The 72,089-nt window shown below is 36.2% G+C and overlaps 3 protein-coding genes across 4 annotated transcripts; 2 read left to right on the top strand and 1 right to left on the bottom strand.

The window, feature by feature from the left end:
- Positions 1-39,401: 39,401 nt before the first annotated feature.
- On the top strand, positions 39,402-43,073 carry LOC122025375 (NAP1-related protein 2-like). Of its 2 annotated transcripts, none has more exons than XM_042584180.1 (10): positions 39,402-39,685; positions 40,472-40,594; positions 40,678-40,728; positions 40,933-41,004; positions 41,120-41,233; positions 41,321-41,382; positions 41,931-41,991; positions 42,169-42,212; positions 42,453-42,497; positions 42,625-43,073. In XM_042584180.1, exons 1-10 carry the CDS (start codon positions 39,542-39,544, stop codon positions 42,731-42,733), a joined length of 825 nt encoding a protein of 274 aa, XP_042440114.1. In that variant the 5' UTR covers positions 39,402-39,541; the 3' UTR covers positions 42,734-43,073. The 2 variants fall into 2 exon arrangements, with proteins under 2 accessions (XP_042440114.1, XP_042440115.1); XM_042584181.1 differs by having other exon boundaries at positions 39,403-39,685; positions 42,169-42,225.
- A 262-nt stretch (positions 43,074-43,335) lies between these two features.
- On the top strand, positions 43,336-58,504 carry LOC122024354 (HVA22-like protein a). Its single transcript, XM_042582966.1, has 6 exons — positions 43,336-43,606; positions 44,390-44,416; positions 44,498-44,620; positions 55,806-56,049; positions 57,781-58,163; positions 58,260-58,504. Exons 1-5 carry the CDS (start codon positions 43,551-43,553, stop codon positions 58,141-58,143), a joined length of 813 nt encoding a protein of 270 aa, XP_042438900.1. The 5' UTR covers positions 43,336-43,550; the 3' UTR covers positions 58,144-58,163; positions 58,260-58,504.
- A 1,739-nt stretch (positions 58,505-60,243) lies between these two features.
- LOC122023682 (F-box/kelch-repeat protein SKIP11-like) lies at positions 60,244-62,610 on the bottom strand. The gene is made up of 2 exons (XM_042581940.1): positions 62,473-62,610; positions 60,244-62,306 (listed from the first exon to the last, which is right to left on the bottom strand). The coding sequence occupies exon 2, from the start codon at positions 61,823-61,825 to the stop codon at positions 60,536-60,538; it is 1,290 nt and encodes a 429-aa protein (XP_042437874.1). The 5' UTR covers positions 61,826-62,306; positions 62,473-62,610; the 3' UTR covers positions 60,244-60,535.
- Positions 62,611-72,089: the final 9,479 nt, after the last annotated feature.

Raw genomic sequence — 72,089 nt, 5'->3', positions numbered from 1 at the left:
TCCACTCAATTGTTCTTGGGAAAGTGTTTCGTTCATAACTTAGTGAATCTCGGTTTGTTACCATTTCTCTGAGATTCATGAGTCTGGTGGTCAGCTCCTTTAATTTGGTGTGTAGTTGAGCGACCGATTCTCCTTCTTTCAGTCGAAGGTTCATCAGTTGATTCTAGAGCAGATCTTGTTTCGCGAGTTTTGCTTCGGAAGTCCCTTCGTGCAGCTCCAGGAATTTCTCCCAGAGTTCTTTTGCTGACTCGTAGGCACTGATTCAGTTGACTTCCAACGATGGTAGCACACTTAGGAGGTGGCACACTTAGGAGGTGGAACTCTGCTTATCCGTTTGCAACGAAGTTAGTTTGTTCTTTCTTGGTCCATAGATATTCTGCTTTTTCTTCTTCTTGTTAATCTTTAGGAGCTACAAAATCATATTTTGATTATTAATAAAATTTCAAAATCGGTAATAAAAAATACATCCATGTGCTTTTTCTATAATGCAAACTCCCCCTCGAACTTAGGCGGGTAGATATTTGGTCCGACCACTGTCTTGTTGATTCAGTCAGCAGTTAATACTTCTGAGACGGTTGGACTCTGATACCAATTGTTGGTTCCCTGTAGGCTGACTACAGGAGGGGTGAATAGCCTTGCAAACTAAGTTAGAGATTTCTCTTGTTTTTCGAATTTAGCATGGACACTAATATTAGGCAATTAACATTAAAGAAATGAACAACATAAAATAAAAGAGGCAGAGATTTTTACTTGATTATAACCTATATGGTTATTAATCCAAGACAAAGAAAGTACTATAAAAACTCTTTCGTTGCAGGTGGAGAAGCCTCTTACACTCTTTGAAAAACTTAGATATTAGCTAGAAAATGAATACAAAAGTTATTGTTCTATTCCTAGCACAGAGAACTTTTTATAGCCTCCTAGAATAAAGTAGTCGTTGGTTTTCGACGCTCGGAGGTGCCTCCAAGGAGGTCTAAGTCTCCTCTAAGAGGATATAATTTATCCTCTAGCGATAAGACTTTATCCTCTCTCAATGGCTAGTGGAGGCATCTCCAACCAATTTGAGGGCGCCTTCCATCTCCGTGAGGGTGCCTTCCACCGGTCAGCTTGGACAGTTAACCTTCAAGAAAGGTTAACTCTTCCTCGTTCTTCGTGAGGGTGATGCTCTGATTTTTCGGAGTTGATCTCACCCGAACCCAAATTCGACCTTCTCCTCGAGCAGGCTTCCTCCCCGGCTTCTCGTCTCTCGGATACGCCGCGCGTGTCCTTCTCGTCTATCGGTATACTCTTCCGTAACTTTTCATCCCTTGAATGCACCGAGCCCGTTGACTCGCTTCCCGTACCGTCCTTCTCATCTATTGCGTCTTCCTCTCAACTTCATGCGTTCCTAAATTTCTGTACATTTAGATACAAGAATTAAATTATAACAGGAATTAATTTGACTTGATTGATCACTTCAAAATTAATTTGGAGTTCTTCCAGGATCTTGAGTTGTTAAGTAGATACCAAACTGTCATGCCTATGTAATAGCATGCCTGACTTGGACTAGGTACTGGTGGAGGATTTTGTTCTCATTGTGAGCGCAAAAAAGGTCAGTTTTCAATAAACGTCACTTTCCAATGGCAAATATTTGCTCGTCTACGCAGGCCACACTGAATCCGACATCAAAAAAGTTTCTAAGATGTTGAGAAGAGCAGCATGTAAAAATTTGACAGACATGGCTTGAAATATGTGAATAATTCTGCTTTGAATGGAGAAGAGAGGGAAAGTTAGCGCATGATTGATACTTTTCATAGCTAATTTCTTTTCTTTTTTAGAAATGACAAAATTCTTCATATAATTATTAAAGGACATGTAGATTAAATGGTTATTGAACTGTTGAATTTGGATGTCTTGTTGAAGTAATTATTATGGTAATTGGATAGATGTAATGGTGTTTTGGTTGGATAAAAACAATTTTTTTAAAAAATAAATTTCTTCATAAATTTAACATCAATCTTATTTATTTAGATAGTATAGTTGAATCTATAGATGCATTTTTTTTAATTCAATTCCATTATTAATTAACTAACTTTTAAAAAAACTTTTTTTTTCTCCCATTGGCAATATATTTGTAAATAACATTACAAATTTATACGTTTTTTTTAAAAAATCTTATTTTAAAAATTAACAATCAATTTTAAAAATTAAAATTATGTGATCCTATCCGAGCGCTGAGTCGATGGACGCTGGGGACGTGACACTCTCCGCTGTCTTCGACTTGTGGTGTGGATCTCCGGCGGACCTGCAAAGAAGCCGAGCCGGGAGGGGTTTCTCGGCGACGACCCTCCGACGCTCAAGTCAGGCAGCGGAGAAGAAGAACAAGGCAACGTTATTGTGGCTACAGTGATGAGAATTTGCATACCTCCGTCGAAGTCTGGGGTCCTTATATAGGACTCCGGGGAGGCGGGGGCACGCTTCTCGATGCGTGCACGCTTCCCCAAACATACCTCAGTAGGTCATGTCAGAAAAGCATGCCTGACGTCATTTTACAATCGTCCGAGCATATCCCGGATGTGATGGTGGAAACTTCCACCGTACGATATTCTGTCCACTCCAGCCGCCGATCGTGCTGTTTGTCGGCGACAGGTGTCTCGAGGATGATGTTACCAGTTGTCCCCTTTGTCCCTTTACGTCACTTGTCTGTTCCCGGGCCGAGCGGACAAGCCGCTCGGCGCTCATGGTCTCCAGGAATGCTCCGGTACCTGGCGGGGAAGCCCTGCCCTGTGCTCGGATGAGATTGCGCCTTATTGTCCTGTGGCTCGGCCGAGCGGCATGTCCGCTCGGCCCAGAGATTCTTTTACCTTGAGCATCGGAAACCCGACCCTTGGTCGGGCTGTCTTTCGTCCGGTCCGGGAGACTCTTGGCCAGATGTCCGGTCGGCCAGATGTCCGGTCGGCCAGATGCTCGGTCGGCCCACTGCTCCGCTGGGCACGACCTCTGGCCGTTCGGCACGACCTTGGGATTGACCCTCTTGACCATTGACCTCTATGTGTCGTTGACCTCCCGCCAACGAATGATCCGTCGTCCTTACCACCGGATCATTATGAATTGTATATATTTAGATTCAAAATTAATTTAAAATAAACATTATCAAAATTAATTATTTAAATTTTACTTCATGTATCACTAGGGATAATATTTGTTTTTTCTTTTAGTTCTTGTTTGTCACATCATTTGTATCTCTAGTCTATTTTGAGTAAATTATCCTAAACTCCCTTCGTGTAAACTTGACTGTGTACTCAGTCCTTACGTTATAAAACATTTAGAGTGTGTTTGGTTGAGAGTTATCTTTGATAATCTTGGTTATCCATCTAAGATTATCAACAAAAACCCTGTTTAATTTAGGTAATCGATAATTCCCGAGTAATGTTCCTTGCCCGACATGTCAGCAAAAAGGGCATGCAACCCAGAATCGGAAAACCTCGAAAATTGAGGTTTTTCTTGATTTCGAGGTTAATAGTATTTTTTTTACCCAAAATACCCTCGAATAAGAGAAAAATGTGATAAAAAGAAAAATATAAAAAAATAAAAAACTTTAAAAAAATAAAAAATGTAAAAAAATATTAATTTTTTTTTAAAAAATAAAAATAGAAAAAACATAAAATTTTTAAAAATAATTAATAATGGAAAAAAATAAAAAAAAACATTAAAAAATAGAAAAAACGAAAAAAGTAATAAAAAAATGTAAAAAATATATAAAAAAAGGAAATAATATAAAAAAATAATAAAAAAATAAAACAACGTACACACATTTAAAAATTTTAAAAATAAAAAAACAAAAAAAATGAAAAGAAAAAAATAAAAAATAACATAAAAATAAAGAAAAACATAAAAAGGAAAAAAATAGAAAAAACGTAGAGTTTAAAATAATAATAATAATAATAATAATAATAATAATAATAATAATATATGGTTGGTTTTGTAATTAAGGGTAATATAGTAAAATAATAAACTAGGTTATTCATTAAAACCTTCAAACAAACATGTGTTTGTTGTATTACCTAGGTTGAACCAAACAACATTTGGTTATGTTTTATTCCTCATAACTTTAGTTATGTGATTACTTGATAATCATATAACTAAGGTTATACATGATAACTTGAACCCTAAACCCTAAACCCTAAACCCTAAACCCTAAACCCTAAACCCTAAACCCTAAATCCTAAACCCTAAACCCTAAACCCTAAACCCTAAACCCTAAACCCTAAACCCTAAATCCTAAACCCTAAACCCTAAACCCTAAACCCTAAACCCTAAACCCTACACCATTGCCCCAGGGACTCAATCCTTAGTTGGTCTCTCTTTTCAATCCTAACTCATTCGATCATTCATCTTATTTGATAAGTTTGATCTATTGTCCATTCATTGGTTCGTGAAGCACACATAAGTCGCATTTATTGGTTGAATCCCAACTGCGGTGCACTGTAAATATTTTCATCCGGTGGATGACAACTTTAAAAAATTGATCGCTTGGATGGGTCTCCGCGAGCACTTCCAAATTTATCCTGATAGTTCGTGAAAATTTTTCATGGGGTTAAACCGATCACTTCTAGGATTAATCGGTTCAACAAACTAGATATCTTGATTATAAAAAACCGATTATGTAGGGAGAATGCTACTTTGGTAGGACAATAAGAAATTACAATGGAAATCATCAAGCAATATTGAGGGTGGGTGGAATCACATTTTTTTTTTCTTTGAGAATCTTTTCCTCTCCGTTGGTTTGACAATGCTTTGGAGCAAATTGTCATGGGCCAAATCCGGAGCACATTGTTGTGGGCCAAATCTTTGTCTAAAATTGTAGGTTATTGTGAACAACAGTTGGAACATTTTACCACTTATTGATAGAACTAAGGCCCAGGGTTTTCACTCTTCTGTTTACCTTTTTTTTTGGCATTACAGTTTCCTTAATCATGTTTCAATCAGCCAAGAGGAAGTTGATAAATTTTGCTTTCATGTGAATGAGAATAGTCAAAACCAATTGTGAAATTAGGAAGTGTGAGATGAGCTATGATCTTTGAGAGGAAGTAGCTTGTGGAGAACTTCAAGAAATAACTATTGATCTTCTTTTTTTAATCTAAATTATCTCAAGCATTTCCTTCCATGATGCTAAGAAAAAAAAATAGCAACTTTGAAGAAAGAACTTAGTCTTACCTTACCTTGTACTGTAATTTGCTGATCCAACTAAAGTCCGGATGGCCCAGATATGGGTTTGGTTGAGACATAGTGGAATACTAATTCCAAGAGATTTAGGTACTTGAATTGGTTGGAAATTTGCTGCTTCAAGTGGAAGCTTCTATTTTACTCATACTGTGCAGGATCAACTCCTGTCATCTTGGTTCAGTTTGTATTTATATCATTTTTATCAAGTGGATTGCATTCATCCATTGTATGTTGCCATTACTTATTTCTCATAAAATATCTAAAGAGTGGTGTTGAAATTACTTATTGCATTACTGGTGGATGTTGTATCTCTTTAAATTATTTCTAAGCATTATAAAAAATGTTTTAAGTAAAACGTTATGAATATGTCTTGTCAAATCTTATAAGCATGTAGTGGTTAGTTTCGCATGCACTATAGACCTGCATTGTGTATGAAATGCAAATCACGAGGATGCGAGGTGAAGATTGGCATGCTTGTTGGTCTGCACGTTGTGCACGTGATAGATATTGATACCGTTTGAAATTTGAGGAGATGATGAGACGGACTATGCGATTTCGATGTTCACTATGAAAAGACTTTGAGAAATTGAAGTCACCGTTGAATCAGGGAAAAGTTCCCCCACTCAGGTCCTCAACACTCAAGTAAGAAAAGTGATGAAGAAAATAACTGAGAGCTAGAATGGTAGAAATGAACAAAAACTTATTCGTGTGCTTGTGAGCGTGAGTATATTTAACCGACGGAAATGATCTCTTTTATAATATCTTTTATAATCTCCGTAATAATGAGACGTCAAAAAATATCGGGTGTCATAATATGTCGAGTAATAAAGCTTGTATAGTAACGCTCCCTTAGGCAGCAGAAGGTTTTATTGCTGGTATATGTTATAATAGAAGAATATTTTTAGGTGAGTAACTGTTATTCTCTGACAGATTGTTGTGATTATCTGACAATGTTATCTCTTGGAGACCTGATCGATTTTTATGGTCGATCGAGTTTATGTTGGGAGTCCTACCCATCAGTGATGAGGAACTGAACTCTAGAGATTCAACTAGCTCTGGGGCTGATCGGATTTATGCTGGGGTCATGCCTATAAGTGATTGAACTCTAGACGCCCAACCGACTCTGGGGCCAGTTGGGTTTATGCTGGAAGTCATATCCATGAGTAAGGAGCTGAACTCTGAGGTCCGACCGGCTCTGTAGCCGATCGAGTTGATGTCAGGGGTCATGCCATGAGTGAGGAGCTGAACTCTAGAGGTCCGATCGGTCTGGGGCCGGTCGGGTTGATCTTGGGAGTCAACAAACTTCTCACAGTGAGATGCCTTCTTTGTTGCTTTCAGTCTTTAAAGTGACTTGCAAACTCAAGTTATGAAATCTGGTAGGTTTATGGTGATGCTGCTGCATGGCACGTAATTGAATAAGGTACTTAAAAGCTTGTCATTGAAACCATATTCGATGATCAAGAACCAGACACTAGACAGGTACACCATTTGAGTCTTCAAGTTTTCCAGCTTTCTTGGTTGTTGATATCACTCTATGGTGGAACTGGAAGTTAGACTTTCCACTTTGTGATGATAATTTCTGGAGATCATTACTCTTTAAGACCTGTATCGTGTGGATAAGAGAACCACACCATTAATTAGTTGTTCTGAAACATGTTGCTGAGAATTCTTACTGATACAGCGTATTAGGACTGATCCACTTGGATAAGGTGGCAATCAAAGTCAAGGATAGGAGCAGTCAAATTCCAAATGGTGTGGCAAGGGAATAGAGGAAGGAAGCTGAACGCCCTAAATATTGCTCGGAACGGTCTTTAATCGATCGGTCTAGAGAACGTTCAAATACATAGCCATTGCAAAAAGTTTAGTTCCGAGTGGATCACAGGTTCGATCGGGCAAATGGCCACTTGGGTGTTCACCGGGCCCGGGTCACCAAAGGTTCCATGCCTCGAAACCGCTTAGATGGTTAGTTCAACTTATTACAAAATCGTTAGTTGTCGATCGGAGATTCCAAGTACTGCTCGGTCACATGTCAGAATCTCACTCTGCAGATCTCTGATATTAAGCCGAGCGGCTCAGAGGCCGCTCAGGTACACAACAATTCAGTCCACCACCAACAACAAGGTAACAAACTGCACAATTTGATAGCAGATAGAACTACATTATTCCCGAGCAGACCTTAGAGCCAATCAGGAGTCCAGAGCATCGATATAGGGTTTCTACTAGCAAATCGAACCACTGGATCATAATCTATCAAGTAAATTTACATTATTAACTTGATTGGGCCCTAGGTCCATCGGTCAGCAAGTGCATAACTCATTTTACAGGATCAAGGTTCACCATATTAGACCAACCTGTCCATACCCGGCTGGACTTATTCAGCGTAGAGCTAGCATAGCCTATCTTACTAGCTCGACCGGTGTAAGGATCGGTTGGACCGTTCGAAGGCAACCTTGTTAGAGAATCATAATTGTTCGTTAAAGCGACAGTTATTTGTCAGAAAATATTCTGCTAGCATAATAGGTATCAGTCATAGAACCTTCCTATACTAGAATGAGTCTCTACGGTATATTTTGACACCTGATATTCTCCGACATTCCCTGACACCTCACTGCAGTGAGGACTGTGGGGATGTTATAAAAGGGGGGGGTCCTCTCTATCGGCAAGGTACTCATACACATCTGCTCAAACCCATGCTTGATTCCTAGTACTAGCTACTATTCATCTTTTCCACTAGTTGCCTGAATTGAATGTCGGAGTGCCTGAGTCGGGGACCCTTTTCCTAGCTTGGTCGCTGACACTTTCCTCTTAGTCTCCCTTGTACTGTGCAGGTCAACATCGCAGTGGAGTTTTCTTCTTCAGAGTCATCCAGAGGTCAACCTAGAAACTGTGTCGCCTGCCTCATCATCTTCTCCACTCCTAAATAGGAACACTTAGGGTGTGTTTGGTCCAAGTTATCATGTATAACTTTGATTATGTGATTACCTAGTAATCACATAACCAAGGTTATGGGCAATAAAACATAATCAAATGTTGTTTGGTTTAATTTAGATAATGCAACAAAAACTTGTTTGTTTGAAGGTTTTAATGAATAACCTAGTTTAATCTTTTACTATAATATCCTTAGTTACAAAACCAACTATACATAATAATAATAATAATAATAATAATAATAATAATAATAATAATAATATTATTATTATTATTTGAAGTCTACATTTATTTTTTATTTTTTCTTTTTCACATTTTTCTTTATTTTTATATATTATTTATTTATTTATTTTGTTTGTTTTTGATGTTTTTTATTTTTTTAGTTTTTTAATTTTGTAATTTTTAATTTTTTAAAATTTTTAATTTTAATTTTTTTATTTTTAAAATTTTTTTAATCTTTGATTTTTTTATTTTTTATTTTTATTTTTTACGTTTTTTTGTTTTTTTAAATTTTTTTAATGTTTTTTTATATTTTTTTTATGTTTTTAACGTTTTTTTATTATTTTTATATTTTTAAAAGTTTTTTCTATTTTTTTTATTTTTTTCTCATTTTTTATGTTTTTTTTATTTTTTAATGTTTTTTTATTTTTTAAAAAAATTTTACAATTTTTTATTTAAAAAAAAAAAAATTATGTTTTTTTTTTATTTTATTTTTTATTTTTTTCTTTACGTTTTTCTTTTTGTCACATTTTTTTTTATCCGAGGGTATTTTGAGTTAAAAAAAATTCGTTAACCCCAGAATCAAGAAAAACCTCAGTTTTCCGAAGTTTTCCGATTCCTGGTTGCATGCCCCTTTTGCTGACGTTTCGGGCATAGAACATTACTCGGGAATCATCGATTACCTAAATCAAACAGAATTTTTGTTGATAAACTTGGATGGATAACCAAGGTTATCAAGAATTAGGGTGCGTTTGGTTTATACGTTTTTCATTTTCATTTTTTGAAAAATATGCCTTTCTGAAAAATAATGTTTGGTTTATATTTTCCATGTCTATTTTCTAAAAAATTAGATAGCATTTTCTAGAAAAATAGAGAATGTCTAAAAGTCGTTTTCTATTTTTAAAAAATACACATTTTCCGAGAAATAAAAATAGAAAATACGCAAATCAAACGCACCCTTATATTCCAAAGCATGTGGCAACTTACTCTTCAAGTCATAGGCTAGTCAAGGATATTGATTATGTGACAATTCTTCTGTTTGGTTAACGTCTCCGCTATGCACTTTCCACTGTGTACCTGTATTTACCTCCCTCCATATCCATGGGACCGACTCTAGGGGGGCCGCTGATGTGGCGGTTCCACATTTTTTTCTGTTTGGTTTTGGAATGTTTAAATGATAAAACCCAACTTAAATTTAATGAAGCTTTGTCATATGGATGATTTTACTTCTCTACCTCATGAGTCAATTTAACTATGAATGGAAGATAGAAACTCAACGATCAGTTGGTTTTACATTAATCACACTTAAATAAAGTATACATATATTTCCATGATTCAAATCTCATTCTGAATCCCGTAAACTCTAATTTATACTAGCAAACAATGGTCAGTTCATCTTTAACTATAGGAATGTAAGTTTATTTGAATTTTGTGAAATGATAGGTTCATGTTTTTTTTTTACTCTTATCAAATTGCCCACAGAAAGTAGTCTAGGCTCCAATTTCAGGGGGAAAAAATCTTAAAATAACTGATCCCTTACTTGCGACGAATTTTAGAACGACTTTTTTTTTTAATTCCTTGTAAAAACAATTTGCTATGAATTCTGTAATGAAATTTTTTTTATTGCAAATATGTTGTCCCAAAATTTTACAACGAAAAAATTAGATATTCATCGTAAAACTTGCAACAAATAATATTTTGTCACAAAATTCAATACAAAATTAGTGACTAATTTTGCAACAAAAATGAATCTTGTGGCAATTTTGCGACCAATAAAATTTCGTGGCAAATTTTGGGATGAGACTTTTTCATTGTAAATTTTGGCAAAAAAAAATTCGTGGCAAATTTTGTCACGAAAAATAATTCGTTACAAATCTGCGACAAAATTTATTTTCATCTCAAATTTACCACAGCTGTAAATGAACCAAACGTTCATAAACAAACTTGGTGTTCAGTTTGGTAAGAGATTGTTTATGTTTGTTCAATATACACAAGATCAATTAAATAAATAATCTTGAACAACCCGTTAAATTAAACAAACAAGCTTGAACACATATGTGTTCAACTCGTTAATATTGATGAACAACATTCGTGAATAATATCGCGGGCTAGCATTGCCCCACCTCCTCATGCTGCTTCACGACTGACTCTGCCTTTGCCGCCACATATCGCGGGACAGCACTGCCCCGCGTCGCTCTCCCCCATTCCAACATGCTCTCTCTCTCTCTCTCTCACATGCCGACAGTCCATACACCTTCTCCCTCCTCGCACCCACAGGTGGCAGACAACGCCTCCAACGGCCGACGCCTCTCGCAGCCGGTCGACACTGCCTTCTTTCAGCAGACCGCCTTCAGCGGCCGACACCGCTCGCAGCCGGTCGATGCTCGCAGCCGGTTGGAACGTCTTCAGCTATCCTCTAGATCATCATCGTTACCGTATGCCCCTTAGATCCAGCCGACTATACATGGCCGATGATGATCCAACATTCACTCCTTTTGTATAGTCTATCTCCGACCTTTGAGCCACTATTCTATTCCGACCATCGAGCCGTTGTTGTATTCCGGCCTTCGAGCTGTTGTTGTATTCCCGCCTATAGGCCGTTGTCATATTCTGGCGATCCAAACCGCATCCAGCTCTGTGCCGACAGATCCCTGTTGCATCCGGCTCCATGTCGTCAAGTCCGGCTCTGTGCCATCAGATCCAGCTCCTCCGGCTCACATTCATCTACTGTTCCGGATCACGGCGACTCGATCAACGTCGCGGCCAACTCACCAATTCATCCGAGGACGCCCCCTGGGCTAGGGTATCCCACTGTACTCAGTCTTTTTTCATTTCATTATTCTACCATTAGTCCGTTCCTTATATATCCGTGGGATCTGCCTCGAGCATCATGGTACCAGGGACCGGAGAATCTCAGGCCCTGCCTGCAGGTAGCATTGATTAGAGATCTTCTTACGACTGGGTCAACATAGAACACAGCTCATCACATTCCCTCTCTAAGTCATGGCAACTTGGTCTGTGTTCCAGCCACGTCATTTCGATAGTTCCGTTTTCTCAGATTCCCAATAGGATCAACATTCTTGAACAATATATTCACGAATTATGTTCATTAATAAAACTATTATCAATATGCTAAATAAATAATAAAATAAAATAAAAAATAAAAAATTTAAATTATTAAGCTCAATAACCAATCAAACAAGTAAAAATTTCAAACAATCAAACAACCTTAAATTGAGATTTTGATAACATCTAAAGGAATCAAACTTGAACCAAACTTGAATTGAGAGCTCGATAACATCAAAGCAAACAAAGCTCAAGCCAAGCTTCAAACAAACTCAAGCTCATAAAAAATAAGCCAAGCCAAGATTGAACAATCATTTCAGAGACTTAGTTTATTTTAAGTTCAACTCGACTTGACTCGGTTATCCTATCAAATAAGCTTGAACACCTTAAAACTCAACTTGGCTCAGCTTATTTACAGCCCTACACAAAATCATATTTCAAAAGTAATTTCGTCGAAAATTTGCCACAAAATCATATTCCAAAAGTTGTGATGAACTTATTTTTGTTGTAAAATGTATAGCAAACTTATGTTTTTTGGGGCAAATATACGTTTCATTAGTATATTTAAGCCGTTGGTGTGAATGTTTCTCATTTCTCTCTTGTAGTCTTGTGTGTTATTGCATTTGAATTCCTCAAGTATTCCTGTTTGAATTTTGCAACAATAATAATTTGAGCCACGGATTTTAAGATGAATTTTTTTTTACTAATTTTGCGATAATAATTTATTTTGTTATTAATTTTATGATGAACATTTATTTTATTACTAATTTCATTATTTATAAGCAACTATTTCTTTTTTGTCACTAATTATGTTATAGATCTATGATAAATTTTTTTCATCATTAAAATTTATCGCTAAATCTACGTTGTTTTGTAGTGTTAATATGCAGATGGATATTTCAAGATCTCAACTAAACAACTCCTCTTTTAGTATATAATTTTCATACTTGCTAACATTTATTCAGTTGTATCGCTTAGCGAGCAACATGACATTTGATTCTGGTTAGTATTTCGAAATCTCAACTAATATTTCTAAACTACTCTTTTCAATTTACTTTTGAATTCCCAGTCTGTTCTTATATATCTGCCTTTTCAAATTCTTTAGGCGGAAAAAGTAAAAGAAGGCACCAGAGCTTTAGAGACTTCTAACAAACAAATTGTGAAGACTGGTGAGCTAGGCATTGTTATCTCTTGTTTATAGATGTTTTCTGAACTTCCATCTCTTTGCCTTTTGTCCTCATCATCATTATGATACAAGTTTTGCACTCTGAGCAATCTCTAGTTTGGAAAGACATTATGCACAGACGTGGCAGCTGCCCCTTAAATATTTGATATACAAATACTATAATATTTTTATATTTTAAAATTACTTTTTATCGATAATCTTTATCAATTATTTTTTATTATGTGCATATGTAATATCTAACTCTTTGATATGTGAAGCACAATTGCAAAGGTTAGTCTCTCTCTATATACTTTTTCACCAATATAGTGTTTGTCTTAAAAATTCTTGCGCTTCAAATCTTCGCTTAAATTGTTTGATCTCGGCTTCGCAAACTGCAGATTTCATTATATTATGTTCCAATCACATGCCATTTTTTTCCCATTTACTTTGTGTCCTTTAGAAAACAAATAGCTCAGATATGATTGCAAATATAAGCGTACAGTTTAAGAACATGTCTATGAAAGGTTCCACGACATTAAAAAAAAAAGTTTTTCTGATGCAATTTATGATTATGAAGAATTTTTGAAAAAAATGCATTGCAAAAAAAATTTGCGACGAAATCTCTGGTGAAAAAAATTTCATCGTAGAAAAGTCGTCCCCAAATTCTGCGATGAAAATACACAATTCGTCGTAATTTTTGCTACGAATGTTATTTTCTAACAAAATTAGTAGGAAAATTGCAAAAAAAAAAATTATCGTAAAATTTAGAAATGCAGATATGCGAAGAAATTTTTTCCAACCGCAGATTTTCGAATGAATTTTCTAATTCGTTGTAGATTTCTACGATAAATTTCCAACTTCGTTGCAAATTTTGCGACAAACAACAAAATTCGTCGCAAAAAATCAATGACGAATTCTTAAATTCGTCACAGATTCTGTGACAAATATTAAAATTCATCGTAAAAAATTTACGACGAATTCTTAAATTTGTTGTAGATATTTTGAAATTGATTTTTCAAAGAATTTTTCAAATAATTTTGAAATTAGTTTTTTAAAGAATTTTACAAATAATTTTGAAATTGATAATTGATTTTTCATAGGATTTTCTAAATAATTTTGAAATTAATTTTACAAATAATTTTGAAATTGACAATTGATTTTTCATAGGATTTTCTAAATAATTTTGAAATTGATTTTTCAAATATTTTTAAAGAATTTTCAAATAATTTTTTAAAGAATTTTTCAAATGATTTTTTTTAAAAAATCAAATAATTTTTAAAGATTTATTTTTTAAATAATTTTTAAAGAATTTAAAAGATCCGTCTTAAATTAAATTTAAGATGACTTAATCAAATTAATTATTTTAGACTAAGTTCAACCTAGATCCATCTCACCCGATTCTAGGTTATCAATCAGGTAATCTTAAATAGTTTTGTGAGATGATTATCTTTAAATTTTGATTATTTCTAAGATTTAATTTAAATTTAGTTAAACTTAGGATTTTCAATTAGTCAATTAAACATACATTTCAAGACTTGGTTCCCAGATTGTGGCGAGACACTAGGTCTTCTTGGATATGAGATCATCCACCACTTCCTAGACAGAGCCGTTCAACGAAATTATGTATTTAATTTACTTTTTGAAACCCTTAGGTTTAACTGGGCAAGTGCAAATTACGCCTAGGTCCTTACACTATCCTGATTTAAACATGCATATTAAAAAGTAGAAAGTTCAAGCATCAAACATTTCATTTTATGATAAAAATAGTCTTTTTATTGACTCCCCTAGATCATAGCCTCGATATATTCTATTAAGGTAATGGATTTGATCCTTGGGGACTCAATATATTCCAAGTCCAACTTGATTAACCAAGTTTGACTTGGGGACCCATGCTTGGACTATGGTTCTATTGTTTCTATTAACTAGGGATACATACCTAATCCCTCTCATGTGATTGGTCACTCGTCCGTGCAGTGTACACCAGATCTGTCTTACGAGGAAGTGTCAAAGTAAATTCATGATCGTTAGGTCCGGAAGTTGAGGAATAAGGAGATTATAATGGTAAAGGTTTTATGGGGAAATCAGTTGATGGAGGAAGCTACGTGGGAATCTGAATTGGATATGCGCAACTGCTACCCCGAATTATTCGGTAATTCAAATTTCGAGAATGAATTTTTTTTTTAGAGGGAGAGAATTATAAGGCCTCACGAGCGTAACTAAGGGATTTATTGGTGAAATTTCCTAAGGACACGAAGCTAACTAAGTGGTTAAATTTATATAATTTCTATGAAATTGAAGAAAAATTTTTACCTGAATTTTAAAATAAATCTGGTATAACACAACAGGATAGAAGTAAGGAATTTAATGGAGACATGAGGGAGATACTATAGTTAAGCTAGGTGGGGATTAATTTAATTAGTTTAAGTTGAAGCAATTGGGGGATTAATTTTAAGTAGCTTATGTTGATGCAAATAAACCCAAGTATAAATACCTAGTTACTGTGCCGATTCTTTCCTCTCAACCTCACTCGCTGCTATCCGAAGAAAAATCGCCGCCTCTGTTCTTGTCATCTTCGTTGGCGTGACGGAGCGACAAACCCTTGTGCCCAAGCTTCGGTGCGGTGCAACCCATTTCCAGTAGAGGCATCGGAGAAGGAAGGCAAGTACTTTCCGATTATGTGAGGGAGACATTACGCAGGATGGGACGGAGGGTTTGCGAACGATGTAATCGACACTACAAAAAAAACCAATGTTTTAGGACTGGTCTTCTAAGAGCGTTTGATTAACCACTCTAAATATGTGTAGCAACAAGAGTGGTTAAATGAAACCGCTTGTAAAAGGTAAGAGTAATAGGAGCGGTTGGAAAACCGATCCAGTTGATTAATTGCAACATCGGTTATTTAAAATCATTTTGAACGTCATGAAATTTAAGAGCGGTTTTATAAACCAATTTAATTTTTTATTTGTCAGCGGTTTATTAGACTTTTTAAAGTGGTCAACAAAACCATTTCTACAAAGTCACATATATTTTTTTAACCTAGGGTCTTTTGCCTATTATTAATATTTAAATTTCCTCAATTTTTAACCCTACTCCCCACATACACACAACAAATCGTGAATCATTCTCCTTACTCCTTAAAAATCCAGCATTCCAATCGAGATACTTAGGAAAAATAACAATCCAATTTCTGTGCCATTGTTGGCTTCTCTGTCACCGGAAATTAATACGCATGGAATCCATCTTCTAATTTTATTAAAAAATTATTTTATAGATAACAATACAAACGGTCGAATTTCGAATGATTCGGTGAAGTCCAAAATTAAATTACATTAATATCCTTTTTTATTTTCATACCTAAAATAATTTTAAAGCTTATTAATAATTTTATCTTCTTATCTTTATCAAAATTTTTATAAAATAAATACAGCAACATGTGTATTTCATTAATCAAAATGTGAGATGCTTTACATACTTTAATTAATGAAATAAATAAAATAAACAATCGATGCATATAATTGAAACATACTAAAAAGGGAACAAATTAAATTTTTGATATATTACTGAAATAAATTTAAAACTACAATTTACAATTCCATTAATTAAATTGTATACCGAACAAAAACTAATTTAAATTTTAATGTGAGCCAGGTTGGTTATTCTCTCTCTCTTTTTATGAAACAGGTTGGCTATTCTCTGGCAAGAGGGCAAATTTGTGTGTGACTGTAGCCTTTATGCGGGCAACACGATTCGAAAGAGAGCAGAGCAAGCGACAGTGTCGACCGGCAATTACTCATCGTAAGCCTTTCTCCTCTATTTCTCCTCTTTGTTCTTTTTCTTCCACTGAATTAGGCCGGCTTGCGCCGAGATCGCAAATTAATCCCTAATTGATAGTTTTCCATTTTATCAATTCTCAATTTCAATTATAAACTAACCATCAAAACCATTTGCAGGAAAATGATCCGTATATATTTTAAAAATCATAAAATAAAAGTGTTAACTAAACAATTCATTTCAAGCATTTTTATCTAAATACTCATTATAATAACTCATTATCAATCTTATCATTGTCTATATTTTAAAATATAATCAAATTTTATTTATATAAATGGATGCAATGTAAATGAATTATTTTAAGAAAGAATAAAATTCCTATACTTGCGCAATTTTAATATGGTTCACCAAGATTCTAACCATAAAATTTTACCAAAATAGAAACTAAAATACCATGTTTATTGGCTATGAAAGGGCTCCCCTTTTTTTAGCGCTCACATTATTTTGCTATTTTTTTCCGTGATTCCCGCTTTTAATTTCTAGAACCCTAAACTTACCTATCTAATGTATTGCTATATATTGCTTCATCTACTCATCTCCTTTTACCGATACTTCTCAGGAGAACATTACAACTAATTTTGATTCTTGGAGGTAATTTTTTGCTTGAAGTATATATATATATATATATATATATATTTGAATCTAGTTTCTAGAATTTTGGGCGACTGTCCCAGACTATATTATCATTTTAGGCGTGATTAATTTTTATTTTCGTGGTTTAAAGATGTTGATATCTCGTTATGTTTTTTACTATCTTTTGTTAGCTTTTATTTATTGTCGTCATTTTACAGATAAAGTTGTTTGATCTTAATTTTCTGGCTTTTTTTTGAAATTGTCAAAATTTTAAGATATAAAATCTAGATAAGAGTTTGAATTTGCAACATAAATATGAGTATGTAATCATCTTTTGAAAAATGTTACACACTTGTTGTCTATTTCTTGTAGGAATTGCTTCACTTTGGAAATAGTGAACAAAAGAATTCAAAAGTTGCTTCAAAATACCATAGGACGATCTAGAAGAGAAGAATCAAATAATAGAGGATTAAATGGTGAAAATGAACCACAAGATGTACCACTGTCACACTCTCCATCGGAAACACAAAATGTTGAATTGGACTTACAACACAATGTTGAGCATAATGAGGGAGGTTAGAATTTTTTTAGGGATATGAATAGCTAATTGAATTTACAATGAAGTAACATTATGTTTTTTAATGAATTAATATTATGTTTTAAATACTTTTTTAGGTTCATCTCAAAGGAGCCAAAATACATGGGGTAGGATAGTGATGAGGGATGTTCATTCATTAGGTCCCAATGACTTACTAGTTGTAAGATTTAATGAAAGAGGTCAACCTTATGGAGAAATGCAACCCACGCTTTCAAATTGTGGGAACGATTGCTCGAAATGGAAACTTGTTACCCCTTAGTTTTCTAGATTGGAGGAAAATATCTAAAAATCGTTTGGATCTTGCGTGGGGATCTATAACTGTAAGTTGAGAATCTTTTAGTTCCAAATTTCAATTAGAAATTAATATAATTTGTTTAATATTCCTAGGAGCATTTTTGTATCCCTACTTGCCACAAAAACATTGTGATGCAAATGATGGGAGTTGCATGGAGGCGACGGAGGGCTGAAGTCAAGGCAACGTCTTATGACCCAAATATTCCTTTAGATGAGCTCTTGCAAATTCGTCCTGTCCCTCATAAGCTGACACTCGAGGTTTGGAAAACTTTATGTGACTATTGGAATAAAAATGAGGTAGTAATAATAAATTTATTATTTTGTACATATAGATGGGTGTATATGATGCATTTTTGTTAACCTATTGCAGAGAATGTCAAAAATTAATAGAGAAAATGCTCATAAAAATGAAAAATTCATGCACAAGGACGCATAAGTATTCCAACATTGGAAGATAAATTTGTAAGCATTATATATAATGATTGTTTTTATAAGTTCTATATGATTTTTAATTCACAAATTCTATATTTTTAGGGCCGGGATTTAAAGTATTGATTAAAGTGAATAGAATATAGTTGGTGTTAGTTAAGTTTGATGGTGCAATTTGTTGGTTAGTTTCAGGAAAATGGTGCAAAACTTACTCGTATTGAAATATTAGAATTAAGTTGTCATAGTAAAAAGAAAGGAAGGCCTCCTATTGCTGATGAAGCTATACAACATGAGGTAAGAATTCTGTTTCAATTTTTTAAAATGACTTGTCAATATTTTTGTAATGTTATTCACAATTTTTGTGTCAGGCTTTATTGAATGAGGTTGTGAAACACCATCTCCAAGATATGCCGGAGGGAACAGATCCAAGACAAGTGCATGAGCAAGCATTTCAGTAATGAGCACATTTAATTTTTGCTAAAGTTATAACTTTTATGATACTAATTATTTTTTATGCAGTGAGGTGTTCAGGCCTGGGCATTCTGGGCAAGTTCGATGTTTAGGAGCTGGTGCACTGCCTAGCCAAGTTTTTCCTGGCCAATATAAGCGTAGCCATTGCCAAGGATATGACACTGCTTCGGATGCCACAGAAAAGTTCAAGGAAATGAAAGAAAAGAATAAAAGAAATGGAAGCTAGGGAGGCAGAGCGAGAAGCACGACTACTAGTAGAAATGGAAGCGCGTGAAGCATAAAGAAAAACCGAAATGGAGCAATCGATGAGGCGGATGCAGGAACAACAATTCCAAAATTTTATCCGTATTATGCAAAGTATGATGGTTGGAACTGCTGGGGGATCTCAAGGGCTCGAAACGTTACCGGGACAGGTATTTGCATGTTTGATGTTAACAAATGAGTTATTAAAAATTATTTGTATAAATGCATGATGTAAAACCCGCTTTCTTTTGTAGATGGCAAGTATGATGGCAGAAATCATGCAACAATATATGAGTATTCCATCAAACGCTCAAGAAAATATCCGTAGACCTCCTCCATAAGAGAAATCGAATGGTAACAGCTAGAATTTGAGAAAAAGATATTTTGATTTATATTAGGGTGGGAAATAAATAATATGTTTTTAGATGAATAATATGCTATTTTGATTGACAACGATTGTTCGTAAGGATCATGTACTGATTTTTTATGATGGAATGCCATTGTTTTTTTTTCATATATTTATTATGTTGAGTTATGGAATGATTTATAAAGAAACATAAATGGTTTTTTTTAAAAAATAAAAAATAAAAAATCTGCCATCTACAAAAGACCATTCCAAAAAATTTTAAAAATTGATGTTAAACCATTCCAAAATTACAAAAAACCGCTTCGAAATATGACTTTCAAGAACAGTTACGAAATCGCTCCACGTGAACACATATAGAAGCAGTGAATAGAAGCACTCTTGCAACCCACATTTAGGAGCGGTTATTATGTGCTCCTGATATGTGCAAACAAAAGCGGTTTCATAAACCGCTCCTAGTTTTCACCTTCAATAGCGGTTTAAAAACCATGGCAATATCCATGTTTCACAATCGGTTGGGCAACCGATTCAACATCCTCACTTGCAAAATCGGTTAACAACCGTACAATTGAGGATATATTAGAGTGATTTTTAACCGGTGGAAAAACTAACATTTTAGAGCGGTTAGGACAACATTTACCACCGCTTTTATCTTCCGCTCTAACTAGGCCTAGCAACGGTGGCAACAAGTGCGCTTGCCAAACCGTTGCAATATTTATAGCAGCGGTGGAAAACCGCTCCTACAAGTCAAATAAAGCAGTCCTATAGCTTCTTTTTTTTCTAGTGCGAGAAGACGAGATGGACATGTGCTACTGCCCAGAAGTCCCAGGGGTGTTGTGTAGGTTCTGTTTTGTATGAGACTGTTATTGGAGTAAAAGGTCTTGTGTGTGTTTTACCTGTTCCAACAGTGACTGTTCAATTGCGACATTACCGTTTCGTTGGGTGTGTTGATTTGATGTGGTATATTTGCTTCCATGGTTCTTATATATCGGTTGTTGTTTTCTCTTTTTTTTTAAAAAAAAAATTACTTGGGTCTAAGGATGTTTCAATATTCCTCATAAGAAAAATGAAGAAAACATTAGACAAGAAATTGCAATAGAGAATATAGCCTTCAGATTGCATCAGGTGGTATGCTTAATGTTATACAAAAGATAGATGGTAGTTCAATTAGGTCACACAATGGAATCTAGACTCTCCTTGTATGGTTGAAACTGCAAAACAAATACAAACACTTTTTGGCAAGCTCCAAAGTTCATATGAAACTACATTCATCAGTAGCTAACTTAATGTCATGTGTTCGGAGACCATTCAGAAACAAGGGAAAAAAAGGAAAACACAAGTGCAACTCACCTGAAATGCTATTTCATCAAGATTATAAGTTCCTTCCATATGATCTTCCAAGATATTTACCATGAGACTTGTGTGTGATTAACAGTTACTTCTTGCTTTTCCTCGATCACAAGTTCTACCGCCATGTTCACAGTTCTAGCTCAAAGGTTCCCCTTTGCTCTGAAGGAACATTAGCTTAAATAGTTTTAAAATTACTAAATCGTGTAGGATAACTTCACCCCTAATCAATCAACCAATGTTAAAAATTAATCGAATCAATTTCTGTTTGAAAACCAGTTGACTAATTCTTTTTACCAATCGAATCAATTTCTCTATGTAAGAAAGTTTCTAAAATTTTGAACAAATCAATATAATAAAATTAGTTGACTGATTTATTTTTATATTAACAGTGTATAAAGTCGATTGTGGATAAAATCGGTTGATAAAACAAATGATTTTGGATTGATATGAAACTAATTTCTATGTGTTCAACTAGCTCTCCTGATTATAGTCATGCTCTCAAATATTAATTTGACCCAATATATTAAAAGCAATAATTTTTTGAACACGAATGTGTTCAAAATATTTAATTCGTATTCAAAAAATCATCGCTCTGAATATATTGAGTTAAATTGAAGTTTGATGACATATATATAATTAGGAGAACTATATGAACAATCTGAGGATGTTTAGTCCATCAGTAGATTTTGTCCAAAACCAGCTGATGGACCAAACGACCTCGGATTAACATAGAATTAGCTTGTATATATTCATCTAATTCTCCTGATTATATCCCTCAAATGTTAATTTGACAAATATATTGAGAACAGTGATTTTTTAAATATGAATATATTTGAATTCAAACATATTCATATTTAAAAATTCAATGCTCGCAATATATTGAGTCAAATTGATATTTGAGGGCATGGATATAATCAGAAGAACTAGATGAACATATACAAGCTAGTTTCATGTCAATCCGAGAATATTTGGTCTATTAACCAGTTTTGCCCAAAATAGTTTGATGAACTAAACATCCTCGGATTGACATGAAGTTAGTTCCTATATGTTTATCTAGTTTTCCTAATTTATATTTATACCCTCAGATATCAATTTGACTCAATATATTAAGAGCATTGATTTTATAAACACAAATTTTAACATGAATATAATCACTGCTCTCGATATATTGAGTTAAATTAACATTTTAGTGCATGTATATAATCAAGAGAACTAGTTGAACACATAGAAGTTAATTTTATGTCAATCCAAAGTCGTTTGGTCCATCAATCGATTTTGTCCAAAATCGACTGATGAACCAAATGATCTCCGATTGATATGAAACTAGCTCATATATGATCGTTTACTTCTACTAATTATATCCATGCCCCTCAAACACTAATTTGACCTGATATACTGATAGCAGTTATTTTTTATACATGAATATATTTAAAAACTTTAATTTATATTAAAAAATCATTGCTCTTAATATATTGAGTCAAATTGACGTTTGAGAGCAAGAATATAATAAGGAGAAGTATACGAACACATAAAAACTAGTTTCACATTAATCCGAGGTTATTTGGTCCATCAACCAATTTTGGGCAAACTCAGCTGATAGACCAAATATCTTTGAATATGAAACTAGTTTCTATGTGTTCGTCTTGTTCTCCAAATTACATTCATGCTTTCAAATATCAATTTGACCAAATATATCGAGAGCAGTGATTTTTTGAACATGAATTAGATTTTTCAAACACATTTATATTCAAAAAATCACAGCTCTCAATATATTAAATCAAATTGATGTTTGAGGGTATGAATATAATCAGGAAAATTAGACGGACATATATGAGATAGTTTCACATCAATCTAAGGTTGTTGTGTCCATCAATTGATTTTGGGCAAAATCGACTGATGAACCAAGCATCCTCTGATTGATATGAAAGTAATTCTTATATGTTCGTCTAGTTCTTCTAATTATATTCTTACTCTCAAACATCAATTTAACCTAATATATTGAGAGTATCGATTTTTTAACACAAATTAAATTTTTTGAATATATTCTTATTTAAAAAAATCATTGCTCTTAATATATTGAGTTAAATTAATGTTTGAGGGCATGAATATAATTAGGAGAACTAGAACGCATAAAACTAGTTTCATATCCAGGGGCGGAACCAGAAAAAAATTAATGTTTCCCCGTGCAGGCTTCTTATGGATTTGTTACCTTTTATCGTTTTTCAATCCTTCCTGGATCTTCTCGAGATCTGCTAGAGCTGTTAAGTTTTCTTATAGATAAAGGCATGGTTGTCGAAGGGGCGAAGGGAGAGATTTTTGTTTTTTTGTTTTTCTGTTGAGTGGGAGATTAGTCATTTTTGGTTGGGGATGGTGGGCTGCTAGAAGAGTAGATCCAAACTTTTGTTTGGCAGGGACGAAGTAGTGACTGTTTTTTTTTTTTTTGGATTATTATCCTGTGTGGTTGACAAAAGATCATTTATTGTTATTTTGTGATTACGGAATGATGGGAGAAGAGAAAGGCAAGATTTTTCATAGAATGAGGGCATGGGGGGTGTGAGTAAGAACATAATTTTATGGTCATGGTGGTAACTGGTAAGAAAGACCTACTTTTATGGGGCTTGGCTTCCCACTGTCGCATCATTTAAAAGTTTATCTGTAACCATCAACTTGCCAACCCAGCATTCACCCTGATTTACCTTCCTCCTACAATACCATGGGGCAGGCGTAGGGAGCCGCTGGGCGGCGGAACCCGCCTTTTGCAGCATTTAAAAGTTTATCTGCTATCATTTGATTTTCTATGTTTTTTCATGCTATTCCTGCACTGCATATGCTTGTGTCACAACTAACTTCGATGAAATTATTAAAATTAATGGATACAAAATTCCTAAAAGTTAGTGATTGTTATTGATAAAGAACAATGCTAGAGGAGAAAAGGAATTTCCAGTCATATGTGATTGTTATGATTCTTTAATGCTGAAATGGACACTAGAAGTTAGCAGAAAGTATAAAATAAAATATTAATATTTGAGAGTAATTGGGCCTTTCTCCAATAGATGATTAAAAGGAAAAAAAAAGCATACTGTGATGATATAGACATGCTGAAAGGTGATGAGTAAATTATATACTTAGAATAGTTAAATCTATTAGAGTGGTGAGTAGAAACTATAAGGGATTAGAGTGAGATCAAGAAAAATAATAGTGTTGATGGGTGACTCATATTTAGATGAAGGTCAATACGAGAGATACCATGTAAGATTTTTTATAATAAAATTTTGTTACAATTTTTCATAACAAAATTCTGTTGTGATTTTTCATAACAGAATTCTGTTATGATTTTATCGGATCTGTGGTTTATGCACTATTTATAGGGATCATTATAATATATTGTACAATTATGAGAATCATTGAATGTGATTCTCTCGAGTAAAAAGAATTCTAATAAAGCTTTAGTCGTTTTTTGGAGTAGGCACGTCGTTAAACTATGATAATTCTTCTTCTTCCTCTTCTCCTTCGCCTTCCTCGTGTTTGCTTCTTTTCTTGAGCGTCTTTGTCTCATTGTTCCGTGTGATCTTTTTCTCTCTTCCTTTTCTTCCGCATTAGAGGTTGAGAAGTGTTGCCTCCATCTCTTTGCGCAACAATTGATATCAGAGCTGCAGGTTTCGATGGATTTCTTCAACATGTCAGTGACGACTTCAGAGAAGTTTGATATGGTGAAGTTTGACGAAATTGAGAACTTCGGATTATGGCAAAGAAGAGTAAAGAACTTGTTGGTGCAATAAGGGAGTAAAGTATTTGATTATTATATATAATCTTAATTAATATATGTCAATCAAACAAATGAATGTAAAAAGTTTCATTATGACTAGCCTGACTTTAGCTATTTAACATTATCCTGAAGAAAATGAGTTGTTAGAGTGAATTCTTAAATTAATGCTCATGTGACAATTATTAGATGGAATCTATAATTTTAACAATAATTGTACTAAAGTTTCTAACCTTTGAATTTTATACCTATGCATAAACTACAATCAGATTTATTTATTTTTTATTTGACTTAATTACAAATAAATCATGATAGATAAAAAATAAGTCATGACTTATTTTATACCTAGTTCAAGTCATGGCTCCAAAGCTAGAGCCATATCAACAGCATTTCCTCTTCCTCTTTGTTGTTCTTCATCTTTATTTTCGACTGCCTGATCTTAATAACTTTAACATATTCTCTTTTTAGGAACGAATTCTCAAAAATGAACTAAAAAAAAAGTTTGATAATAGTTTTATTGTTTTAAAGAAAGTAGAAATATACACTGTTGCTCTTTTCCTTTTAGACTATGACGACCACCACACCATGCAACTAAATTCTATTCCCTCCCTCAAATTCATACAAAAGTTCATCCAAATATTCATTAACTGAAAATGAATAAGAAAAGGGAGAAAATAAAAGGCAGAAACAAGCAGTGCTTTGGCACAAGAAAACATGAAACTGTTCTTCAAATTCTGCATGGAATGCAGTGCAGCCCTTCAAGCGCAAGATTCATGCAGATTGTTCCTCAGGGAGACAGAAAACAAAAGCTCCATTTTCTTACGAGTTGAGTCATGCCAGAACCTTCTGAAACAGTCTCCTCAGGTTCCTCAACCATGATTGGACTGAAACAATCAGGGTACATAAATTCACTGAGAGAGCTCAAGCTTCCAACATTTGCAAGCAATGGCAGCTTGCAGCCTCAGGCTCCTTCTTGTCTCAATATGCATTGCTTTGCTGCTAGCAGGCAAGACAAGTGTTGGCTGTGTTGCTGCCAAGAAGCCTTCGATCCCTCGCAATCATGACCAAGTTGTGGGAGGTAAACAAGACGTGAAGTCCATGTCGTTTGCCAGGGAGCAAATGAGCAAAAGGAGGTTTCAGCGAGGGCCCAATCCGATTCACAACAAGGGAGATGAGGCCGTACTGTTTACTTATAATGAGCAAATGATCTTTTCATGACTTTAATTTGTACTATGTTTACGTATTCTCATTAAGCTTTGCCAATGATTCTATTGAGAACGTTGAAAGGTGAGTCACTGGTGAACTATCTTCGATGTTGATTGAATCACTAGACTTTAGGAAAAAACCAAGTGGAGGAAGCCAAAGGTGAAGAAGATCTTTGATCAGCAACGAGTAAGTCACTCCGACGTTCAAATTATTATAATCTTGATGAAAATAGCTAGTACTCTCTCCTCATTAATTGGATGTCATATTGGAGTAAAGAAAATGTCTCATTGTAGTATCTCTGTTATATGACATCGCTCATACTTCGTATTTTATATAATCATACCATTTCACGTACTCTAACAATCCATGCATGATAGCGTTTATAATGTTAGCTCACTAGATAAGGATCCATTTGGCTTAACGACCTGGCCCATTAAGCAAACGCTAGAGTCGGATGATTAATCTAAAGGAATGTGTGTGTGTTAATATATTTTAATCTCAAAAACGTTTTCTCTCCAAATAATACAAATGATGACCCTTTAAAGGGGAGACTTAGAATAACCATAAGTCAAAATACATTAAATACAGTTTATAGAATAACCATAAGTCAAAATGATGACCCTTGTAATTTTTTCTGGGTCAAAGTTAACCAAGTTGACTAAACTTGAGTTAGCTTAAACTTGAGTCTTGATTTTTGACAATATATGAAGATTGCTAGTGCAATTATCCATATGGGAGATTGGCGGTCAAATATTGACTAGAGGAGTCAAATAGGTCAAGGTTGACCGGATACTTAACTGGGAAGTCTTAACATGAGGTTAGGTAAGGGCAAGACCAATGGGAAGGTTGACATATGAAGAAAATCTAAGTGAGGCAATGTTGACCGGACATTTTGTATGAAAAAGTCCTAGTGGTCCTGGTAAGTGAAGACAGACAGAAAAAATCCTAGTGAGTGAAGTTAGGCAGTAAAAAAATCCCTGATGAGTGAAGCTTGTTGGAATTTAAGGGATGTCCTAAGGCAATCGCCTTACGATTTTTTCTATTTATTTAATAAGTATCGATTCACTATTTGAGTGCATATTATATGTTTAATTGTCTTAAACTTATTTACTGAATGTCCGTAATATAATTCACAGTATGAGAGAATTTGTGATTGGAATTTGTGATTGGATCACAACTAATGATTATCTCTACATGTGCAATTATGAATAAATTAAAATTTTCCTAGTCGTTGAATTGATACATTCGGGCATCATCAATTCTGTAAGACTATCATGGGTTATATTCCTTGGTTCGGCCAAGTAGTTCTCACTGGCTGGAGACATTGGGATGTCGAGAGTTAAACATGGATGCTGGTTATGGTAACTAGTTAAATTGGAGTGACTCGCTGTAAGATTTCATATAGTTTTCTACATATATATAGATATGTCTGTGAAGTTCTTACTGCAGCACGAGTGCAAGTTTCCTTCGACTTAAGATATACAACTCATCTTGGTCATGGAGATTTATACTTTGACATCTTAAGCAAGCATCTCATTGAAGTGTGGATCTGGGATGATTGGGTATAAGTTGAAGTGCCCGAAGGTATTTGGATAGCCCATAGAGTATTCACCGCTCCTTGCGAGAAGATGTATACCCTATGACCACTCATTAGAATTATTACTCAAAGTCTTTGGCCAAAGTATCACATATTAAGAGTGTGAGACTCTTGTACACATGTACGAGTAATTTGAATCTGTATAATGGGGAAGTATTACTTGGGCTAAGTGTGACGTAGTCAGCCTAGTGGGGACAAGACATATAGACCATGTCTTGAACCAAGTGGGTATAAGACGAGTGAAAAGAACGAGACACGACTCACTGTAACTGCTGAAGGGTTTAGAATTAATTCTAAGACCAACTATGATTTTCGGCTAATTGAGGATCATAATGTACTACTAGATGTTACTCATGATTATTCTATAAGTAAGCAGTTAATTATAGACGACCAAGATAAACCAGGAACCTATTAGGTCACACACACTAACGAGTCTCTAAAAGACGTAAAACAAGTTAAAAAAAAAAATAGGATTCTTAGATCATGAGATAAATATTTGATTGGACCATATATAAGATAAATATGAAAATATTTATCGCAATGGAAGTGTGGATGAGCCACATATCTTATAGAAGAGTTGAACCATATTTAGTTTAATCATGAATTAGTCATGAACCAACTTGATTTAGTTGTGAACCAAACCAAGAAGTTAATAAGCTAATTTTTGGTTAAGGGATAATGGGTTGGATTTAGGCTTTCTAATCCAACTCATTAATGAGGGCTATATATTAATATGGTTGAGAGAAAATTATACACATGAGATCATTTATTGGCTTATAAGATTTTTGAAAAATCTTAACCCAATTTCTCTTCTCCTCCCTCTCCCCTCTCTCTTTGTCGCCACTAACAAGGGGAAGGCTTTCCCCTTGTTGTCATGATCACCGCAAGAAAGAAATCTCTTCCTCTTCTCTTGATCCCTCTTCTTCGCTCGTGGCTAGTAACTTTCGAAAGAAAGACTTGTACTTAAGGAATTGTCTTGAGGAGTTTGGCATGGATACGAATAGAGGCGAGGTTCGACACGTTGCTACGGTTGATGCCCTTCTCGTTATAGGTCATCCATAAGATACACCTAGTGTAAATTTACTTTTCGTAAAAATTTAATTATGCGATCATGTTTGACATGTTGTATCCTTGTATGTGTGTGGTGCGTGTGACGTAATAATTTATGAATTATTATTTTTTTATTTTCTACTGTGTATATTTACGAAACGTGTTTTAGCACACACCGCATCAGACATATCTCAATAGTGGTATCAGAACCTGATCGTGCTTCGACATGGTCATAAAATTATTTTACGGTTCATAATTTATGTTGTAATTAATTTTAGATTTTTTTTGAAATTATTAAGATTTTTCTATTTTTGAAAAGTTTCCTAAATTATTAAAAAAAATCTATTTTTGGAAAGTTTCTGATATAATTTCGAAAAATTAAGTTTATAAATATTCTGTTAATTTAGAAATTAGCATTTCTGGATTTTTTTTAATTTTAAGAAATATTTTTTTTTAAATTTCCTAATTTGTTAGGTAATACCAAATATGAAAAGATTCTATTTTTTAAAAAAAAAATACATATATGAGATATTTTAAATTAAATTATAGAATTAATCTTTTCTTGAATTTTTAGATTTATTAAAATATTTTATTTTTAGAAAGTTTCCTAAATTGTAAGGAAATACCAAATTTGGAAGGATTTAAAAAATTATAAAAAATATATAGATTTGAGATATTCTAAATTAAATTATAGAGTTAATATTTTCTCGAATATTTCTTAAAATATTATATTTTTGGAAAGTAGTTTGAGGAAATATCAAATTTGGAAAGATTTGAAAAATCATAAAAAATATAATTTGAATTATTCTGTAATAAATTAAGAAATATTAATTATTTATTTCTTAAATGATTATAAAATTAATTTGGAGATTTGTTTCCAAAATAATTAAAGATTCTTGATTGATAGATAAATTCTAGATGAGATATGTTAATTAAATTTGAAAATTAATTTTCTAATTTAATTAGATAAATCTTAATTTATTAAAATTAGATTTATAACATATTTTTGTTTCTAAAATATAATTATAATATATGTAAATTTATGCCATGAACATACCATATTGTATGTCATGTATTCATTAATTATGACATAATTAGATTTTGTCATACGTGTGATGTGATTAGATTTTACCATATGTATGATGTGTTATGTTATGCCATGCGTGTGATGTGTTATGTCATCATTTATGTCATGCATGTGACATGTCATATCATCAATTATGTCATGCATGTAATGTCATGGAGATAGAATTTTGCATGATGTAAATGAGTCCTAAATCCCTTACTCAATATTAAAACCTACACCTTCCGTTAATTTGGTAAAAACTAGTGTTTAAGTTGTTGGTCAAAGTTAAGCTCAACTTGAAATTAAACATGTTCAAACCATAGAGATGCAATCTCATGATTAACGGGTTGGTTTCAAACTTGAAACGTTGATTTGTTGTGCTAAAGTCATGATCAATGTGGATAGAGGTGAAGTTGGATGATGTGCATTTAATATTTACTTATTAATGTGTTAACAATCCGATGTTTATACGAAGATTAATTAGTTGCTATTATAATGTGATAGTTGCATATAAGTGATATGCAATCGGTAAATATGTTATCTACTGTTATAGTTAAGAATGACTTGTTAGCCAAAGTCAAGATTATTCTTATCTATGGTGGATATCAACTCGGAGAAAACCTACCATGTCCCGAATTCAAAATAAGGGTATTTGAATTTGATAAATAAGCGGACTTTTATATAAATTATTTACATAAATAAACTCATGTCTCTTATACATTCTCATTTTTGTATTTATAGGTTAATTATTTAATTATGACTTCTGTTAATCTGTGTTTGATTTTGAACTCGGACAAATTGACTGGGCCGAACTTCTTGGACTGGTTTTGAAATTTGAGAATTGTTCTCGAAGTTGAGAAGCTAGCTTATATTCTTGATCAGCCTCTTCCCATCAGTCTTGATATCGATGCAACTGTGGACCAATGGTTGGCCCTCAGAAATATAAGGATGATTCTGTACTTGCAAGTTACATCATTCTAGTCGCTATGACTCCTGAATTACAGAAACAACATGAGCATTTGGATGCTTATGACATTGTCTATCATCTTCGTAAGCTATTTGATGAGCAAGTTAGATCCGAAAAGGTTCGAGGTCTCCAAGCTTCTCTTTTGCTCAAAGATGCAGGAGGGCTCGTCTGCAGTATAATACATATTAAAGATGAACGACTACATAGAGCGTTTAACATCACTCGATTTTACAATGGATTATGAGTTAAGTATTGACTTAATTATACATAGTTTATCGAAAAGTTATTCACAATTTGTGATGAACTATTGAATGAACAATTTTGAATCGACCATCCCCGAGATGATAAATATGCTCAAGACTGTGGAGCCTTCTGTTAAGGGTGAATAGAAAACTGTGATATTAGTATACTCTTCTAAGAAAGATTTTAAGAGAAAGCCAAAACATCAGGCTAAAGGGAAGAGCAAAAAAGGCCAAGACAGTAGAATCGGCACAAAAGGACTTATGTCATCATTGTGGCAAGATGAGACACTGGCGAAGAAACTGTAAGATCTATCTTGAGTCCATGAAGAAAAATAAGACATCTGATACCCCATTCTCTTCAGGTATTTTCGTTATTAATTGTCATGTTATTTCCTTAGACACTTGGATATTGGATACTGGGTGTAGCTCACATATATGTAATAATATACAGGGGCTAAGGAATAACAGAAGACTCATCAAATAAGAAACAAGTCTACGAATTGAAAATGAAATAAATATTGTTACAGTCATCATCGGAATATGCTGGTTAAAGTTTCCTAGTAGATTTGCCATCAATAGTTAAAGAAGACACATGGTAAATTCCCGGTGTGATTCAGACATCACTTTGTGTTTAATGTCATCATGCACATTTAATGTGGATTACGTGCGATCTACTTCAATTTTCTAATCGGATATGCTTTGGTGGTTCTTTTTCGAGGCCACATCTATTAATGCGATGTGATTGATCAAAGAGACTTGAGGTGTGAGTGAGATCGTAATGGTTACTCGGATGACGTTGATCTACGTGCTTGATCCGACAATTGAGGATTGATCCCACCTTTTTTATTCCTAAATATGGCGGTCACGACGAAGCGAGCAAAGATATATTAGGTCAAAAAAGAACGTCGCTGATATCACTTTCATTTGCTTCTTTCTCTACTGCTTTTGATCTCTTCGTCTTCGAGCTCTCCACGTCCAGCACCACCGTAAGTCCCCGTAACCCCCTTTAAGTTCACCTTCATCATTTCTTTTGGTCAACTTATTGGCCTTCTAGCCTTAGGATCGAATAGGCAAGTGTTTGATGTGTTGCTGCCAAGAAGCCTTCAATCCCCCGCCATCAGGACCATGTGACCGAAGTTCAATTGGATGTAACATCGATTCGTTTGCTAGGGAGTAAATGAGGAAGAGGAGGTTCCGACGATGACTCAAAAAATGGGGGTCTAAGCCAAGTTTGTCAATTTTTTATTATGTTGATCTTTGAAAGGTTTTGCTTTGAGTTACTTCGAAATCTTTTTTTCTTCTTGGATTTTTTTCAAACAATAGAATCATGTTCCAATTTAGATCAAGGAACTTTTTAATAAGCAATGACTTTATACACTGTTTACGGATTCTTATCAAGTTTGACCAACTTACCTCATTTTCGAGTTTTATTGGCTACTTCAACTTACTTTGACTGTTTGACTTGCTTACTCAAATTGATTACCCACCTAACTTGCTTAACTCTTTAATTGTCCAACTTATACTCGACTCACTACACCAGTACTTGTTGCTTGGAACACCAAATTAATCGATCAAAATGTCAAGTTAAACCGATCTATTAGACCACTTGGATGATTTGTGCTAAACCATTTGTGCTGCTGGCTCCTTGCATGCCCAATTTGTCTGGACCACGTGGATGGTTTGCATTAGGTCGTCATTGACCGTCTCAACTAAATTAACTAAATTGCTCGATCCAAATAATTGATTGGACCATCCATCATGACTAGCCCATCTAGCCCACTTCAGTCACACACAAATCCACTTCGACTATGAATAAACTTGTCTAGGTGGTTGAACCAATCAGGTCATTCCATCAACTTAACTTGATTGAATCTATCAATTGAAATATAAAATAGAAAGTATTTTCAAAACTTATTATATATAATTAATGTAAAAGTAATAAGGGTCCACGTGGTGGGTCCTTAACTGGGTCAATATAGACTCCTCAACTATCAAGCTGACTCAATCAGTTGAGTCATTGAGCTCCTCGAAGAGTCTTTCCCACAAAAACTGACTCCCCACTTTTCCCAAAGAAAGTCGACTCTCCACTCTTCCTCACAAAGGTCGACACCCCACTCTTCCCAAACAAGGTTGACTCCCCAATCTTCCTAATGAAGGTCAACTCCCCATTCTTCCGGACAAAGACCGAATCGGCTCAACCCCGTTGAACCAACACTCTTGCTAATCGACTCATCTCCAATGAACCGACCCTCTTGCTCAATAATCTTAGATCTACCGATCTAATCACCTCGTGTAGTCATCTCAGATCCATCAACCTGACCACCTGAATCGATTGGTAGTTGAAACCAATCGATTAAGAATGTTGATTTTGATTTAAGTAGTCTTATTTTAGTCCATTAAATTATGTTTAGTCAAGTTAACCATCCCAAATCTTCAGAAATACTTGTATAAGTATATTAGGGTAATTTTCTTGATGAAAATAAGAACGGAATGATTAAAAAAAACTAACTTAGAGTTTAGAAGGAGATTTGATTTTAATATTAAATTTTTAACCTATAAACTTAAAATTTTAGGGTTTGCACGTTTTTCATTTTTATTTTTTGAAAAATGTGTGTTTCTAAAAAATGATGTTTGGTTTGCATTTTCCTTATTTGTTTTCTAAAAAAAATAGATAGCATTTTTTGAAAAAATAAAGAATAATGAAAAGTCATTTTCTATTTTTTAGAAAACATGCGTTTTTTCATAAAATGAAAATGAAACATGCGTAAACCAAACGCACCCTTAGATTTCCTAAATGTTTAGGAACTCCAAGTCATTGTTAGTGTAATGATAGAAGTTTAGCACATGTTTTGAGGGGGAGTTCTTCCTTAAAGACATGATTTACATTTCTTGTTAGATAATGAAACAATGCAAAGTTAGGAGCCTTTATTGTTATGAATGCTCGAAGATGAATATTGGAAACAATGGAAGATTGAAAATTTTCATTGTGATAGATAAGGTGCTCACGGGTGAGAATGGGATACAATGAAAAGTATGATATTTTCATTAAGTTTCTTTAACAAAATTAACTTTTATGGGAAAGTTTTTTTGATGTGTCAAAGGAGGAGTAAATGTGGGGTTTAAGTTGGAAACTCACATTCATGCTTTGAGTATGGGATGAAATTAGAATTCGACTAATATGGGTTAGTCTAACTTAAACATATTGACAAACATAAAAGGGGGAGATTATTAGGAGATTGTTGGTGCAATCATCCCCGGGTCAAGGTTGACCGCTTGACTAAGCTCGAGTGGATTCGAGCTTGAGTTTCGATATTTGAACAACATGTGACAGATTTTAAATAGGTAAAGGTTGACTGGATACTTGACTGGAAAAGTTCTAATCAGAGGTTAAGTAAAGGTAAAGGTCCTGATTGAAGGTTAGGCGAGGGAAGTCCTAACTTGAGAGTTAGGCAAAACAAAAGTCCAAGTGGGTCAAGGAGAACCGCACATTGTCAATGTGAAGTCCTAACTCGAGGGTTAGGCAAAGAAAAGTCAAAGTGGGTCAAGAAGGACCGCATGTTGGCAAGGTAAAGTCTTAACTACTATCATTCAAAGGAAAATTTAAGTGGGTCGGGGAGGATCATATATTGGCAAAGGAAAGTCCTAGCTGCGGTTATACAAATGAAAATCCAAGTGAGTCAGAGAGGACCATACATTAGCAAAGAAAAGTTCTAACTGCAGTTATGCAAAGAAAAGTCCAAGTGTATCAGGAGGACCGCACGTAGGTAAAGAAAAGTCCTAAATGCAGTCAAATAAAGAAAAATTCAGGTGAGTCAAGGAGGACTAGACTTGGCAAAAGAAAAGTCTCAATAGGTCTCGGTTGACGGGAGGTTGGGCAAGATAACTCTAGACTCGGGTTAAGTGCGTTAGGATTGGGAAATCGATTGAGTCAAAGTTCAATCGACCAGAGAGCTTAGTTTGTGAACAAGGAGGGCTCGGATCGATTAGTCGATCAATCAAAGCCAACCCAATCGTTCAGGTGATTGATTGGGAGAAGAAGTTCACGCTGGATCAATTGTGTGATCAATTAAGCCTTGCGCCAATCGACCAGGTGATCGATTGGGTGTGCTTCTTCTTGATAAACGTTATCTTCCTGATCGATCAGCCGATCGATCAAGAGGAGTTTTCGTGAAGCACAGTAGCTTCTTTTGTGAGAGCGTAATCGATCAAGTGATCAATTAAGGAGACACGTAATTGATTAGGTGATCGATTGGGAGAAAGGAAAAAGAGTCGTTGTGAAATTTGGATGGCTGTGATCACTCGAATATGACGTGATAATCGATTGAGGGTAAGACCAATCGATTGTGAACCCTAAATCGCTAGGTATAAAGACGTTTGACAAGATTCAAACGCAACATTGCTTCTTCGATTCTTCTCCGCTTATCATCATTGGTTCTTAAAGGTTTTTTGAGCAAAGTGTTGCTGCATTTTCAAGCACCAAGAGATGATCCACACTAGTAAGAGATCAAAAGCAAAGTTATTTATTGTTGTATCTATTTACTTGTTCTTGTTGTATTTCTTGTTGTATCTCGTATTTGCTTGTACGAGACTTTTTCGTCTCATAGAAGGAGGTTTTCATAGTGCACTGTAAGTGAGAAGAGTTGACTCTTGAATTAGTCATCCCAAGGAGATGAATACCAAGTAAAATGAAGGTATTATCATTGCTTCGAATCTCACACTGCAACAAACGGAGCTAATCATCCCCCTCCTCTAGCTCGCCGAAGTGTTCTAACATAGATTATGAAATTTCACGACGAATTCTTTTTCGTCGCAAATTTGCAACGAACATACATTATTTCGTCGCAAAATTTGGCAATCATTTTTTTTGCGACAATAATTTTTTCATCACAAATATCGTTACAAATTAATTTTGCGATCATTTTTTTAATAAAATTATCTTAAAATGATCATTTTTATAGTGCGACATGATGTGACCTTACATGATCTTCTATAATACAGAACATGGATGACATGACCCTCTTATACAACGACATGACATTTATTTTTACTAAGATATGACATCCAACAATGATAAGAGAAGTGCTATTTCTTCTTCAGTAGTGTTATAAAATGAGTCCACTTATATGGGCAAAGGTACATACATATATACATACATCCACATTCCTAGCATATTTTCTTTTCTGTTCTTATTCTCCATCTCTCTTGTTAAAGATTCCACTTGAGGGTCGGAGTAGAAAGGTTGGGACATCCCAACCTCCATTCTAATACTCTCTTTCTCTCTTTCCACCTTTGCTAGCTTTTTAGATGATAACTCACTAATTCACCAGTACTCATTCGAGGATAAAAAAATAATAACAAAAATACTTTTAATGCCACTGGACAAATCTTAGTAGCAAAATAATTCAATATTCTTAATCAGATAACTTTCATTTCAATAATTGATTGCAAGTTATGATCACCAAAAGATTACATGCTATCCGTTGTTGTTAGGCCAGTGCCTTCACGGGACGCAAAAAGTAGTGTCATAAACTAAAGAAAATAAAGGAAAATTATATCTTTACCACTAATAAAGCTAGCTGGTATAATTCAATGGTGATAATACCCTAGCACGGACTAGTTTCAACTAGCTTGTCATGCCCATGCGACATCCTCCCAAATAATTTACTGCTAAGTGTTCAAAGATCTTTGGCCCATAGGTCAACCTCTCAAGTTAGGTCCGTGTGTCAACATCTTCTCCTCCTGAAGGTGAAGTTGCAACATCAATGAAACTTATCGATCTCTTCTTAGATCACCCTAAGCTTTATGAACTCTCTGTTACCCTAGAAGGGTCTCTCATTATACTTTTTGTTATAAATTTCAGTTTTTTATCGAATAGTTTTCAAAATTATCAAATTAAATAGGATAATTTAAAAAATATAAAATTCTATATCCAACTTCCATTTGATTCTTAATCAGTCAATTGATAAAAAGATCAGTTAAATCGATTTCTTTTACAAAATAAGTTAGACTGTGTTTTTTACCAATCAAATCAATTTCTTTCTGTGCCGAAATTTCATAATTTTTAGAGAATGAGTCGACCAATAATAAAAATTAGTCAATTGATTTATTTTTATATCAAATCGATTTTAAATTAGTCAATTGATTTATTTTTATATCAAATCGATTTTGTACAAAAACTGGTGGATGAAAAAATTCATTGTTTAAAAAATCATTTCTTTTAACATATTGAGTTAAATTAAAGTTTGAAGATATAAAATAAAGAGAAGTAGACAAACACATAAGAGATAATTTCATGTTAATTCAAGGTTGTTTGATGCATCAGCCAATTTTGGCAAAATCGACTGATGGAAACCGACTGATGGATCAAACGACCTTGGATTGGTATCAAATAAATTTCTATGTATTCGTTTACTTATACTTATTATATACACATATTCTGTCAATTTGATTCAGTATATTAAAAGTAGTGATTTTTTTAATATGAATTAAAATTTTTGAAATATTTGTGTTAAAAAAATCATTACTTTTTATATATTTGGTTAAATTGATGTTTAAGAACATGAATATAATCAGGAGAACTAGTTCAACATATAAGAACTAGTTTCATGTCAATCCGAGATCATTTGATCTATCAGTTGATTTTGTCCAAAATCGACTAATTGACCAGGTAAAATCCGCTGATGGACCAAAAGACCTTTTATTGACATGAAACTAGCTCTCATGTGTTCGATTAGTTTTGTTGATTATATCTATGTTATAAAAAATTAATTTGACTTAATATATTAAGAGCAATAATTTTTTTTAACATGAATTCACATGAATCAAATGACCTCTGATTTACTTGAAACTAATTTCTATATGTTGGTCTACTTCTCCTTATTATATCCATGTCCTCAAATGTCAATTTGTCTTAATATATTAAGAGTGTTGATTTTACAAATTAAATTTTTTAAACACATTTGTGTTCAAAAAAATTATTATTCTTATCAAATTGATGTTTGAAAATACGGATATAATCAGAAAAATTAACTGAACACATAAAAATTAGTTTTATGTCAATTCAAGGTTGTTTGATCCATTAACCATTTTTACCCAAAATCATTTTTTATACCATAGCGTTGTTCAAATAAAAGCAAGTCAGTCGACTGATTTACTCAGAATTTTAAAAAGCAACTGAACTAATTTTTTTTCTCAGTCGATTAATTAGGGGTAAAATGGGGAGTGAATATTTAATTTGGTAATTTTAAATTGTTCCAGGTAGTTTGATAATTTTATAAATTTAGTTGATAAAAAACTATTTATAATTATTTATTTGATTTTTTTAGAAAAGGAATTCAACCTATTTAATTGGACGAGGTATCATATATCTGTCGTAATTAATAGGTCTCGTAACATAGTGATCTTAGGCACGTGCATTTGCTTGCCTTATCTTATTCCGAGGGCCTAGAGGTGTAAATGAACCAAGCTGCTCGTGAGTTATTCAAAGCTCGATTCGATGAAAGCTTGTTTAATGAGGTTCGTTAAGATAAATAAACCAAGCTCAAGCTTTAAAATACTCGGCTCGTTAGCTCGTGAACATGTTCGTTAGTAAGCTCATGAATCAACTTTTAAATTAAAAAATAATAGTTTTATTTTTGAATTTATAGATTTTATACTATATTTATGAAAAATATAGACAAATATATTAAATTTATTTATTAAAATAAAATTATAAATTTTAATAAGAATATTATAATTTTCTTTAAATATATAATTTAGTTTTTAATGAATATTTAAATTTATAATTTATATTTATTAAGCTCGTTTAAGCTAGATAAAAGCTCGAATAAACTCATGAGTCATTAATATATTCGTTAAATAAAACTCGAGCTTGGTTCGATTATAAACGAGTCAAACTCAAACATTTAAGATTTCAACTCGGCTTGAGTACCCTACGAGGGCCCCTTCCTTGAGTATCTTTGACTGCTGGGTTCTTTGCGACATGTCCATAATTACGACGTCCATTAGAAATCATGATTTCAAATTGGACGACTGAAGAAGCTTGACGACACTCACGACAGTAGAGTATGGTCTATGCCTATGGAGTTGAGCCCGCTCACCAAGAACACTATTTGACTCTCGGATTTACACGGTACAGTTACCTCCACCGCCCCTTTTGTTGGATACGCATCAAACTTTGACATCTAGAAATATATGGTGGATGCGACTTTAGAACATCTCCAATGCAAACTTTTTAAAAGGTTTGTAAAGTTAAAAAAAAGTAAAAAAAAAACTTTAATGAGTGTGAAGATAAATTTTGAGATTTTTAGTTCAACGGTAGGTTTAATTTTTTAAATCTGTTTTTTTCTTTTGAAATAGAACTATTAATTATTAAAAAAAATAATATTACATGTTTGACTTTTAAAAAATTATTAAATATTTTATTTAATAGTTAAATTATACAATTTCTTTGAAAAATAAATATATTTGATAAATTAGAAAAAATATAAATCACTATAATTAAATTAAGATTCATAAATTAATTAAATATTAAAAAAATAAATTAAATTTAAAATCATAAGTTCATTAATTTATTAATTAAAAATTATAAATAAATTAAATTAAAAATGAGAATTAATTAAAATATTAAGTAAAAATTATATAGAGATATTAAAAAATAATAAATAAAGATATGTGATTGGTAAGATAGATATGTAAAAAAGTTGTATGAAGATTTTTTTAACTGTAAAAGGAATAATAATTTTTTTTCATTTCAATGTGACATATTAATTATGGAGGTGAGGATATCTCATAAAGGTTACGCATGACTGGCTCTGTTTAGGTATACCTCTCACCGCCGGTGGCTAAAACCTCCCTCTCTTCCGAACGCGCCGCTTCTCCGTCGCTTTAGGGAGTAGCAGAGTTAGGGTTTTGGATGCAGAAAGGTTTAGCAACCAGGATGACGGTGGCGGATAAAGGGAAGAAATCGAAGTTTGAGGAGGAGGGCACCGACCACATTGACGGCGAGCTCGTCGTCTCCATCGAGAAGCTACAGGATATCCAAGACGAGATCGAGAAGGTAATGGACTGTTTTAGATTACTTTGGCATGATGATTGACTTTGTATTTTGTGCTCGGTTGCTTAGCTTTAGGCGCGGAATCAATGCGCAGATAAAAGATTTTTTTTTTCTTGCTTAATTTTGAGGTATCCTCGAAGGATCCCAGTAACATACGGAGCGGTGAAGTTTGATTTCATAGTTGCTGTTTTTTTAAACTAAAAAGTGTAACTTTTTGATGTCCCGTTTTCTCTACTTGAAACATGCTTTACAACAGATGTTTTGAATGCGCTTGATTTCTTCTTTTTGAAGAACTTTATCTATCCAAACCATTTTGTTGAGCCCATGCAAAAATCTATTTGCTGGATGAAAATCATGGTAATCAAGTTTCAACATAGGCTAGCTCCGTAGTTTTTCTTGTAGTCTGGTTGGGTTGCTATGGAGAAAGTTTGTAAATTCCAGTTGCATTAGCATACATTTGAATGCTCGCACATGCATGTACACATACACCCACGTTGTAAATCCAACTATTGAAGTATATACTATAATAAGAAAACGTTTGAACTTTTGGTAGATCATTCTAGATAGTTATTTGTCATACCTTGCTATCGCTCAGTATTTTTGGTCCTGTATTCGTCATAGCAATGTTCACAGTGTCTTTTGCTTTTCTGCTACCAAGCAACAAACTGACAAACTGACAAACTGATTCAATGTGCAACACAAAAGGTCCTACCCAGAGAATCTCATTGAGTTTATCATTCTACCCTTACAGATGCCAGTCTTTTCCTTTATCATAGATTTCTTGTATAGGTGAATGAGGAGGCAAGTGACAAGGTTTTGGAGGTGGAACAGAAATATAATGAGATACGCAGGCCTATCTATAGCAGGAGGAATGAAATTATTCTATCTATTCCAGATTTCTGGTTAACTGCTGTATGTTATGTTCCTTCTCTTGCCTTGTTATGTATCTCAAAGAGATACCCAAATTAACTTGTTCAAGTTATTTTTGCATGCAGTTTCTAAGTCATCCAGTTATAGCTGATCTTATAACTGAGGAGGACCAAAAGGTATGATCTTTTCATCGTGATCTAATGAGCATGGGCATTTTAAACTCATTAAAACTTCCATTTTGCTCACAATCCATGATCTAAGAACTAATCTGCACTATCAAAGAGTCTGAGTGAAATCCTTGTGCCTTTGTCTTTCTCAGCACATCATTTACTCTTTAGTGATCCATAAATATTGTTGATGAGTTTGATAGCATTTTCCAGATATTGAAGTATTTGATTTCCTTGAATGTGGAAGATTTTAAAGATGTGAAATCAGGCTACTCTATTACCTTTGTGAGTTGTTTCTTTCATTGTAGTGCTCCATGTCTTGTACAACTAATTCTGCTGCTTATATGCTCTTTTTTATTCATTGTTATTCTTAGCATTTTGTATTTTTGTGTATGCCTAGAATTTCTCCCCAAATCCATACTTTGAAGATTCAAGTTTGACAAAGACATACTCATTCTTCGATGAAGGAATTACAAACATAACGGGCACAACGATAGAGTGGAAGGAGGGAATGGTAGGGATTATTATTGTCTTTTTTTGCCAACCCTTTCATGTTCAATTCTTTGTCATGTGCATCTAATTCTTGTGTGTTTGATTGCAGAATGTTGCAAATGGTGGTGTTCATGAAAAGGAAAGGGGTAAGAGACCCTTTTCTGAAGAAAGGTTTGTATGTGTCTTACTATCTTAATTCTTAGTCCATTCCAAAATTATAGCATGTAAAAAATTGAGGATCTAATACTTTGTTATGATGTCTGTGTTACTAGTAGCCTGTCCCTTGTTTGGCAATTATTAAGTTGCCTGCTTGATTCACTGTATAGACAATGTGCTCAGAAAACTTCCTCACCATGGATAGTGAACTACTTCAATTGCTTATTTATTCTATATTATGCTAGTTATAAAACACGCAACTGTTCTTTTCAAGCATGTGCATATTTGAGATGCTAAAATTTATATTGTTTGTCTCCTCAATTAACAAATAATAGTTTGTCTATAAGATACTGAATTTACGGAGATTGTGGTATGTGCAGCCCAACAAGTAACTTTTTATTTAATTTCATAAAAGTAGTTACAAACCAGACTTTTATGTGACATTTGAGTTCATTCAATTTTTTATTTTTTGGTTAGCTTGTGACCTTATTAATTTCTAGCTTGGCATGTGCATCTGATTTATGTGTTTTTCCTTGTTTATAACCCCTCATTTTATGATGCAGTTTCTTTTCCTGGTTCAGTGAGACTCAACAGAAAAATCTTGCGGAAGGATTTTCTGATGAGGTATATATTCTGAAGTTGTACTTTGACACATTGCTGATGCATTTTCACCTTCAAATAGATCATTCGGCTTAGCGTTGTATATATAATTATACAAGTTTTTTTTTTTCTCCTCTCTGCTTTATACATTGTTACATCTCACTCTGGAAATATTTTTTATTTTATTTTTTTTCAATTCAGGTGGCTGAGATATTGAAGGAAGATTTATGGCCCAATCCATTGAGGTATTTCAACAATGTGAGTTAATTCTCTTTTTGCACACCTTATCACTTGCTCTTAACTAATGTCTAAATGCTGCTGGATTGATACTTGTTGAACTACTAGAGCACAAGCATACTGCTTGACTATGTGATGCAAAGGTGTTAACTGTTGCTGAACGAACTATATTGAGGCTGTAATCTATGACTTCCTTTTTGTAATGACTCCAAAAAGATTGATCTGTTTTTTGGCCATTGCTTATACAGGAGGTTGACGATGAAGATTTTGAGGGAGATGATGATGATGATGAGGTACTTCTATGAACCATGAATGATTAACATGCTTGATTCTCTCATATCCTTTGTAGATATGGTCGTTTTAGCTGAGTTTACCGTTTGCTGATGAAATAAGGTTTTGATTGTTTAATCTATTTGCCAGAAAGGATCTGACTTCGACAATGAGGATGAATCAGGAGGCGACGAAGATGGTGAAGCAGACGGCACTTAAATGGAAAACCTCAAGCTATGCTGATCATCTCTCGACCTGAGTACGTCTGGTTGCAAAATGTCCCGAACATCAGCTCGTGAGCAACCTGTTTGAGCAGCCCCTGACTAGTGTTAGGCTTTAAATTATCTGCTAAATTGTAGTTGCTACACAAGCATGGCCTGCTGATTTTCTTGCGTAGAGCTTTGTGGATCTGGTCATCCAACGACTACATGCCTGTTACTCATTTCAATCCTATTGCAAGTTTATTGCCTAAAATGTGTATTTTCTTAATTCACAGTGGGCACATGCTTGTGTTGCCTTTTAATTCAAATTCAGGTATCTAACTCTTTCAATTGTATTAATTCGGGTAGATTAATCAGTCGGCATGATGTTTTGTTTAATTGTTTTTTATTTTTCTCGCAGATTTTCAAATATTTGAGCTTTTATTTTAAAAATACATTATAAATAAATAGATTATAAAATAAAATTGAAAATTTTCTTAAGGAAAGCTGTAAAACATAGGTTGCCCTTCTAGTGAGCTGGCGCGACGCCAGCTAAGTCCTACGGAGGTGGGCGCCACCGCAGCTACCAACAAAAATCTGACAGCCCGTCAATTCTCCGGGAAAAAAAGTTGCTATAAACCTCGGTACTCTCTCACTGTCTCTGCACTTCCTTTCTTAAATTGCATTCGCATACATTTTCTTGGAAAAGGCAAAAAGAAGAGAAAGACGGAGAGGGATCGGACTTTGTCGGCATCTTTCTTCTCCGATTTTGGTGGCTGATCTTTTCCATTCTCTTCCGGCATCCGGAGTCCATCAGCGAACGGAAGCCAGAGTCTGTGACTGTGAGGTATTAGTGTACCGGACAAGGAGTGATCGATGGGTTCGGGGTCGCTTCTTAGGGTTTTGGCTCGAAACTTCGACGTTCTCGCTGGGTATGCGTCTTCTCCGCCACTCCATTTCCTACATAGTTTTTCTTCCTAATGCCCGCTTCACCTCTCCTTCTGTTAGTTTCTACCGAGGAGCTATGTCGGTTTTCTTCTTTTGGTTTGGTTGGTCTCTTTTTCGTGAGCTTCTTCGACATTTATGCGAAAAGTTGATGACTTGCCTTAGAGATGATCCAGGGTAATACAATCTAGAAAGTCTGTGAAAGAAGGACGAATATTCCGTGGCTTGGCAAAATGCCTAGAAGTATTGTTGATGAACGATGTTTCTCGTCTGTTTCTTCTGCAGCGCGTTTTTGCAGAGCTATTGGTTATCATTCAACTGAATTTGGTACTTTAATAGCTTCTGCACTCTGGAGGAACTTGTAATGTTGAATCCTTTGGACTGAGATCATTGGTGTATGAGATTCTCCACCGACTTATTACATCATGGGAGCACCTGCATTGTGTCACTATTGTGAAGTTAGAGTTTGTGACCATAATTAACTTTCAACATCATGCTTATTATTGAGCTGTTTTCCTTTTTTTTAACATTGATCAGTGTGAACCTGAAATGAAACCAAATCTAAGAATATGATATAATCTAGATATCATATTTTATATCTTTGTTTATTTGAACTCGCACTCTAGACTTGGGGGTACTTATTATAGCCATATATACTGTTTTTTGACAGGAAAAACATTTCTTTACTATTAATTCTATGTGTATCATAGAATATAATTGTTCTTTATTTTACCTCTTTTGTACTCACATTCATTTTGCATTCTGCACAGGCCCTTGGTTACATTTGTGTATCCTCTGTGAGTACTTTCTGGAACCACTAAGTTTTTCTCATTTAGGGATGTTTAATGAAATATGGATTAATATTTTGTTTTTGGCAGGTATGCTTCAGTCAAAGCAATAGAAAGTAAATCACCTGTAGATGATCAGCAGTGGCTTACTTACTGGGTGTTGCATTCTTTACTTACACTATTTGAGCTGACTTTTGGAAGTATTATTGAGTGGTATTTACTTTTATCATATTATATTTACATGTATGAATGAATTCTTAATTCTAATGTACTCTGTTAAAAAATTCTTTTCACAAATGCTGATACTGGAGTAAAGTCGTAGTCTATTGTCTAGTTAAGATAAAGTATCTGTTTGATCAATCATCTATAACTACTTGTCTCTAATCTGCATATGCATAACGATAGTAAGAGTGGTTTGTTAGGAATCTTCACTGGTACATAATGTATCCTAAACCACATTCCAAAGATAGTATATATTCTGGAGACTAGTCTCAGGTTCATCTCTGGTTAGCAATTTCTTTTTGTACATGATACTGATCCATCAGGCTGAGTTTAAATTACTAATCAAAATAAGTGAATAACTAAATGGTACTCAAACCACATTCTAAGGATAGTATAGTCTGGAGACTAGTCTCGACTCTTGGTATCATCAATATACTTAATGACCTCTTCAAAGCACACAACACTGCTAGTCAGACTGATTTTAAATTCTGAATCCACCCTAGTACACTTGGTCCTAATGGTACATCCCATATCTTTAATTACTTATGCTTGGTTACTCGACCTTTTTCTTTTAGAGCAAAATTGGTTAACTTGGCTTCTTAAGTTCTTAAAAGTTATTTGTAATAGTTTCCTGAAACTTCATCTTGTTTTGATTGTTTTACAAAATTGGACTGCATTATTGCAGCTTTAGATTTTTTTATTTCACATACAGTATATTTTGCAACCAAACCGAACAGGTAGACAAAGACATACTACAAGCTATTCATACTTCCAAAACACATGCAGCTACAAATTGCTTGTCTTTGATTAGCTAACTTACACTAAGTCAATTATTTGGTTCAAGCCAACTTAATATTTGCATCAATAGGCCACATGTTGAAAAAGTGATTTAATTTTTTTTTTTTAATTTAATGTAAATAAAAAGTAATGTTCCTGTGTCTAGAAAGGATCATGTAAGTGAAAAGTAATGATTAAAAGGGATGTAAACAAGCCGAACCGAGCCAAACAATATTAGGCTCGAGCTCGGCTCGTTTAAGTTATATTCAGGCTCAAGCTCGGCTCGAGCTCGAATCGAACTTTTATCACAAGGCTCGAGCTCGGCTCGTTTTGGAATTATCAAGCTCGCGAACTGTTCGAGCTCGGCTCGTTATTAGCTCGATTATCAAAGTTAACAAGCCTAACTCGTTAAGCGAGCTCGGGCTCGTTTTAGAGCTCGTTTTAGAGTTCGTTTTTGGCTCGTTTTAGAGCTCATTTTTTTGGCTCATTTTAAGGCTCGTTTTAGAGCTCATTTTAGAGCTTGTTTTTTTGGCTCATTTTAAGGCTCGTTTTTTTGGCTCGCGAGCCTATAAACGAACATGTTCGCGAGCTCACGAGCCGAATATCCTTAAGCTCGAGCTCGGCTTGATAAAACTGTCGAGCTTGAAATCGAGCTCGAGCTCGGCTCGATAAGATAAACGAACGAACTCGAACGAGTTTTTTACCAAATCGGGCTCCGAATAGCTCGCGAACCGTTTGGTTCATTTACATGCCTAATGATTAAATGATGACTTAAAACAAGAAAATATTATTGGATTTAGTTTGACATGGAATATTTTTCTAAATCCCTCAAGAGTGTGTATCTCTGAACTCTCTACTACTGACTTTGTTTCACTTAGATAATTATATTCTGGTGTTGCAACAATAATATTTGACCCTATGAGTCCTACCTTACCTAAAAAATGTGTATAGCATGAGGTGAATATATAATGATTGCATAATGGTGTTTTTTATCAATTAAATCTCAGATAAAGGGGATACTCATTGATTTCCAAGTTGTTTGGTCATAAACACAACTTTTTTTAGTTTTATTTTATTTTTTATTTTGTTGTTCATTATGTGGTAGAAAACAGATTTAAACTCTCATTATTTGCTAGAAAACAGATTAAAAATCTTTTGATGATTGTTCAAATAGATTAGGGTTGCTCTACTTTTTAACTATAATTTTGGTGGATATATTATATCTAGATATTTACTACTAAGAACTGAATAACTCTCTTACTGTGTATGCATTTGTAGCTATGGATGTATGCCATCTAAATTGTAGAATCCTATTTTTATTCTAGCCTGATTGCCTCATTGGGCAATGAGAGGCCAATTTGATAATAGTGTATTAAGATGATAAGATACTAAGATCCCTTCGTAATCTCGACAACATATGTATGTAGCGAGCCTAGATAGTTTGGATCATGGTTGTTGTTCTTGCCTAAGATCGTTGACGAGTGAGCCACCGGTGTTTTCTGTTGGAGGATCGGTGGCCGGCTTGAAGGGGGGTTGGATAGCTAGGCCACCCCCAAATCAATTTCTTCTCTACAAAAGGTTAGTGCGTAGCGGAAATATAGAAATTAAAACAATGAAACACAAACAAGAATACAAACGCTAACACGCTCGATGTAACGTGGTTCGGAGATTGTTTGCTCCTACTCCACAGCGTGTCCTTGAGGTGGACGATCCCTTGATCTTTCGGTGGATTAGTCTCCGGCAATCTCCGGCTAGAGCTTCTCCTTCTCGGTGGAGAAAACCTCTCACAAAATGATCTCTTCCTCTTTACAAGATGGAGTTTAGATTGGGAGGAAGAGAATTGAACTTGGAAGCTTTGGGCAAGACTAAGAAGGTTTACAATTTTCACCAGTAACCCTCTTCAAGCCCCAAAGCATTCCTTAAATAGAGGAGAGAGTTGATCACAAATCAACTCAAACCCCGACACCAGTCGACTGGTCCAAGCACCAGTCGACTGGTGTGCCGTTGGACCCAGCCAACGGCTCTTTGCAGAAAGCCAAATTCTGCCAACGACTATGTACCAGTCGACTGGTCTCAGGACCAGTCGACTGGTCCCCGTAGCCGACAAGCACAGAATGCTTCTGTGCAGCTGGATCAGGTCCCAGTACATTCACTCCTCTCATCCTTTCTGGAGTCGCCTTTGAAGCCCTCTTCCTCGGCCTTCGTCCTTCAGATGCACCCGAGCCCGCGGCTCCTCTCCGTGCCATCCTTCACGTTGCCTTGAAGTCCGCTTCCCTCGGCTCCACTCCATTGCTCCTTGTCCGGCGGTCCCTCGGATGTCTTTCCACACCATCCTTCACCGACTCAAGGATCCGAGCCCTTGGATGAGTTTCATACACTTGGCCACACCAAGTTCTCATGTGTTTCACCAAGTCCTGCAAGACTCAAACACATATCAAATACATATGAAAGTCTAACTTAAACTCTTTGACACACACATCAAAATCTAGGTCGATTGCACCAACAATCTCCCCCTTTTTGATGTGTGGCAATATGTTTAAGTTAGGCATAAATAACAACTTTGAAAATTTGAAGCAATATGTAAACATGAAGCATAAACCCAAGCTCCCCCTTAACACATGCTCTCAACCTTAATTTTCAAAGATTTGCACACAAGTAAACCAAGTAGGTTACTAACTTAACCTTCCCTTTTTCTCCCCCTTTGACACCATCAAAAATATTGTACCAGACACGTACACATACTATGATATCAATTCTAACCAATTTTGGACCAAAAACTTGATTTCAGAAACCCTCAGAGTGCTGAAAGGCTGGTACCAGTCGACTGGTACCTGTCACAGTCGACTGATACATGCTGAATTCGAATTTCAGCCTTCTGAGGCTAACTTCAGAAATGCATAAAAAATTCCAGAAATTTCGAAAAATCATGAAATTTTGAACACGCATTTCTTATAATGTTCTTTACCAAGGAAAAATATATTTTCATGAAAAGTCAAAGTATTTTTGAAATGTTGACCAAATCTCAAAAATTCTCAAAAATATGCAAGTTTGTATCAAATTGAAACATAGTTTTGCAATCATATGTTTCAATATAGCTATGCCATAATAAATAAAACATAGAAATATTTTCAAAACATTTAAAATATCCAACTATGATCTATGGGCAAGATGTCCATTAATTAAACATTTGCTTTCCCCATAGTTGGTCTATGATTACTAATCATATGATACAATTCATAATTCATCAAATTGCCATAAGCATAAGTGAATTATTTATATCATCCTAATATCTCACATTCATGGTTAGAAAATAAAACAAGTCATTGTGAGATAAAGGTAACTTCTACTTAACCCTCTTAATCATGAATTTCTATCAAGGCTAAGTCCTCCCCCTCAAGGTTCCAAGTCAACCATTTTTCAACAATTTGAGTTATGATTTCATTGGTTGACTAAACCCAAAATCTTCTAACCCTTGAGGATTGATTTTGGCACCCAATAGAAATTCTTTCTAATTGGGTTAACCAAATATTCCTTGGGGATCCATTTTCTATCTATGATTTTGGTTTTTGATTGCCCCCTAGCAAGTAAACAATGGTAGGTCTTGTCATTATTTGGTTCATTGTATCCTATCCCATTTTTCTTAAAACTTGCCCTTTGGCTCCCAATGATCATATTTAGGGTTTTAGAGCCAATTTCAAATTTCCTAAGGGCATTGGTAAGGTATTCTATCTTTTCCCTTAATTCCCCATTTTCTTCTTCTAAACATGAATCATTTGAGGAATTAGAAGAAACATGCATATTGTTGTCCTTAGAGCACATAGATTCTAATTTTTCTTCAAGCATGCTAATATCATGTTTCAAAGACTTGTTTTTCCTTTTTGCCTTGAACAAGTCATCATTTGTGCTTAAAATAATTTTAATTAAAATATGAGGAGGAAGATTATGTACCTCACTTACCGAGAAGTCCGAATCCGAAGTTTGACCTCCCCCTTCACTTGAGCTCCCCTCTTCACCTTCACTTGAGCTCCTTCCTTCCTCTTGTTCGGATGAGGTGGAGGCTACATCATCAATTCCTATTAGAGCAAAATTTACCACATGATGCTCTTCTTCCTCCGATGATGATGAAGGATCATCCCATGTTGCTTTTAGGTTTGAGCCTTCTTCCCCTTTCCTTTTGTCTTCTTCTCCTCCTTCTTCTTCCCTTCCTTCTTCTTCAAGAGAGGACATTCATCTCTTATGTGTCCCTCTCCTTGGCAATTGTAGCAAATTACCCTCCTTGTTCTACTTTTGCTTCTTGAGCTTTTTCTAGCATGAGATTTGTTAGTAGAAAATTTTTTAAAAGCTCCTCTCATTTTTCTTACCATATACGCCTCTTGGTCGCTATCCATTGAGGCGCTTGATTCTTCGGAGTCGGAGGATGGTGGGGATGAAGACTTCTTCTTACCCTTTCCCTTGTTTGCCACAAGGGCTACTCCTCTTGATCTATTTGCTTCTCCTTCTAATCCTTCAACCCTTGTTTCGTGGAGCTCCATTCTTGAGAAGAGTTCATCTAGAGAGGATTTCTCTAGGTCCTTTGATATGTAGTATGAATCTACAATGGAGCTCCAAGTTGTTGTTCTTGGGAAAGCATTTAGGGCTTTCATCATCATGTCTCGATTTGAAAGTGTCTCACCTACACTTGTTAGTCCATTAATAATTTCCTTAATTCTAGAATGTAAAATTGATACATTTTCTCCTTTCTCAAGCTTGATATTGTTGAGTTGAGTTCGTAGGATGTCTCTTCTTGCCAATTTCGCTTCCGATGTCCCTTTATGAAGCTCCACTAGCTTTTCCCATAACTCCTTGGCGCTTGAGTAGGTTCCAACCCTTGTTATTTCTTGTTGGGGAAGAACATTGTGTAGATGATGTATGACCTTAGAATTCGCTAAATGTTCTTCCCTTTGTTTCTTGCTCCACCTTGTTTTCTCAAGTATCTTATTGTCTTGATCCCTAGGCACTTCGAAACCATTTTCCATGATTAGCATTATATCAAAATCGGTTTCGAAGAATACCTCCATTCTCTTCTTCCATCAAGAGAAGTCCCCTTCGAATTTAGGTGGATGAATGTTTGAGCCGACCATTTGATGATGTGCTCTTCTCGGCGATTAGTCCGTTGAAGGGCAACCTTGCTCTGATACCACTTGTTGGAGGATCGGTGGCCGGCTTGAAGGAGGGTTGGATAGCTAGGCCATCCCCAAATCAATTTCTTCTCTACAAAAGGTTAGTGCGTAGCGGAAATATAGAAATTAAAACAATGAAACACAAACAAGAATACAAACGCTAACACGCTCGATGTAACGTGGTTTGGAGATTGCTTGCTCCTACTCCACGGCGTGTCCTTGAGGTGGACGATCCCTTGATCCTTCGGTGGATCAGTCCCCGACAATCTCCGGCTAGAGCTTCTCCTTCTCGGTGGAGAAAACCTCTCACAAAATGATCTCTTCCTCTTTACAAGATGGAGTTTAGATTGGGAGGAAGAGAATTGAACTTGGAAGATTTGGGCAAGACTAAGAAGGTTTACAATTTTCACCAGTAACCCTCTTCAAGCCCCAAAGCATTCCTTAAATAAGAGGAGAGAGTTGATCACAAATCAACTCAAACCTCGACACCAGTCGACTTGTCCAAGCATCAGTCGACTGGTGTGCCGTTGGACCCAGCCAACGGCTCTTTGCAGAAAGCCAAATTCTGCCAACGACTATGTACCAGTCGACTGGTCTCAGGACCAGTCGACTGGTCCCTGTAGCCGACAAGCACAGAATGCTTCTGTGCAGCTGGATCAGTCGACTGTTCCCATGACCAGTCGTCTGGTCCGAGTACATTCACTCCTCTCATCCTTTCCGGAGTCGCCTTTGAAGCCCTCTTCCTCGGCCTTCGTCCTTCAGATGCACCCGAGCCCGCGGCTCCTCTCCGTGCCATCCTTCACGTTGCCTTGAAGTCCGCTTCCCTCGGCTCCACTCCATTGCTCCTTGTCCGGCGGTCCCTCGGATGTCTTTCCACACCATCCTTCACCGACTCAAGGATCCGAGCCCTTGGATGAGTTTCATACACTTGGCCGCACCAAGTTCTCATGTGTTTCACCAAGTCCGGCAAGACTCAAACACATATCAAATACATATGAAAGCCTAACTTAAACTCTTTGACACACATATCAAAACCTAGGTCGATTGCACCAACATTTTCTACGTTGACGAAGTCTTCGTATGCTAAAGGGACATCCTGCGTCAAAGAAGTCTATGAGACCTGATGAAGGGAGAGAGAGTGAGAAAGAGGGTTAGAATGGAGGTCAGGGCCCAGGGATTGCCCCGGCTCTGCCACTTCAACGCTCAAGATCTCCGGTGGGGGAGGTGGGTAAGATGAACAATAGTGGATCAATGAATGTGTATATGTGAAGATTTAAGCGCCCCTTAGTCTGCAGATGCGGACTCCTTTTATAACACAGCTGAAACAATACTTTTCTCTTCATTAATTGGATGTGTAGAGAAAACGCCCATCAGCGTATTGCCGCCGTATCCTATGGTTACATCACCCACATTTTGTATTTATAGGCGATTCCAGGTGCTATCCCATGTGTCATGCTAGTTCGCAGATAACGAAGTTATTGGGCCCAAAGGGCCTTGCCCATTAAGTCAGATTGGCAAGACCGCAAGGAGTGAGTTGGGGAATCTTATAGGCAGGAGCGCTCAGTGGGCGGCGCCAAGTGGATGAGAGTGAAATGTTCGGTGGGCGGGATCGATTGGAGAGTAGCCGAGCTTAACGATTCGAGCGAGTTGAGCCTGAGGAGTCGGATAGGCCGAATTGGAGGAGTTGGGGGAGCTAAGCCCAAGGAGTCAGATCAAATTAAAGGAATCGCGGGAGTTGAGCCCAAGGAGTCTGATAAGTGTAATTGAGCTAAATGGACGAGTGGTGCTCAGCTGAATGTAGAATGGACGTCCGTCGGGGGCGTTGAGCCGAATGTGGATGTTAGTCGGCGGCGTTGAGCCGAATGCCGAATGGACGTCAGTGGTGTAGGATCGAAAAGACGCTAGGGGGTGATGACGTTCGTTGTTTTTTTTTTTTCTAAAATCACGAGAATATGCTGCGGAAAATAAACGAAGGAAAGAAGAACACAAAGAGGCAAGCGCTAACACAAGTTCAATTTACTTGGTTTGGAGCCTTTGCCGACTCCTACTCTAAGGCCCGTACTCGATGAGTGCTTTCGTTAGGCAATCATTATTAGTTCGTAAAGATTTACAAAATTTGAGTACAAGAACTATAAAGTAAATATTATTGATAATAAAAAGAAGTAGAAGAACAATTGAGTGTCGATTGTTGAACTAGTTTTTCAGTGTCGTCGGAGCCTTCTCGGAGTAGCGCGCAAGAACAAAAGTTGTAGTGAATGTACTATTGAAGGCTCTAGTCGAAGGCCTTGGTCGAAGGCCCTTTTATAGGCTATTTCCGGGCACCCTAACCACCCATGGGCACTTGGGTTGCCAACGTGGTGGCTCCTCGGCGAAACTTTGAAAGTTTATCCTTTTCCGAGCGCCTGAATTGGTCCGGGCGCCCGGGTTGTGCCGTAGGCTGGCCAATCAGTGTGTGCCACCTCATCTAGTCACCTCCTGCTTCGCCCTCTTGTCCGGGAGCCTGGACCACCTCCAGGAACTTGGACTGTGTTTGGGCACTTGGTGCCCCCTTTTTCAGCCACATGATTTTTCTGCATCACAACGTTAGCACAACAGGCAATAATATGGAAAGAAGAATAGTAATTAAATATTTGACAGTCTCCGGATTGTTCGGTCCTGACTTTGAGTTTCGTTGAAACTCTAGGTCGGACCGACACCTACTGTTCCCTCAACTGAGAACACCTTCTCACTGGATCTTTCCTTCAGTTGCTTACCTCCACTTATCAATCACAGACTTCCTTGATGTTAGGTACTCACTAGGACTTTCTGCTAGATGCCTCATTTGGACTTCAGCTAATCATCTGGTCCTCCCTGACCTGATTGGACTTCCTACCAATTATCTAGTGCTCTCTCACTCAGTTGGACTTCCTATCAATTGTCTGGTCCTCTTGACTCGACTAGATTTTAGCCTGCTGTCTAATCCCTAGATCCATCAAGTTCATATTCTGCACACTTGGTAAAAGGATTAGATCACAACATAATTTAACTTTAACCTTCATACATCAAAATCTGAGTTTAATCATTAGTACAATCTGCACCAACAAGTGGCATTGAGCCGAATGTCGAATGAATGTCAGTCGATTCGAGGGTGACGAGCTGATAGATGAATTTTCTCACCTTGGGCAACTCGGGCGGAATTGACCGAATTGCCCCCAATTATTGTCTCAGTACACGTGGAAACCTTTAGTTACTTCCCATATCACAAGCCTCCCTGAGTCTAGTCGAAGGAGGTGGTTGTCCGAATCGCTGGACTGTTGTGTCGGGGTAAAATGAGGAGGCCGGTTCAACAACGGTTACTTTAGAGCTGTCATCAGCGGTCAAAGAAGATATTTAGCAAATCCTAGGTGTGATTTAGACACTGCTTCACATTAACGCCATACACATTTAATGCGGACCATGTGTGATTAGCCTCGATTTCTGATTCGGGCATCCTTTGATGGTACTTTTCCGAGGTTGCGTCCATCAATGCGACATGACTAGCTGAAGAGATCAAAGCGTTAGCCTGATCTTAATGATTATTTGCATTGTGCTGATTCGTGTGCTTGATCCGACGGCTAGGGATTGATCTCGCCTTTTTGGGCTCCAGATCCGACGGTCGTGGTAGAGCGAGCGAAGATATGTTAGGTCGAAAAATGGGTGACGCTGCTAATTTCGTTTTCATTTGCTTCTTCCGCTGTTTTCATCTTCTTCGCCTATGAGCTCTTCGCGTCCAACATCTTCGTAAATTCCTGTCGTTTCCCTCGAGTTTTTCTCCACCATTTTTTTGGGTCAACTATTGACCTTCTGACCCTAGGATTAGGCAAACTCTTATTTAACAAATCTTCTAAATTGATGATGAATCACCCGCCAATCTTTGGTATATATCCATTGAATCGGACTTTAATGGGGGTGATTTAGACAAGATGCGGATATCGTATGAGATTCCTGTCGACTACCGTATCATAATTCTGAGTGTTGAGGACCGCCCCAATCACCCACCGCCTAGTTTCATCACTTGTTTCTGAGGCCACCTAGTGAGCGGACTCTGATTCCCCATCCCAACCTTCTCTTCTGACATCTCCCAAGCTAGTCTCGAACTCTTTCCATCTGCTTTGTGGTTGTGGGTGGTCGTAATTTTTCATTTATACCAAATCCCTTTGGCCCTCCCCCCCAAACCTTCCATTATTTCTTTTACTCGAAGAAATTGGAAGACGGAGTATTCTACTTCATCGCTATGTCTGGGTGCAGTTTCCTGCAAAAGCTGCCCACGCCCTAGAAGGGGTGGAAACCTCAGTTTCTTTTTATCAAGCCTTCCACTCCTATGTCTTGGCCCCTCGAGTGGGTGTTATCGATTGGAGCTTGTGGGGGAGCTGTCGATTAGGTGTTGGATAGATCGAACTGAAGGAGTTGGGGGAGCTGAGCCTATGGAGTCGGATAGACCAAATTGAAGGAGTTGGAAAAGTTTCTAAGGAGTTGGATAAGTGTAATTGAGTTGAATGGACTGGTGGTGTTGAGCCGAATGCAGAATGGACGTTAGTCGGTGGCGCTGAGTCAAATGTTGAATAGACGTTAGTCGGTGTCGCTCAACAAAATGCCGAATGGATGTCAGTCGATTTAGGGGTGACGAGCCGATAGATGAATCTTCTCGCCTTGGGCAATCAGTACATCGGTTGTTTTGTTATTATGATTTTCTAGCTTTATTCTAACAATTTATGTTGCTTCATGGTGACAATTCAGGTCAATGAATCATAAATAGATCATTGTCTCAGTTACCCACGTTCCATTTAACTTCAAACCTGATTGGGGTTTCAATTTATGAGTCATTAATAAATTCTATGATAATTGTGAAATGATTGTTAAAGTATTATCGTTGGTTAGTTTATTAAACCCAAAAGTGACCTATTTATTTGCCTAACATGGTTAACTCAAACTCAAGCTTGTCAATTTGTGAGTCAGATCGTGTTGGTAAATGGCCTGTTATTTTTATCATACACTCCATTTTTGATGGAACCTACTTGGAAGCTTCTGAATTTTCATGCTTAAATGAGTTGCCTTAGTAGATCATATGTATTTTTTTTAATGTTAAAATGTTTGCCTCCTGTGGAGTTCTCTTTTTATTTCAAAAACTATGATCTGGAGGAGGTGAAAGGATGAAGAAAAATTGTGAACTTACTATTCTGAACTTGTGGTTCTAAGTCTACTGCTGTTTTACTTTGTTTCAGGGTTCCAATTTGGACTTATGCAAAGTTGATGTTTAATTGCTGGCTGGTCTTACCATACTTCAATGGTGCTTCATATGTTTATGAGCATTTTGTGAGGCCAATGGTGATGAATCAACAAACAGTGAAAATTTGGTATGTTCCTAGGAAAAAAGGTATCTTCAGTAAACCAGATGATGTTCTTTTAGCAGCAGAGAAATTTCTTGAAGAAAATGGACCTGATGCATTTCAAAAACTTCTGAACAAGGTATCTAGAATCTTATATCATTATAATGAGATCCTTTTGGTGAGTTATAACACTAACATGTGATCCTCTCTACAAAATGTTGCAATTTTTCTGCCATCTTATTAATCTTGTGTCTTTATATCCATTATCTGGAAAGAACTGAATATAGAAGCTTGGACACATGCAATGACAATAACAACACATAGTGGACACATGATTTTGTTTATTGCTGTTGTAGGTATACTAACAAACACTTTTCCTTTGTCTATCTTTAGTTGTGGCCATATTATTATAGTCATTGTTGTCATCATCATAAATGTGCGTCCATCCCAATTATTTGGGTTCGACAATCTCTCCATCAAGTTATATACAAGCAATATCACTAATAATATTCAAATTTATTAAATTATTTTTATTATATTGACAAATGTTATTATATAACTTTTCTTTACCTTATTAATTATATCCCCATCAATATCCCTTTTTACATTGTCTTTATTCTACATAGTTTAAAACATTCAGTCTTTACATTGTTTTTGTTCTCCAGCAATATCTCTGTTTTCTCACTATAATTACATTTCATATATTCAATTTTTATATCATCTTTGTTCTAAAAAGGGCAATTAGTGTATGAAGCTCCTATCAATGTAAGGTCCTCAGAAAGATTCAGATCACATTGGGTCTATTGTACTCATCCGTCGACCGGACCATGGGCTGTGGCTGAATCAGACTCGGGCCGGGTCTGAATCGGACTCAGGCTGGGTTCGAACCAGACAGGCCGGATCCGTAATCGAGTCAACGGGTCGGTTACCTGTTGACCTAGTTAAATGGGAAACTGTAACTGGCTCGTCCATGGACAGGTTGGTTATGGTTCAAGGTAAAATTTAATTGTGAATGGTTGTTTGAACCGGGAACCACCTGTTTAAGTTTTGTTTTGGTATATTATTGTCCGACCGTTGGAATCAGTGGTTCCAACCGTTTAAAAGTTATTTTTATTATTATTTTTTGAATGGTTGTTTGACTGTTTTTTATCAATGGTCAAGAGAATTTGTGGAGGAATTTTAGAATTTTTAAATGAAGCTTGGCATGAGTTTTAGTTGGGATGAATTAAGTTATTATTATACAAAGAGCAAGTCTATAAAGGATCCTATATAATTTTATCTCCTAGTTGTATTATTTTTCCTCTTTAATTGTCTGTTAGAGGTAGTTATTCATTTGTTCATGGATTTCTTCTTGATTTTCTGAATAATTTGAGGGATGATTGAGCCTAACCATTTCCCATTACATATTCAGAGCCTTAGCAATTCTATCATGAATATTGTCTTCTTTGGGTGAATCTTTCTGAGCTTCTTGATGTTGGTGGTTTAGCCATATATGGTTTTTAACCATATTGTTATAGTATTTGGGATTATTTTCCTTTTAGAAGTTGGAGTCAATGCATTAATGGCACAAACATTTAGGATTACTTCGAATTTATACAATTGTGCACTTTAACATTTTAAATTGTTAGAATGGTGGCAGTCTGTTTGCTTTTCAAATTTTATTAAATAATTGAGTTGCTTGCACTAATTCAAGTTTATTCTCTCACCATGGTAATTTCTCTTTCTCTTTCTCATTTGATGTGGTAAAGAGCTATTTCACAGTCAAAAAATTCTCTTTAATTTCTATCAGATAACAAATTGGCTCTCATATCTAGTCTTTTTTTGTGGATTCTGCACTCATGCTAGTCTATATTTGCTATCTTTTTTGAAGGCTAAAAATCCATCAAAACCCACAAAGAACGACAAGCACGTGACGTTTGAAGTGGATGAGAATAAAAAGGAATCCAAGTCTTGGAAGAACCTTAGACGTGTTAGATTTTCCAAAGGGGATGCTGATAAAAAACCAAAATCTTCACATGGCGATAGGTTTGTAACTGTGGATGAGGTGAAGGTAGAACGTGAATCAAGGACATCAGCCAACAAGGTAGATGCTGAAAGGGAGCCAAAGTCCACAAATGATTCCTCAAATAGTAGACCTGCAACTTATGATGAAATATATGTCCAATCAGAATCAAACGCATGGATGAATAGCAGTTTTATGATTTTCGACGATGATAGAAGACATTGGAGCTAAACTATTAGTGCTCTAATTTAGTAAGCCAACAAATCCACGAAAGCTATCTCTCTCAGTTTTCTGTTAAACTATAATATCCCCATTTGTGATCTTGTGTCTTATCATTATTATTTCAGGTGATCGCCCGATAACTCCGCGTACCTTCAGTGGGGGATTTCACTTAAAAGTTTGCTTTGGGTCTTAATCTTTTCAGTTCTGTATATATACTGAAGTAGTGTCTAGGAAGCTTGTGCAATGTAAGGAAGATAAAAACCATAATATCTATCACATCAGTGTAATTTATAGGTTCAATTATGTTACATGGTGTGTGATGGTGTGTTATATTATGATAGAAATGTAGTTGTTTTAAGCTTTTGAAATATTTTGGCGTGGCAAAATTTGCAGTGATTGGTTTAAGCTTTATATTGCATACCATCAGATTCACCGTGAAAAGTTTCTTAAAGTGGACCGAGTCTTTACAATACTTGGCGAGGCAAAGTCTGTAACCATCCTTCTAATTTTAGTGTATTCCACTTGTTTTCTTAATTATTTTAAGCATTTAAAACAACAGTTAACCAAATGATGAAGGCATAATTCCACCATAAATCTGTCATCTCAATGATTTCTTCTGGCCAGGTATTAACTTGTAAACATTTTCTACAGTAACCATTAGGCTCGATAGTTTGTCTAGTTCATCGATAGAAAATCTTATTGTCATATATATTTTCGGAACATTGTTAACAGTAACTCACTGCATCACAAATAAAAAGGGGACCATCATAATTCTTGAATCATGTGAAGGAATACAGATCCAGATCCAGAGACTGGCCGTCATTAACTCAGTGAGATAGGAAGTAGGAAGAACAAGAACAGCCTGACGAACTGCATGGATCTCTCCTGTCGCATGCATCTGGACGGAAATCTTCCAACGTTTGCCTTTCGCCACGTTACGTACGTAGTGCTGATGAGGACTGCCACCATGTTGCACCTCCTTCGAAGAGCCCTGCTGCCGCTTCTCCTTTTTCCTGCCTCCTCTGTTTTTGTACTCTGTACTAATTCATGGCCCACTCAACACACCTCGCTGCTTTCTTTCGCTATGCAATATTTGTTTCACCATGAATCTCGATCGATTATTGATGGTAAAAGATGAATACGCTCGTCTCCAGGCTACTAGCCTTTGGAATAGTGACTAGCACATAAGGGAGGCATACCTCGATTTTGTCGAGATTCGAACCCCAGGCCTCATGATGATAACATCTCATACGCTAACCACTAAACTCATCCGAGGAGACGAATCTCGATCGACTCCTGAAGACACACGTGAGTGCCTGCAGTCCTTTCATTAAAAAACCGCAGTAAACCTTTTCTCCATCCACAATTGATGCCTTGTAATTTTGGATCAAGCTGTGTTATTAAATGTTTGCTAGTATTTCGCATTTAGTAAAACCCTGCACTTTGATTGGAAGAAGATGTAACAGTTCACTGTAGCTTATTGTTTATATGGAACAAAGACACTTAACAGAAGGATGCAACTAGAAGTAATAGTTTAACGGCACTGATCGAAACACAGATCATAGACACTTAATAGTTTTCTAGAGATCATAACCCAAAGCCAAACACTTGAAATGTTTAAACAATACCTATATGCAAAGCATGATGTGAATAAAAGGAATTCAATCATTTAATGAGAAGTTTAGCGTCTGCAAGAAAAAGAATGGATCCACTATCAAAAAGAGCAAGCAAACAAAGCACACAATAAAAGGCAGATCATGGTGGTGAATTAATAGGCATATCTTGCTTTATAGTATTGAATTCCTTTTCCTATCAGTAGATAACCTTTCACGCAACAGTTTGAACTTCAAGTATGCAAAAACATCGAACGGCCAATAAGGAAGTAGACGCATATGCATTAGAACATCGGCAATCAGCAAATGCAACTTATCTACTAAAACATTAATTTAACAAGGTTCAAGTAATCACAGTGACACCAAAACCATTGAGGATTGTAAAGTTTTGAGCTCTATGGCACACACTTTGAACTATTGAAGAGTAACTATCTGGGAGAAGAATTGAAATAACAAAAAATAATGTCTAGGATTAACAATTATCTAAAAAACTAACTGATACAAATAGCCAAAATAGCATTTTCATTCACTGTCCTGTTTCATAAAATTAACAGAATACTTCCAACTTAAAGTGTATGAATGGGGAGAAATGAATACAAAAAGTTATGCAAATTGATGTTACAGATGTGGCAGATGTCAATTGATTCATCAGCTCAACCAAATTATCAGAGAAGGTAGAAACTACCAATTAGGCAAAATTAGTGTTTTATGCCCCCTCCTTACAAGCCAGCATTGTACATCTTTCTTGCAAGAAGTAAAATACAATTATGCCTTAAATAAGAAGAAAATCAGCAGCCCATGACAGCACAGTTGAAAACAAAGTCACCAGATTGCATAATGGCAATAGTCTTCCACTCAGGTTGCCCTCCGTTCGGAACCCAAGAATTTAATTCAATCATCCCTCCGCGAGGTCCTCGGCGCCCAATAACTATTAATCGTTCGCCGCAGGCTCGGAAGGCAATGCCCCAGCCGTTCATTGAGTCAGATCTCTCGGGCAACTTTCCCAGCCATTCCCATTTATTATTCTCCTTGTTATACTTCATCACAACATTGTCAGCGTAGCGAGCTGCATACAGCACATTGTTCACCACAGCTACAAGTGGTGGTGCGCCATTCTCACCACTGAGACCAGCAGACATGTTTGGAATCAGTTTCCATGAGCCTCGCTTCATGTCGTACTCTTCCCCGCATGTCAACACCTCCCTTTCATTAGCCATTCCACCAATAACATAAAATTTGCCATCCATGAACACCCCTGAACACATCTTCCTTGCTCTATTCATGGGAGGAAGGGCCTCCCAATTCCGAGTTTCTGAATCATACAGCTCTGCGGAGTTCAGAATCTCGCCATTATTGGTAATGCCACCAGCGATAATAGCCTTTCCCCCAAGGCTAGCTGATCCAAACAGACATCTTGGTGAGTTCATAACAACTCCTGGGGACCAAGAGTTGCTCAAAATGCTATATCTGAAAACAACAGAAGAAGTCATCTCCCGTCCAAAAACCAGGAGATCCGTGTCCACGGCAAGCGATTCCTTGTCTGAAAAGGTAAATGTTTCAGTAAGACTAGCAGGCATCGGAGGAACTTTTATCCAGCGTTTGCGATACGGATCAAATGCCTGCCATTGCAGGGCAGTGCATGAGAAATAGACCCAGTGTTCAGATATCCCCTGCTGGCGTCGGTGCTTGTAGAGATCCCGAATCATCAAGCGGAAGGCATGGTTGACAGATGCAACTGCACCATAATCAGACCGAGAAAGGTGCAGAAAGCATGTCATTATTAAATCCCCAGTGAGCCTGTTCAAGATGTTTGAATTACTGTGTGCCTCATTGCTTGTGTGATCATCAGAATCGTCGGCAGATTGATTCATATCTCCCGGGTCGGGGCTAACAGGTTGGTGCAGAGATTTCTTCCTTTTACCTCGTTCTTCCTCCACTTCTGCCAATCCTTCGTCTAATACCCGTTTCTTGGTGTTCAAGGACTCATGGAAGTGATAAGCCAGGTAATGCCAATTGGATTCTTGGTCAGAACTGCCCTCAAACACCCTGGAGATCAAATAATGGCGGTCTTCCAACATATCTCCCAATTCCAAACCAAATGAGAAAACCTAATTCCCAGCGGGGCACATTTTGAGATCCCTATTCCCTTTACAAGAAATGATCCACCGGATCAAAAATGAAAAACCAACCACACCGCAACAACTAAAACTGAAACCTTTGTTTTTTTGTTCTCTACACAAAACGATTCTAGAATCAATGTTTACACATCGTTTGCATCGTTCGGTATACAATAAAAATTGAACCTTTAGCCCTTTTATGAAATGCTTCTGGGCCAAAATCGACGAAGAGTCGATCTAGATGGCGAAAAATGTAACCTATCAATCTTATCATAGAGATTCCAAGAATGCTCTATTATTGGGGGAAAAGTAGAAGAGGGTGGAACACAGAGACATCGGAAACAAGAAACTGCCTCAAAAATTTAACCCACAAACACAAAGATCCCAGCTGAAAGACAAAAGCTTTACTCACAAACTGGCATATTCCTCCGGATTTGGTCCCCTGAGATCAAAAACAGAAAAAAAAGGAACCACAAAAAAAAATCACATCTTTAGCATGCTCGGAACAAGACGGAGCTCATTATCATCGATTAAAAAGCGAACAAATCACAGCAAATAGGGAGGAACCAAACGGAGATCTCGAAGATGATAAAGCTGCGAATACTCACGATTGATGCTGGGCAAGGAGAGCGGATGAGGAAGAGAAGAAAGAGGAAAGGAGGCCCCTTTTTCGGCACTAAACTACCGTCTTCATTCCTCCTGGAATAACCACCCCCACCTTCCTCCCTCCCTCCTCATCCTTTTTATTTCTCATTTTATGGATTCCTTTCTAGATCAATTTTTTTTTTTTTATTATTATTATTATTTTCTTCCAATAGAATTATTTCGGCTGGTGGAGGGTCCCACACAATAGTGGAAGACGTATTCATTTTTGTGATCAACATTTATATAATATTCAAAATTAAATACCACAATAAATGTATTAAAGTGATAAATAGCACTATAAAATGTTAGGGGGTAAACAAAATATTTTATTTTATTTTTTAAAAATAAAGATGATTAAATATTAACATTAAAATTAATCGATCAATTCCCCTTGTAATGAATAAAAATAATATTTCTTTTTTTTAGTTCACTTGTTCTTAATTAAAGAGGATTATAATTTGGGTAGTGTGAATTAACTAGCCATAATGCCAAGCCATAATTTTCCAACAACTATCGCATCAAGAATTATGGTGTTTTCAAAATTATAATTGTGAGTGACCCAAGCACGTGTTAGTTGAAAAGATAATTGGATTAGTGTGTGCCTTCACCACTAAGGATTAAATAAAAATTAATCATTCTGTAAATATAAAGATCTCATAACTCATAATTTTTTCAAGTTTTTGTTCTAATTATTGCATGATAAAAAAAATATCCAAATGATATAAAAATAACATGATAAAAATTTATAAAGTTATCCAAATATACACCCCCTAAATATAATAAGAAGTTAAAATAGAATTTCCTATATTATATTTTATGATATGTAATGATGTATATATCATGAAAATGAAAGCCAAGGTTTGAAATTGAAGAATATAATTTAGGTGGAGTAGAGTCATTTGGCCGACTATGGAAAGGAAAAACTTGTATCAATACCTTGGTTCAATCGCTTTCCAAACCTAACATAGTACTTTCTTATGATAGGGTTTTCTATCTATAGATTGAGCCATCATTCACCAAGCATACTATAGTGTTTCACTAATTCGAAGAACCATGCTATATATGAGAATGAGGCTTCACTAATGCATCACCTCATTTAAAATGTGCGTAGCGTTCCGCTTGCTTAGACTTAATTAGCTAAGTCATTGAACCATACAAGCACTTTCTTTGCCCTTAGAAGGGCAAGAAGGAGATTATTGGTTTTCTTGCTCCCGCTTAATCATCACTCGCGCTTAGAGGTGAAAGAGCACTTGAAGACATAGGCCATGACCAAACTCATTCCGGAAACATAAAAGGCAAACATGGGAGGTTTGGAGAAAATCATAAAATGTCTCATTAAAAAACATAATATGATTCTATACTACCATAATATGAAAGATTGAATGCTATTAAGAAAGTATAATGATGCTCAATATAATAATAAAAAGCTAACAACATACTTGATACTTAATAACTTAATAAATCTATTATTTTACTATTGTATCTATCAATCTATATACTTTAGAAGAAAAAAACTAATTGATCACATGCTACCTAAAAAATAACAAATGTATGACACAAATAAATTTGTTTAAAATTACAAAGAATGTGATATATAATATTAGTCCTATCATTATATTTATTTCCAATATTTTCATATATAAAAGATCTTATTCAGTAATATTCTAAAATTTCATAAAATTAAGAAAATTATTGAGTCCTTAATTTTGCTAGAAAGAACCTTATTGGAAATTAATCACATCAATCAGAAGCTATTGCTTAGGAATTGAATTAAAATAATAATAATAATAATAATTATTATTATTATCATATATGGTGGATCCCCCCACAGGAAAATTGTAACCTTGGATATTATAAATATTTCACATCCCCTCAACTTCTCTTTCCTTTTTGACAAGAACAGCAATAATGTCCATAATCATGTAAAATAAGCCTTGAGTTGGCCTTTAATTAGGGTTTTGTTTATTATTTGTGTATTTTATGAAAATAATTTGTCAAAGTAAAGGCAAATTTAAAGGGCAATGGGGGAGGAGTCGTTGATGTCAGCCCTAACTTAATTCGAACATCTTTAGATCGGATCAAGTCGGATGGTGTCGCTTGTCAAAGATTGAGCGCATGGACAACATGATGGTGATCGACCTTTCGATCGATAGCCATATCCAAATTGAATGGTTGGGGCAAGTTTTTATGGCATAGCTAGGTTACTCAGATAACAACAATGCAAAAGTTGAAAATAACTATTTGATAATACGATAGCAACTATTATTAATCATAATGATTAGGATCAATAATATTAGATATAATATTAGAGGAGATACAAAATAATCTATTCAAGTGCTCTATCTACAAGAAAATGTTTAGAGTAATACTAAGACATCCAAATTTTGACTAGGACAAAACTCCTAATTATAACATCTATGATTCATTAAGGATGATTAAGAACATAATTACTTTTGAGAGGAGAATATATAAATATAGAGTATAATTATAAAAAAAATAGAATATAATAATAGCGATAAAAATATTTTTTTGTTGTAAGATTATTTATTTAATTAATTTATTTATATATTCTAAAAATGTAGTTAGTTTAGCACATATCACATAATCATTATTGTTTAAAATAATTTAACTAGTATAATTTCCATGCATGAGTTACGACAAACGATGAGTAACTATTATGATGAGAATAAATTATTATTGAAATAGGAAAAGATTCTCACATCATAATAAATGGTATTTAAAAAAAATAATATTCAAGTGACAATAATACATGTGTGATGTTTTGGTCCCTTCTTATTCAAGGACTACGTGGTGCCCTCTAGGCCTCATAATGGAGGGGAATTATATGTTAGTGAATGCAATGTCCACTAACCCTAAAATTCCAAAAGCCAAAAGAATTTGTTCTCCAAAATGTTTGATTGAAACCTAATGCACTTTTTTTTCTTTCTCCACAATAAAACCCTAATTAGCATCTAACACAATGAACTTGATGATAATGATGATGATGATTAATCATCAAACAATAAGTTGGATTAAAAAAATTGCCATGAGCGGGAAAGCTGAGCCAAGCATGAATGTAGAAAAAAAAAGGGGGACGAAAGGGACAACCTATCTAGAAGCAACAAAGCTTTATCTACACCAATAAGCACAACTCAAGTTTGAGTTGGCGTGATTGCAACATCTCTTGTTCCTTTTCCTTGTTTTTGTTCAAATCACAATGACAAGTAATATATAAATATGAAAATTTTCTCTTTAATGGATAACGACCTGAGAATGTTGACTGTCATGATGGACCTCTATATGCATTTCTCCGATTTAACCGGTCGTCCCAGTTTCGATGTTAGCTGACTTGATTAATCATAAATATGAAATTTCTTTTTTGATTTGATGATTTTAGAATTAGATGAAAAAGATTAATTAAAATTTAATTTCTTTTGTTTGTTGAATTATAATTAATTTGATCAATATAATTAGTTAAACCGGCCGAGGAACCGAACGATTCCTTTTGTCGCTTCTCGGAGTTGGAAAAGTCTTACAAGTTAAGTTTCATAAGGGGTTAGTGGGGGGTGATGCCTTTGCGGTGGATATGTTCTCATGACCATGTCAATTGAAAGTGAAGTGAAAGTTTTGTGGAGGATCTAATTCTCGTGTCATTAATGAAAGTGAGCTCATAGTTATGGTCATAATGGTATGCCTTGATCATTTGGCTAATTGTGGTTTTAAATGTTTAAAATAATTAAGAAAGATAGTAATTAATGACTTAATTACTACCAATTTGGACCAAATTGATTGGATTGAAATGTGATGTCTAAAACCAAAGTAGTGGGCTACTCAATTTTGGGTGTAAATTAAATGTGGAATGGTGCGTGGGGGGTCAAATCGGAGTGTGACCCGGCACCAACTTGTGGACTCTCCTTGTCAGTAGTTAACACCCAATCAAACACCATATGAGTATTTCCACATCCACCAAACATACTGAAAGCAACACATAAAATCATCCACGAAATTATCAATTTTATTTTTTTATTTATTTATTTTAAAATTGAAAATTAATTTCAATTTTTCACAAAATCATACTTGTTTTTTTAAGGTAATCGGGAAATTCGACTCTTACTATCCGACTAACCCTTGAGGCTGGAGATGTCCAGACCGACTCTATAAAAATTTTTCACGAACCATCAAACTAAATCCGAGAAGCGCTCAAGTTATTGGATACAGGTAGCCGATCTTTGTAGGTCGCTTCTCACAGATGAGAATCATGTTTCACTTAAGTACTCAATTATGACTTGTAACATGGCCGCTCTATCAATGAGCACATGAACCCATGAGTAATCATAATTTGCACTATGTTCCATATTTTTCCATCAAATAGAGCATAAGAGGCTAGGACTGGTAGAGCTAGAGTTGCGTTGGGGGGGGGGGGAAGGGGGAAGTAAATAACTCGCTTTGATTTTTCTTCGCAGCGAATACATGAAACTAAGAACGCCATAATGCTAACGACTTAATTTACTTGGCCGCCATCTCCTTGAGATGACTAATCTAAAGATCCACACTACAGTCACAGATTCCACTATGAATTCTTTTTCTCGGAACAAACTAAAAGGAAAGATACCTTTCACAAATAAGCTTTCAAAGCTCTCAAAATAATATAGCAACAAAGAAGAAGAAGAAAAGGAAATATTACAAGTTTTTGGCTTGGTTCTCCTTAATTGCTTGAAGATTGAGAGCTTGGCACTAGGATATAAGTGGAGAATAGCAATGGAACATTGTTGCCGCTTCGTTCCCAAATCTCTTCTTTTGAACGCTTCGAAATCTAGTCGTTTCTCAGCTTTTCGTCATCACTAATCGATTAGTAAAACTCCTAATCGATTACAGATTTTCTGTCTTATTCATTGAACAATCACTGACTTCATATCAACGACTGAGATTACTCTATTTTGAATCTTAATTGATTGGTGGGTGTCTTCAATCGATTAGAAACCTTAATCGATTGTACAATCGATTTGGCAGCCTTCTTTCTTGGCGAAGAAAGTCTACCAATCGATTAGCCATGCCTAATCGATTATGTAATCGATTTGGAAGCTCTCTGTGCACTCGCAGAAAGCCTGCAAATCGATTGTACAAATCGATTGGATAAAAAATTCAACAACTCTCTATGCACTTACAGAAAACCTCTAATCGATTTCACCAATGGATTAGTCTAGTACCTAATCGACTGGGCAATCAATTTGGTAACTCTCTATGCACTCACAAAAAATCGCCAATTGATTGCACCAATCGATTAGTTTAGTGTCTAATTGATTTGACAACTCTCTGTGTATCTTAGAAAGCTGGCTAATCGATTGCACCAATCGATTAGGCTAGTGTTTAATTGATTGGTTGATCGATTTGGGAAGTTACTGCGTGCTTGCGTTTGGTTACAATCGGTTACCAGTCAATTAATAAACACATCAACTAATTCTAATTACCTCATGCCGGATAACCTCCTATTCCCAGGACGTTGTGCTTGGAGCTTCCTCATTTCTGGATCTTCGTCTACCCTAGCATCCAATCTGCTTGGGTTTCTACTGTTTACCAAGAATCTGGTCATCGGTCTTCTTAGACTTCTCTTACCTTGCATCCGGTTTTCCAACCTGCAAGGACTTCATCTGGCCAAGAATCTGATCCTTGACCTTCTTGGACTTCTTCTTACTAAGAATCTAATCCTTGACCTCCTTGGACTTCCTTTATCCTGCAAACTGTTGGGATCTTAGATGGCTAGAGGGGGGGGGGGGGGGGAATAGCCTCTCAAAAACTTAAACACAAATTTCTACAAAAAACTTGTTAGCACAGCGGAATTAGGAAACTAAAACAAAGATGAAACAAGCACACTAACACACTGATTTACGAGGTTCAGGGATAACTTGCCCCTACTCCTCGGCGTGTCCGTAAGGTGGACGCCCCCATGATCTTCGGTAGATCGCACCCCGGATAAATTCCGGCTAAAGATCCTCCTTCTCGGTGGAGTAACCTCTCCACAAAGTCTCAAAAAATATATATGTTAAAGCACAAGACTTACAGAGCTCGGTGGCAAAGAAGAATGAACTAAAGCTTACAACCACGCGAGGATCAGTGGAAACAGAGAACTTCACAGACAGCAGTTTCTCACCCGAGAGCTCAAGAACACCACAACGATCAACAGAACGTTTTTCTTTTTCTTACTTTCTTGTTTTTTCTTTCCTCTCTCTTTTTACTGCTTCTTAAGCCCCTGTTCTCCGCTGTCACAAATCGTGGTCAAGATGCACAGAATCATCGCTGCAGCCAATCCCTCTTCCTCCTTACTAGTTCTCTGAACTCACACCAATGAAATCACAGTCTTCACTGGTGTCTTCTGAGCTCGAACCAATCACCAGGAGTCAAGCGGATCGCAGCCAGATCACACCAGTAGCTGTTGATGACTCAAATGCACCATGCGCTGCGAATCACAGCAGAAAGGCCATTTGTCGTATTCCTCTTATGGACTTAATTTGAAATTAGGCTTGGAATGATACCTGTGATCCTGCAAACTCAAAAGCTAATAGCACAGAGAGTTATATGAATCAGGCAGATCAAATGCAGTGGAGGAATCGCAGAAACAAAACTGATTGTGTGTGTGGATCGGTCACCAGACCGATCCATGGACCGATCAGGACATATCCTGATCGGTCCATCGCTTGTCTGATCGATCGTGGAGACCGATCATGCTGCAGGTGGATCGGTCTCCACGACCGATCCCTGCCTTCTTCTCTTCGCAATACCATCTCCTGATCGGTCCAAAGACCGATCAGATTACACTCAGTGTACTACTGAGTGTTTCCTGATCGGTCACCAGACCGATCCATGGAAACTCAGTTTCACAGTTTCACTGGATCGGTCTGCCGATCGATCCACTGTCTTATGTATCACTGGATCGGTCTGCCGACCGATCCAATGTACCATGGAATGTCGACTTAGGTCCCTCTCTGACCTAATTCGGTCCAGAGAACGAGCTCCTGAGCCCTCTCTGACCTAGTCCGGAGAACGAGCTGCCGAGCCCTCTCCGACTTCATCTGGTCTAGAGAACGAGCTACCGAGCCCTCTCTGACCTAGTCCGGAGAACGAGCTACCGAGCCCTCTCCGACTTCGTCCGGTCCAGAGAACGAGCTACCGAGCCCTCTCTGACCTAGTCGGAGAGCTCCCAGCCCTCTCGCCCTAGTCCGGAGAACGAGCTACCGAGCCCTCTCCGACTTCGTCCGGTCCAGAGAACGAGCTACCGAGCCCTCTCTGACCTAGTCCGGAGAACGAGCTACCGAGCCCTCTCCGACTTCGTCCGGTCCAGAGAACGAGCTACCGAGCCCTCTCTGACCTAGTCCGGAGAACGAGCTACCAAGCCCTCTCCGACTTCGCGTGCCAAGTTTCCAACTTGGACTTTTCCCTTCCACTTGATCAACCTTGATCATTAATCAAACCGAGTTTAATTAACATCTGATACAAACTTAAATCCGTGTCAACATCAAAACAACAGCCAGGTCAGACTGTATCAACAATCTCCCCCTTTTTGTTGTTTGACAACACGATTTAAGTTTAGATCAGAAATGTTCTTATTTTCATAATTTTAGGGGAATCAAGATCCTCCCCCTCAGATGAATACACCACGATGTAAGGAAGTCAATAACGGGAATCAAGATCCTCCCCGTTATCTTCTCCCCTAAAATCAAATCTCCATACATCTCTAAACTTAGATATCCTCTCCCCCTTTGTCAAACACCGAAAAGGTGCAAATGAGGTGACAAAACTCAAAAGACTCCCCCTTAACCCATACTGTCGTTTTCTTAATGCACCTAGAATTCCCTCTAAGTGTATTATGAGACAGTAATAAAGAAATAAGAGGCAGTCAAGACAAAGCATATGAACAGCATATCAATAGTCAATAGGAAATGACACATAAAGAAAAACAGAAAAATGAGCAGCATAAATAGATGAAATAAGCAAATATCCAGGTCATACAGAAATATCCAACAGAATAGCATCCAAAACACAGACAGTCAAACAGAATGTATCAATCAATGTCCTCAACATGAGGAGCATCATCATCATCTGCGGGAGGCACGTAATCCTGAGGCGGCATGCTGGAGCTCGAAGGTGGATGGCCCGAGAAACGCTGCGGAGGTGGGTAGTTGGCCATCCAGCCCAGAAGCAGCTGCTGCGTCACCAACTGCTGACTGCGTAAGTCATCGTAGCGCTGGTCGATCCGAACACGCAGTCCATGAAGCTCAGCAACCAGCAGCTCATCGTGTCGATCAAAGCGACTCTCCAGCTCGGCGATCTGCCAGCGCAGATCAGGATCGGCCTCTCCATCGTCAGCAGCAGGAGGAGCAGCAACAGGAGCAACCTGTCGTGGAGGTCCCCGTGGTAACTCACCTGGTGCTCTCCCATCCTTCCACCGAACATCCCCATTTTGTCCTATGATTCCAGACTTGGAAAATGCCCGCTTCCCAAGTCTGCAATCCTGTCTGACCATCTTGACTATTCTACCCTTAGAGACATCAATCTGAAGGGTCTCGAGCCAATCTGTAATTATATGCCCATAAAGCATATAAACAGTGGAGCTGCTAGGCTGAGAATATGAGATGATCGAAGAATAGATGCTCGACATGATATCAAAATCGAGACACCGACGCAAACCATAAAGCATCAGGCAGTGGTATGGTCGGATCTCTGCTAGAGGTTTGGATGTGATTGGAAGAAGACAGTTTGTGACTATTTTAAAAAGAATATAGTCAGGAGGAGATAGTCGTAGAGCCGCAAAAGTAGGAAACTCTACATCCAACTCATCCAGTCCATCCGGTCTAGGGTGTCCAAAGAAATACTCATAGATAGAGTCAGGTGATACATCAAGTGGAGGAGGTAATGACTCTGGTAAATCAGGATAAATAGGAAAAGGATCTCCTGAACACATTCGGCAACCTAAATACCCAAAGAATTCTCTGATGGAGAAATCGATAGTTCTCTTAGCGACTCGGGTTTTATAAGTACCATCACTGTTCTGATGAAGATTGTTGTAGAATTCAGATACGAGGTCATGGTTGATGTCCCTTTCTAGGTAGACTACCGAGTCAAGTTTATAATAGGCCAGGGTTTCGGATACAGAGGGACAAAACTCATCCATGTACTTTCGATCCACATATCGACATGGAAGCAGCTTGAATGTCCTCTGTTGAAATGCTTACTCAAACTGGCGGTTCGGGAATCTTGAAGAAGAGGAAGGTTGAGGTCGGGAGGGTGCCTGAGACTTGGATTTCTCAGCAGATGACTTAGACGTACCCTCACCGGCTGATTTCTTCCTAAATAGGTCAAAAATAGGACACGGTCGAGGCAAATGGGAGTCCACGGGAGCCACAGAGTAGAGAACCGAGACAACACATAGAGAAACACTGTGAAAAGAAACTAAAATGCCAAAAAATGAACCGATTTCAGGGAGAAAGGAAGTTACCTGGGCGCCATTTGAGGCTTTCGGAGAAGATGGAGAGAAGAGTCGGGACTGAGGAGTGGTTCGGCTAGGGTTTTCGGTGTGAAATGAGAG

This window comes from Zingiber officinale, chromosome 9B, assembly GCF_018446385.1.
Source record: "Zingiber officinale cultivar Zhangliang chromosome 9B, Zo_v1.1, whole genome shotgun sequence".
Taxonomy (NCBI): Eukaryota; Viridiplantae; Streptophyta; class Magnoliopsida; order Zingiberales; family Zingiberaceae; genus Zingiber; species Zingiber officinale.
Note: the sequence above shows the minus strand (reverse complement) of the source record. Positions and strands in the feature narration are given on the sequence as shown.

What these genes read in the sequence shown, in the direction of transcription:
- LOC122025375 (XM_042584180.1), top strand. Translation starts at nt 39,542, where the DNA reads ATGCAGAAAGGTTTAGCAACCAGGATGACGGTGGCGGATAAAGGGAAG. An exon ending in CGGAAGGATTTTCTGATGAG is followed by an intron (nt 41,992 to 42,168) that starts GTATATATTCTG and finishes TTTTCAATTCAG; the next exon opens with GTGGCTGAGATATTGAAGGA. An exon ending in TTATGGCCCAATCCATTGAG is followed by an intron (nt 42,213 to 42,452) that starts GTATTTCAACAA and finishes TTGCTTATACAG; the next exon opens with GAGGTTGACGATGAAGATTT.
- LOC122024354 (XM_042582966.1), top strand. Translation starts at nt 43,551, where the DNA reads ATGGGTTCGGGGTCGCTTCTTAGGGTTTTGGCTCGAAACTTCGACGTT. An exon ending in AACTTCGACGTTCTCGCTGG is followed by an intron (nt 43,607 to 44,389) that starts GTATGCGTCTTC and finishes CATTCTGCACAG; the next exon opens with GCCCTTGGTTACATTTGTGT. An exon ending in TTCAAAAACTTCTGAACAAG is followed by an intron (nt 56,050 to 57,780) that starts GTATCTAGAATC and finishes TCTTTTTTGAAG; the next exon opens with GCTAAAAATCCATCAAAACC.
- LOC122023682 (XM_042581940.1), bottom strand. Translation starts at nt 61,825, where the DNA reads ATGTTGGAAGACCGCCATTATTTGATCTCCAGGGTGTTTGAGGGCAGT.